The 72089-nt window shown below is 23.6% G+C and overlaps 3 protein-coding genes and 1 long non-coding RNA gene across 8 annotated transcripts; 2 read left to right on the forward strand and 2 right to left on the reverse strand.

Moving 5' to 3' along the window:
- Positions 1 to 252: 252 nt before the first annotated feature.
- On the reverse strand, positions 253 to 8306 carry LOC129613720 (43 kDa receptor-associated protein of the synapse homolog). Of its 3 annotated transcripts, XM_055527907.1 has the most exons (9): positions 8226 to 8306; positions 6109 to 6409; positions 5924 to 6006; positions 4805 to 4971; positions 4061 to 4723; positions 3353 to 3451; positions 2861 to 3052; positions 2539 to 2738; positions 255 to 1802 (listed from the first exon to the last, which is right to left on the reverse strand). In XM_055527907.1, exons 2-9 carry the CDS (start codon positions 6144 to 6146, stop codon positions 1385 to 1387), a joined length of 1860 nt encoding a protein of 619 aa, XP_055383882.1. In that variant the 5' UTR covers positions 6147 to 6409; positions 8226 to 8306; the 3' UTR covers positions 255 to 1384. The 3 variants fall into 3 exon arrangements, with proteins under 3 accessions (XP_055383879.1, XP_055383881.1, XP_055383882.1); XM_055527904.1 differs by having other exon boundaries at positions 253 to 1802; positions 2861 to 3451; XM_055527906.1 differs by lacking the exon at positions 8226 to 8306 and adding an exon at positions 7703 to 8115 and having other exon boundaries at positions 253 to 1802; positions 2861 to 3451.
- A 3104-nt stretch (positions 8307 to 11410) lies between these two features.
- LOC129613741 (putative uncharacterized protein DDB_G0282499) lies at positions 11411 to 17550 on the reverse strand. Its single transcript, XM_055527936.1, has 3 exons — positions 17257 to 17550; positions 15969 to 17147; positions 11411 to 15327 (listed from the first exon to the last, which is right to left on the reverse strand). Exons 2-3 carry the CDS (start codon positions 16978 to 16980, stop codon positions 14441 to 14443), a joined length of 1899 nt encoding a protein of 632 aa, XP_055383911.1. The 5' UTR covers positions 16981 to 17147; positions 17257 to 17550; the 3' UTR covers positions 11411 to 14440.
- Positions 17551 to 19109: 1559 nt separating this feature from the next.
- Positions 19110 to 24653, forward strand: LOC129613789 (uncharacterized). Of its 3 annotated transcripts, none has more exons than XR_008697337.1 (3): positions 19110 to 19424; positions 22140 to 22311; positions 24399 to 24653. It is a non-coding gene; the product is annotated as an uncharacterized LOC129613789 (long non-coding RNA). The 3 variants fall into 3 exon arrangements; XR_008697338.1 differs by having other exon boundaries at positions 24430 to 24651; XR_008697339.1 differs by lacking the exon at positions 24399 to 24653 and adding an exon at positions 24241 to 24380.
- Positions 24654 to 24673: 20 nt separating this feature from the next.
- LOC129613788 (protein PF3D7_1417600-like) lies at positions 24674 to 41205 on the forward strand (the record flags this gene model as incomplete). The annotated part of the gene is made up of 6 exons (XM_055528024.1): positions 24674 to 24839; positions 27850 to 34728; positions 35770 to 36782; positions 36835 to 37678; positions 37791 to 38966; positions 40934 to 41205. Coding segments are annotated over 6 exons (10341 nt in total), but the record flags the coding sequence as incomplete, so codon positions are not given.
- Between the last annotated feature and the right edge of the window lie 30884 nt (positions 41206 to 72089).

Consider the following 72089-nt stretch of genomic DNA (forward strand, 5'->3'; position numbering starts at 1 on the left):
AAATATTTTTAATAATTTGATTAAATTTTAATTTTTAAATTTTTTAAAAAAATTTTTGTGTTTTTGTTTTTGTTTTTTTTTAATTTATCTTAAATTTTTAACTATTTTGTTTTATAAACAATTTTTTTTTTCTTGTTTTTTGCTATAACAAATAACAGTTTAGTTTTTTTTTTTCTTTTGATTTTAAATTTAAATATAAAAAATTAATTTTTTATTTTTATTAGAATATAAAGGAACAAAATGGTAATTTACATTAAATATTCATTAAAATTACAATTAAAAATTAATAAAATGTTTAAGAAAAAAATAATTCTATATATGAAAAATTTAAGTTAGAGGTTATTATAAGCTGGGTTCAACATTTCGTGGTCTTTAATTTTAACTATATATTATTTTGAGTTGAACTTAAAATTGAATAACAGTAATAATATAGCAATTTCGATGTTTTTTTATAATTTCTAGGCTTTATAATAAATAATTACATAATAAAGAATTTAAGTTCACTAACAGAATTGAAAATTCGAAAAAAAAATATATGTATTAAGAGAGTCTTCCTTTTATAAGAGAACCCTCGTTATGGGCGACTGTATAAGCCTTTATTGTTTTTTAGTCATACTCGTAATTCTAAAACTACAATTAGTGAATTTATTAAAAATTAGAAAAAAAAAATAAAAACTGAATTAAAATAATATATTTTTTTGTTTCTTTGTAATTTTTAGTTTTTAAAATTGTAAATGTTACAAATTATTTTTCTTTTATTCGAAAGTTATCGAAATTTTTTTTTAATACATAAGTATAGAATGAAAAAAAAATTAATTTAATTTGAAAAAATTGCTTATATTTTAAATTTTTTTTTTTTATCATTTTTAACTATTTTCATTTTTCATAGTGATGAATAATATATAATTAATTCATCATATTATAATAAATTTTATCAGATCGCGGACATACAAAATAAATTTTTTTTATTTTAATGATTGATAATTGATTTAAAATTTAAAAAACAAAAACCTTAATAGCAGACTCGAGTTTAGTTTGTCTTAATATGTATTTACATAAGCTCCCCTAAAATTACAATAATATTGTATTTCTTACATAATTCATCAATTACAGCACATGAACTTAACTATGTATTTAATGCAATATTACTGTAATAAATTAAGTCTCAGGTGTCTGCATTTTTAAGGTTGCAACATTTGCTTTTTTTGTTTATTTTCAATTTTATATGCTAATGTATTTTCACAGCAAAAAGATTTTGTGAGTTTTTTTTTTTTCAAAATTTTGCTGATAAATTTTTTGTTATGTGCCGTCGATTACGATAATTAGTATTGTTATTATTATTAATATAATTTGTAATATCATTTAAATTTAAATTCCTTAAATTTCAAACAGATGATGTTGCATGACATTCTGAATCAATAGTTAAACTTGATGCACGTAAACTAAGTGATGCCAATGATAAATTACTACGATAAAGTGGTCTTGGTGATGAATTTAATAAAAGTGCAGCACTATCTATTGTTGGTATTGTTGTTGAAATTCCATTTAATTCATTTAAATGTTGAATTGAACCATTATTAACATTGTTATTTATAATTGAACTATTACCAGCTATATTACTATTACCATTAATAATACCATTATAGCTGATATCGTTATTTAAATAATTGCTAACATTTGTACCTCCTCCAGCTGATGTTGTATCACCACATAAATGTAAACGGGAACTTAATACCTTATTACATGCTGGACATGCACGTGATGCTGTTTTATCACGTCTTCTTAATATTTCATGAGCACATCTATATATATATATATGTATATATATATATATATATTTATTATATATTATTATTTTTTTTTATGTATTTTATTATATATATTATTTTTTATACATATTCATTGTATATATAAAATAATATTAATAAATCATAAGTAAATACGTAATTAAAATCATTATACGAGTATAATATAGATAGATAGTTAAAAACCATTAAATTTATATAAAAATAGCAATTAATAAATCTTTTTTTTTCTTTTTGAGTGTATAAATTTGATTTTATTATTGATTTATATTTTTATTTTTATAAATTTAATTTAATTATTGTTATGTGTAATAAATTTTTGATTTTTTCTGTATTTGTAAGAGACGAGATAATTTTTTCTGTATTTACGTTTTCTGTAAGTTCAAAACCAATAGAAATGAAAATAGAGAAGAGAAACAGAAAGATAGAAGGAGCTTCAATAGCAAAAAAAATAATAGGATCACTTAAAAAAAAAATACAAATTCGCAGAGAAAAATAAGATGCATACATTTGGATTAGTATTTTCAATATGATCCAATATATTATTATATTTATTATAGTATTCAATCTGTGTGTATATACAAAAAAATTCGGTCATATATACATAAATACATTTACCTACCTACATATATCTATCTATCTACCAAATCCGTTTTTCTTTTTTATTAATTTATACATATTAGTTATTATAAACATTTGTATATGTATATATTTTTTGTTTATGATCACATACCTAGAATGTAAAATATGTGCACATGGTAATGCTTCTAATGAATCTGGCTCATTACCAAAAACTTCACCGCAAGCACCACAATTTAAACCAAGCGCTGCTTCTGTTTGTGTTGCCAATCTTGAATGAGTTTTATATTGTTCTTCATCTCCAAGTGCACGATATATTAATGATAAACGGCTACGTATTTTACGTACTAAAAGCTACAAATAATTTTAAAGAGAAAAAATAATATTAAATAGTCACGAAATTTCTTTATTTAAACAAAAAAAAAAATTTAAAATTAATAATTAAAAAAAAAAAAATCTTTTAACACTTAACAAACCTTTGCACCAATTGAACTAGCAACTTCAAGTAATCTAGTATTAAATTCTAATGGGCGACAATTACATATTTTTTGTTGTAATCTTAATGATTCCAAACAGCGTGCAGCACCATCCATTGCCTCCATTTGTGCCATACGATCACCTAATGCAGCAGCTGTACCCATTGCTTGTTCATATTGACGAAATGCACGCTGGAAATATAGAAAAATCTTCGATGAAGATTTTGTATTCCTTATAGTATTACTGTGCGGTGTTGTTATATTATTAGTATTATTTCTAATATTATTATTATTATTATTATTGTTATTGTTGTTATTATTATTATTATTATTGTTATTACTATAATTTGTAATGTCATTATCATTATCATTTTTAATAATATTATTTATATTTTTATCATTGTTATTATTATTATTTATTTGTTGATTTTTTTGATCAATTAATTTTTGAGTAGAAGTATTAGTTAAATTAAGTGTATTATTTAAGCTCACATCAATGTCCATTTTTTTCCTATAAATGTCACCCATAATACGTATACTTCTTGTATATGTTGCTTGATCGCCGGATATTAATGATAAACGTGTAGCTTCCTATATTGTATATATACATATATTTATATATTTATATATACATATAAAAATATTTTACATACATATATTTATATATATGTATGTTAATATATATATATATATTTAAATAGTTAAAACAATATTAATTAATATTTTCCAAATAATTATAATTAAGAAAAAAATTAAGAACATTTAAAAACAAAAAAAAATTTTTGGTTATAACAATAACTTTGAACTGATCAATTTAACTAAATTTAATTCATGCCGATTTTATTTAAAAATAATAATAATTTAAGTTGCGTTTATTTGTTAAAATTTTTTTAAATTTTTTTCAACTATTTTTGGTTAGTTTCTGAACGAAAGGACGGACTCGACATTGAACAAGAATGTGTATCTTTCAACTTTACAAACTGAATTGTAAATTAATGGTATTCTACGAAAATATTTTCGTGCCGGTATAACTATTATCGATCGCTTTGACTAAAATTACAGTAAAACTGTATTGTTAGACAATTCAGAAACCCAGTTATCTTCTGAATTGTACTGTGATTTCTGATTATTAACCAAAAAATTAAACGATTAAAAAAGAAACAAAAAAAAAATAAAAAACAAAATGAATCCTTAACATACCATACAATAATCGTGTGCATCACCAAGTTCTCCTTGTTTTCTTAATGCAGCTGCCATTCTTAGTAATGCAGCACGATGATGTGATGAATTTAAATCACCTAACTGTAATGATCTTGATAAATCATATGCTTTTGATGCATAACGTGCCGCTTTGTCATTATCTTGTAAACGACCAAACAATTCCGATAATGCAACATATACTTGTAATTCTAACGATGGATCACCAATTGATGTTGCAATTTTATGTGCACCCTGTAATCCTTCTAATGCACGTGAAAAACCACCCATTTCTAAATAAACTCTAGCAACAGTTAAATGTACTAAACCACCCGTACGACATTGAGTACCACATTCATTATATAATGAATGTCTTGCATATGATAGTGCTCGTTCTAATCCACCTAATTTTTCATGTGCTCTTGCTAAATTTAAATATGCTTCAGCACGCATTGTTGGTGAATCTAATTCTTCTGATATACCTAATTGCCTGTGACCAAATTCAATTGCTTCACGATATTTACCCCAATCCATATGAGCTTGATATAAATAACCCAATAATGTGAAACGATCTTCACGTTTGTTTGTTGCTTTTAAAGCGCTACGCCATGTTCTAACTGCTGCATTTTGATTATGTTGTTCATATAAACGCAAACCTCGTTCAATCTTTGAATATATTTGGATTATTTAAAAAAAGAATAATGCAATAAAATTATGTATATATTTTTTTTATATTATTATTATTACTTTTCTTCTTGCTAAGTATTGCTTAAAACTTCTTTGACATGCTAAAAAACAATCAAGTATTGAATTACGTGATCTAGAAAAACCATGACGTGTCCATAATGAAGTTCCATCGGGACTTGACCCGTATCCAGCCAATCTTGAAAAACTGTCATCCAATTGGCAAATGTCTAATTTTTTTTTTTGTGAAATTATTTAGAGAGATATAAAACACTATATAAAACAGCTATTTTTAAATTATTATAAAATAAATTAACATCTATACACTTACATATCAATAACTTGACTCGACTCAGTAAGGATACATACGGTACGTATGTATCCTTACATACCTTGACTTTTAAAATACAGTAAATTATGTAACTACAACTCACATGCTCAAGTATGTATAAATATCGCAAAACTACAATTTTAAAGTCAACATTACTCTTCTAAATAGACAAAAATAAAATATTGGCCAAAAAGTAAAAGTTAAAAACTTTAAAAAAATATACATATGTGTCCAATGTAACGTACTTAGCCTAAGAATAAAAATTTATAAGTGCATTCACTTCCATTGTTTAAATTCCGTTTGCACTCACGATATGCTAAGCATTAATTATTGTAGAAATATACATATAATATAAGAAAATAATAGGTTTTGTATTGGAAATGTTATAAAGAATGGATTTTGTATGACAGACAGATTTAGTTTGGTGTATGAAGGTTTGATTCGCCGATCTTAATGGTTAGTGGTTAATGATTTATTCGAAATAGGTATATCTTTTACATGAATTTGTGAAATTTTAAGACTATAACTGACTATACGAAAATTATGACATATTTCGGTATATATACACATTTATGTATAGTTATGTAGATTTGAAAGAAAATAGTTTGAAATCGAGGATAATAATATGTTGCGCATTTGCAAAGAATATTTAATTTTGTTACCTATAGTGTTGCACTTTCTTTTTAATTTTTTATGCTAAATCTACATTACTTGTGTCCTCACTCCCACATAATAATTTAAGAGAATACTAAGTTTTAAGCTTTCATTACGTCAAAAATGATATAATATATATGCATATAATAGTTGTCAAATCTTTTTTTATAAGAATAATTTCATTAATACACATATACCTGTAGCATTGTCCAAAGGATGTCTTGACCCATCAGGTGAAGCTAAAAGGTGTGTTGCTGATAAGTTATGGCTATGCGGTATGCTTTTTATTTTTTATTATTTTTTAATTTTAACATAAAGACAATAAATAACAATATTATTTAATTGTATTTCATTTTTTCAATAAAAATAATAAAAAATTTACCTAAGAAGATCCCTTGAAGCGATACTCTCCCATGACATGACTCCTTGAAAAATAATTTTAAAAAACTTTTTTATTTTTTTTTATTTTTTAAGAATATTGTAATGGCCTTTGGATTGCTTTGAATTTCCGTTTTCCTTTTGATATTTTTAACTTCGATATTTCAATTGTTTTTAATCATTTATTTTTGTTTTTTTTTTCTCTCCTTATTTTAAATTGAATCCTTATTTTCAAAAATTGAAGGTTCTCTTATTGTAAATATTTATTATTTAAATTTTAAAATAATATTTGATAGCTAAAAATTCTAGCGGAAAATAATAATTTTAAATAGGTATGATTATACAATATATTTGACTTCAAAATTATTAAAGTAATACATGTATAGTATCAACTAATTTAAGGCCACTCTGTATCAAAACTTTAATAAAATTAACTTTGACTATGTTACGTTTTATACAATTATAAAAAATTTGAAAAATTATATAAAATTACTTGCTTATTTCTATAATATTTTCGACAATATGGCTCTTATATAGGGCCTTTAATGAGTTAACACTGGTTTACAAATATGATTTATAAGAATTATATTTGATTTACTGAGAATATGTCATTTGTAAAATTTATATTATTTAATTACTTTAAATATAATTTTTTCATATATGTACATACAAACTAAACAATATTCATTGTGTCTGAGTTAATAAACAAATAAATAAATAAATAAAACTCAAAATTATTACTGCAAAAAATTCAAGATTGACTGCACATAATACAAGTAACATAAGTCCATTATAAATCTCATCATTTCTAAAATGGTTATTATTAAAAACACAAAACTAACCCAATTAGTTTAAAATATATTTCAATAAATATATTGCAAAAAATTATGTAGAAAAAAACAAAACTTTTTTTTTTTGTAATTATGTATTTTACATGTATTTATTTATTTAGTAAATATCTAGATAAGAGCCCCAACGCTTTAAACATTTACATGAGTGCCACTTGTATTGTTGTGCACAGTCAATATACATAAGTCAATATTTATTTAATAAATATTCTTCTTATCTTATAAAAAACATAATAATTAAATAATTTGCATCACTTCTTGATAATATATTTTGGTAAAGCTATTGAATGGAATTTATGGAATGTAAAAGAAATGTAATATATGTACTTATATGTATGTACATAAATAATAACAAATAATTCTCTGCATGATTTTAAGTATTTTTTGATGATTTTTTGCATTTATTCTGCAAGTAAATGCAATGGAAATTTTATATTGAACACTCTTCTATAATAATTTCTGATATTAAAAATTAATTATTTTGCATTCGAAATTAAGAAATTTTTAAAAAAATAATATTAATAATGTTAGCAAATTATTTCGTATTTTAATAATTTATAATTATATTTTTATAATTTTGCGTAATACATTTAGGCTGTATTTATTTTCTAAACTATTTTTCAACACAAAATATCATATTTTAATAAAAAAAAACAATTTTCCCAATACATTCTATTAAATAATAGAATGTATTTGAAATAGAATATTTTACTACACCATTCAATTCTTTATATACATATGAAGACACACATAATATGTAAATATCATGTTCATTTTTCAAGGATAATAATTTTTTCTGTTCTTTTTTTTTTTTTGTTTTTGCATATTTTCTCTGATATCACTATGGTGGTTATTATTTTTCTTTTTAAGTTTTCTTTCCTTCTTTTCTGCATCATTTATTTTCATTGAAATGCATGAAACTAAATAGTTTTATTTATTTTGAAAAAGGGATGATGATGATGATGTTTTTTAAATTGATTGCTAGCGGGAGGGAAGTAGGGAAGATAGGCAGGACAAAATATTAGACAAATGAACAATAACAGTAAGGAGCTAAAGATTCAAGGAGTATAAGAGATGAGAATATGAGATGAATTTTTTTTTATTCATAATATACAATGTATACATATGTGTTATGTCCTTATTGAAAAAAAAAAAAATGTAAATGAGAATAAAAATTGAAATTCTGAAATTTCGAAAAAAAAAAAACAAATATTAACATGAGAAATTAACATGAAAATGAAACGGTAAATTATTTATGTTAAAAATCACACACATTTTAATATAGTTTTCTCCAACTTATATAATTTAAAAAAAAAAATCCAATATTTTTACATATACACACATTACATTTACACACATACATCTTGCATTTTGTAATTTAAATATTTTCTAATTTTTTTTTTAATTTAATTTTTTTAATTGCATTTATAAATTTTAATATTTTATATTTAATTTTTAAATTAGCTATTTTTTTTATCTTCTATATTTTTAAAATTTTGTAACAAAAATAATAAATTTTTTCTTGTTTTGTTTTTGGTTTCTGAGTTTTTGGACTTGGATTCTTAAAATTATTGTATGTATGGGAACATAATATTTTAATTTTTATTTTTTCTGCTTTTTTTTTCTTTCTCTCCTCTTATTTATTAGTTTTCTGATGATAGATTTTACTTCAACATTATCGTTTCCTTTTGGATTCTCATTTCAAAGATTCTCTCTTTTTTTTTGATTTTTTTTTTATTATCTTTCTATCATCAAATATCTTTGTATCCTTTTCTATCATCGTAGCATAAATACATAAGTTAAGTACTTTTTAATTTTTATTATAATATAGTAAAACTCCATTTGTTCGACCTTTTTTGTTTTGGTAGACATAGCTTAAAAATTAAAATATATTAGTTCTCTCTCTTCTTAACTTCTCCGCAATTCTCTATGCAATCTTTCTTATAGGCCAATTTCTTTAGATGATATATAAACTCAGGCAAACAATATATTACGCGTGTTATTAATTTGATAGTATTGTAACCAAAATGTGTAACTTTCAAGAAAATTCGAGCTTTCAAGCTCACATAGTAAAAACGCTGCTTGATTTTCAAGATGATTTCTTTAAATTTAAATATCAAGTAACCAAAATTTCAACCATTTGATTTTAACTTTAATTTTATATTCCATAAGTTGGTGTTGTCAAAGTTTTACTGTAGGTACAAAATAAGTATAAAGAATTGAATGGTAATGATTTATTTATAAGTATAGAAATATACGTGGAAGTGTTAGTGCAAGTGTGTATTTATATGCAGAAAAAAATTTATCTTTTAATTATTAAAAATTTTAGTAATGAGAGAAAAACTTCAAAACCAAAGAGAAGATAGAGAAAAAATTTTTAGAAAAAAAAAAATAGGAATATATAAGGGTAACCTTTAATATCTGCCATTTCAATTTGACATGTCACCGCGCGTGTTATTTAAATGTTAATATTGAATATCATTCCAAATGATTTCAATAACTGGACGTGACTACCTAAAAGTATGTGAAAAACTAGTTTGCGATTCTCATTTGAATCATACGATTAAGAACCCCTACCATTATGCCCTATAGCAGCTGTCGGCAAAGTGCGGTTCACTCAACTTCAAAATTTCAAGGGAAAAATATATTTTTTGATTGCGACTATTAAAATTTTTCAAAAAAATTTTGACATAGATAATAGATATAGGAACATAAAATTCTATACAAATTTATTATTTGTCAAAAAAAACCATCAATAAAGTCAGTTAAAAATGTATAAATCTGTTGTAAATGTAAGTCTTGTATGTAGGTAAAGTAAGAAACTCGAGTGGCCCATACTCATGCTCACATAGCACATATTTGTCCATGACTCACAAATAGATTTAATCTGAGGCTGATGAAAGTCGCTAAATCTGCTTGTGTAATTGTAATTGATATAAATTATACTGTACTCTCATCATGTTTTCTGTCAATTTTTTTCTAAATTAAAATAATTTTTCAAAAGGATTATTTTTTGAACAGTGATCGATTGACTTTTACTTTGATTTCAATATTTGTTATAAAATTATAAATTAAATTTTTATGTATCATCAGATAAATAGTCATCAGAATTTATCATAGAATCATTCTTAGATTTTGACGTGCTGTATATGTAAAACGTACCTTAAACTTAATATTATTTTGGTAAATTCACGATTTTGCGCATAAGGAAAAAAATTTTCAAAAAGCATCTCTTCTATACAGAGCCACTTCTTGTACATACATACATATGTACAAGTAGTAATTCATTGAAAGTGTAATTCATTGTTATGTGTAAATATATGGGTATGTTATGTACCTGTAATAACGAAAATGCAGTTATTCTGTATTACCACACAATTCAACAATTCAACAACTTATAAACTTAATTAAAAACATTGTAACAAAAATACTTTATATACAAAAGATTGAATTTAATAAAATTTGGCAGTTTTATTCTTGTTTTTTTTTATAGATCAGGACCTTAATATTTATTTTTTTTGAAAATAATATATTTAATTATTTCTAAAATTCGAATTGATCAAAAGTTTAAAAATCGCTGGAGCCTTGAAACCATTTTTCAAATTTTGTAACAGCAAAAAAAAAAAAAGGGCTGGCTTCCTTTATTGCGACATACCATTTCTGAACTCTAAAAAAACAAAATGGTCGTTAAAAGTTACCGTTATCTAAAACCCGTTTTTCCCAAATTTTTGATAGCCTTTTTCTTCTACACCGCACACTGCAGGAGTCTGAAATTTTAGTAGCCCTTAGATATTCATATATAGTTTTCCCAACTCCACCCCCTCTCAAATTACCAGCTTTCGAAATCTGTAAAATTTGAATATTTGGCATCCTTCAATTCCGAAACCATAAGCTTTTTCAAATTTGTATAAACGCTGAGAGCTAACGGTAATATCCATGCCATTAAAAAGCATAATTATTTTTCTTAACTCATACAATTAATCCATAAAATCGAGCATTATGTTAACTCTTCTTCAAATTTATTTTTGCTTTATTTCAAAGCTTGCATAAATCGTTCATCCTAAATATATGCAATCCTAGTAATAGTTTCGTCTATGAATGAAAATAATTTTAATAGGTATACATAGATTGTTTTTAAAAGCAGTATTTTTAATTGTTGAAGGGAAAAGTTTGACCCAACCTTATTTTAATATTAAAATTTACTATTTATAATATTTTTTTTTTTAAAAAACGAATATTTAATTTCTATATTTATTAAATATACAAATATTATAATTTTATGCAATTATGTGTATTGAGTTCTGCTATTCCTTTTAATATAATACTATACTTTATTTATATAATAATACGAGTACTAAGTTTAACTAAATGCAAAACTAACTAAAAATTTATTGAATAAATTAATTGCACGTTATATCCACATATAACTGAATTACGAGTATGTAGTGAATTCGAAGTTAGATTTATATTTAGGTAGACTTCCTAAATTTTTAAACGGTTTTTTATTTTTGTAATAAATTTTTGTTTTTTTCCTGGAAGTTTTTCAAAGAATCAATTTTCATGCTGGAAGTTGATGAAGAATCATCCCCGAAATTATTTGCCATCTTATGCGAAACACCCTGTATAATAAGACTTAGTTTGGTATATATTGATATTATAAATAATAATTTTGAATTAACGCAATATCAAATCAGGCTTTGATAAAAAAAGTTTTAAATTTTTATTAAAAACAAAATTTAAATTAATTATTGATAACAATTTAAAAAAAAAAATATATTGTATTTTTAATATCTTCAATATTACAGCATTCTATTATTATTGCAATTCTTATTTACATAGAAAACACGATTTTGTATCAATTAGATGCACCTGAATTCGAAAATAGAGTAACTATTCGAAATAGAGTTAAAAGCACGGCCGTTATCAACTTTCAAAATCTCAGCTAATCTATTATAGATCACTTTCTCCCTCTCTCCGAAAATACTTATCCCTCTCTCCCAAATTTCTTATCTAATCCATCATATTTAACCCTCAATTTTTTAAATCACATCCACAAACACTGGGCGTTACTTACATCCCGGTTGCCTCCCCCTTTGCCCGCCCCAAACCCGGATATAAAACGAGGAGAGGAAGGAGTTACACCTCGTTAAATAACCTTTGTCCTTCAGTTGGCTCAGTTGATAGTACCATGTAAGGGTTCCTGGATGGGTACACGTAAAAATTATGAAGATGACGGAACAAGAAATCAATGTTACTGGACAGGGAATCGGAACCCCACAACCGGTTTTCCATACTGCAATGGAAAACATGTTGCTAGTTATCGCGGATGTGAAATCACGAAATAATTTCAATAAAGAAGAAATAAATCCCTCAAATCGAAACAACAAGTAAAAAGACTATCAGTTACTCAAATAGGTAATGAAACTCTAGTCACTACTACAAATAGCTCACGTAAAACCACATACGTGTCAAGCGACGTTGTTTCACTTGAGCTATATAGCAAGCGGCAACCAAAAACGAACTAATATTACTATTACTAATAACGAAGTAATATTACTAAAACTTGATTAATGCAAGTTGGCAGAGAATAATATGCATGACGAAATAAATATGCTAGAAAATAGTATTAATTCAGTAAAAGCAAAGATAATACCAGAGTTAAGAATGTTGAATTGGAATGCAAATTGGATTCTGCAACCCAAAAATGAATTAGAGGTAGTATTATTAAACGAATATATTAATATTATTGTTTAATATCTGAATCACACTTAGTTACAAATTCATATATAAGTATAAACGGCTACATCTTTTATTATGCTTGCCATCCAAATGGTAAAGCTGAAGGAGGTTCTGCAATATTAATCAAGAGTCACATAAAACACAATGAAGAACAATATACAGCAAAAAACTATGCACTTCACAACAATTAAGATGCATTCACTTATAGTAAACAATTCAACATATCGGTATACTACAGCTCACCCAAACACAATCTTACAAAAGAAGACTATAATCATCTTATAAAAAACCTTTGTCGCTTTTCTATCCCAGGGGGAGATTTTAATGCAAAACACATAAACTGGGGGTCTAGATTGATCAAGAAAAGGCCACTTTAAATCAGTAAAAGATCATGACTGCAAATTTGTCTCAACAGGTAAACCAACATATTGGCCTACTGATAGTAACAGATTACCAGACTTGCTCGATTTCTTCATACTGGGAGGTTAAGATATAAATTAACGTTTATTGAGGAATGTGAGAATCTAAAGTCCGATCATACAGATATAGTTCTTACCGTTAGCATATCTATAATAGTCGGAGAAGGTCCCTTAGCTTTGACAAATCCTAGAACAAATTTGGGAAGAGTTTAGGGACTCTGGCATAAATAAAATTAGTAACTCATTAAAAAAAATCACTGCAAGATAATAAAAAAAAAACAATGCAACATTTCTGATTAGAAAAAGTGCTAAAGCATTAAGAAATTTCTTTACATAATAAACGCTCCCTTGATAAAAAATATATTCCAAGACAATGGAAAGTTGCTGAAGTTATTATGATTTTGAAACCAGGACAGACACCGAATATTAAAAGTTAATATAGACCAATATTATTGCTTCCATTAATGTTAAAAATATTTCATATATTTTCTTGCTAAGTTAACTCCGTTAATAAAAGAAAGGCATCTGATACCTCACCATCAATTTGGTTTAAGATTAGAACACTCGTATGTAGACCAAGTTTATCGAATCTCTAATATTATAGAAGACACCTTGAAAAATAAAAAAATTATTGCTACAGTATTCCTGGATGTCGCAAGAACTTTTCGCATCAAATACGATGAAGAATATTCCAATTTAAGATCTATTAAGGCTGGAGTTCCTCAGGTTGCTTGGACCTATTTTATATATCCTTTTCACAAGGAATATACAAAGAAACGATAGTTACATTATAGCTACTTATGCAGATGACACTGCGATCCTCTCGAGTAGTAAAAGTGTGGATGAAGCTACAAGGGAGTTTTAAGACACAGTCAACCAAATTAGTCAATGGAATAAGATAAGGAGAATAAAATTAAAAGAAAAGTCAGTTCATATTAATTTTACGTATTAAAATGTAGATCCAAAAAGAATATTTATAAACTCCAATCAAATCCCATACGCTAATACAGGAAAATACTTGGGTATGACGTAAGATATCAAACTAAAATGGAAAGAACATGTAAAAAAGAAAATAGATAATTGTGGAGTAGGCCAGTGGGTCATATTCTTAAAGGTAATAAAAATCCAATTCAGATAATAAAATTGGTAGATAGGTTATATTAACTTAGTTAAAAAAAATCATGAAAAAAAACATCACGGCTGCTATTAATTAAACAGTTAATATAGGTTATTTGTTTTTAATATGTACTTCCAGTTAAAAAAATTGTTTGGGATCTTTTGTTTTGTTAAAAACTTCCAAATTTTTTTCTTTTCCGATTATTCTTTTTTTTTACCAATTATTAAGAAATTCAAAACCTTTTCTTAAAATATCATTATCAAGTAATTGTGAATCTTCTTTTATTTCATTTCTATCCTCCTCATTTTCATCATCACATGACGATGATGATGGTGCTGCTGCTGTCGCTCCTATTGCTGATATTTGTTTTATATTTTCAATTGCTTTAATTGATGATGATAACTGTTCAATATTATTAAAATTACTCGTATTATTATAATCATTTAAATTAATAAAAATTTCACAATCATTTTTATAATTTGCAATAATTGGTGATGACGATGTTGTTGATGATGATGATGATGATGATGATGATGATGTTGGTTCAGTTGTCACTAACTTTGTTGTTCCAGTTCCAGTTGATATAATATTTGATTCTGTATTTATTGATATTTCTAATGGTAGCGTAACATCTTTACTTTTATTATTGAAATTATTATTATAATTACTATTATTACTACTTCTACTATTGTTTATATTGTTATTATTATTTCCTTTATTGCCACCAATAAATCTCCATAATATATTTGTTTTAGTATTACTATCTTTATTATCTGATAAACAATCAATATTATTTTTATCATTATTTTTTAATATACTATCGCTTTTACTATTATTGTTATAAAATCTTTCGTATTTTTTATTATTAATTGAAAATAAATTATTTGATTGTAAATTATTATCATTTAGTATATTTGCATTTTCTGCATTAATTTTGTTATTATTTGACAACTGTAATTGCTTCTGATGTTGCTGTTGTTGATCATTCATGATCTGAATATTTTCTTGATTTATTATACATTTTTTCTTAACACTTTCAGATAATTCCCTATTAACTTTTTGAAATTTTAATATTGTAAAAGCTGATGGCATTTCGTTGTCTGTAAAAAAAAGAGAACAAAAATATCATTTAAAATATAATTTCATCAGTTCAGTTTTCAATATAAAATAGAAATATTAAAAAAGAAAAAATGATATTCTCCTCGATTTCAAAATCATATTAATAATTTATTTAATTGCATAATTCACACCCAGTTAATTGTTATTCTGCGTTACAAAAGATTTCTCTTACAGTAAATATATAACTATAAGAATTTTAATAAATCTGTGAGTTGATAGATAATCGCTATTATGACAAAAATTTAAAACAGAAACAAAGTAATATTTTATCACATTATATGTTACGTTATATGACATATATGACATTAGGAAATTTGTTTTTATTATAGATTAGCTTATTTGTCATGATTTAATTGTATTTGTTTACTAATATTGGGATTATTTATTAACTTCTCCACTATTCCCTGTTGTAGATCATTATTTTTAGAGACTTCTTATTTTTTCTTTTGCTTAGTTCTTGAACACAACAAAAAGTTATCTGTATATAAAATAAGCATTTGATTGCGAAGAAAAAGAAAAATAATTAGAATAAGTATCTATCAACATGTAATAAAATTAATGAACAAATTTACAATTTTCAGCGTTTTCAAAACAATTTTAATTATAGCTAATTAAAAATTACCTTCATTATCATGATTATCATATTTATTTAAATTCGTTTTATCATCATCAAATAATGTTAAATTAATTTGGGATTTTGTTTTTACGCTAAATGGCATTGAATGTTCATCAGGAAATTGACCAAAAACATCATCATTAATTATTTTTAAAGCAGTTTTTTGTTTACAATATGTTGATAAATTTTTTCCATCAAATTCATATATATTTTTTGTAGGTAATTCTTTAAAAAAATTATATAAATTTGATGTTGTAATTGATTTCAGTGTTTGACTTTTTAATGTATAATTATTTAAATTTGGTATTAATGTTATTATATTACTATTATTACTTCCATTGCTAGCAATTGTTATCATTGTGGTTGATGCTGTTGTTGTTTTTGAATGCAATGAATTTACTGTGTTATTTTTACATAATATGGTAGTATTATTAATACCATTATTAGTACCGGATGTACTATTGTTATTATGATTTAATGCTGATGTTTTCTTAATATTATACTGAGGATTATTAATGTATTCATTTTCTTGAACTAATGACAATACTGAATTTGTTGTTGCTGATGTCGATGAAGATGATGATGATGATGACGAAGATGATGATATCGTTGATGATGTAGATAATGTAGATGATGTACAAGTTGATTTTTTTCCTGATAATAATTTATGTTTTTGTTTTTTATTTATCTTTTTTTCATATAATATAGTAATATCTGGTTTTATAAATATATCATTAATTATTTCAATTTGTTCATTATCATTTATTTGATTCCATATATGTTTATATGGTAATGTTCCATCTTTAATATCTAATGATATTTTAATAGCAATTGAGTTTAGATTTGAAAAATATTCATATTTATCAATTGTTGATGAAGATGATGAAATTAGTTTTTTGTTATTGTTGCTATTTAATTTTTTTGTAGTTGTATCAAACTGCTTCAAATAATTATTTATATCTTCATCGTCTCCTCCACCGTTTAATCCATTTAATAAAAACGAGGGTGTATTAAACATTTTTTTGTTTTTTTTTCTTTTAACTTTTCAATATAAAACATAGATATATAATGTTAATGAAGTATAAATATTTAAAATGTTTGATATTAATTTTTAATAAATTTTAAATTGAATGAAGTTTTTACTAAAAAAAATTAAATATTTTCTTAAACTGGTAAAGGTAACGGCTGAAAATGATAAAAAATATAACTAGTGAATATGTAAAATAAATATAAAATGTGTAATATTCAATATTACTCAATAGTTGATAATTTGATCAAATTTATAACATAATACCTGCCAATTATTTTTGTATAAAAACAATGTTTTGCTTCTTTTGTATCCACTCCATTATAACCTCCAAATAATATTAGGTTTTGGCAATATAAAGGGTTGTATTTTCAAAAATCACCTTACTAATTTGTTTACATAAGCTAAATATATAATTTAATCAATTTTTAGTTAATAAAACATTTTCAAAACGGATTAAATTCAGATTTGCAATTTGCTCAACAAAGCCGACAAAAATCCCTATATAAAAATCGAAAACGTCAATAATTGAATAAAAATGTCAATTAAAAAATGTTGGTATAAAGGACACACCCCCTATACAGAAAAATAATATTGTAAATTAAAAAGAAATAAAGTTCATTCAACCACTTAACTATGTATTTGATTGAGTAAACTGTTGTTCAGTCAAGAAAGTTTCTTGGAAAACAGTTATTTCTATCACTTTCGTAAATAGTCGTTTAATTTTTCATCAAAGCATTCATATACGTGTTACTAGGAATAAGGAGAATCTATATGGTCAACCGATTTCCTTGCGGTAATTCTCCAAGAAATCAGGTCAAATTCTAATTTATCGCGGAGTTCTTTTTTGAAATGTCAATCCAATTTGATACCATTTTCATCAAAAATACTGCAATAAAAAATATCCGTTCACCTTAAAAGAGAAAAGCCAATGAACCACTGCGATCAATAGAAGAATTAGTTCAATTTGAAATAGCACATTTTTAAAGTAACGATATCAAAGTGCTTCTCTAATACACATTTTATACCTGCTAATCAAATCAATTAGGTAAAATCAAATGTTCAATCAGAATTTGAATGGAATGTTGAACGAAATTATAAGTTGACATTTCATATCTTGTAACAGTAATGTTAGAGCCATTTAGAACATTATGTTTTTATTGACTTTAGAGTTGCCGTTGATGTCAATAAAATTTTACAGTAAAATTTGATTGAATATGTTTTTATGTAATTTATTCTTTCAAAGCTTATCACGTTTCAAAAGTTTGTACTTTTTCGTAATGGTATTTAAATTTTTTATTTGTTTTCAGAAGGTATATATTAATAGTTATTTATTTCTTCAAAAACCATGCATTCGAATATGTGCCTATAGAATAAAGTCCAGTATACAAATATTATAATATGTGTATACAAAAATAATGTAATCAAATACAATTTCATGTCACGGCTGTGCCTCGCAGGATATAATTTGTTAACCCGACGAAAAAAATAACCCAAACTGGGGAAAAATAGAAAAATTTTTCAAGATTTAATATTTATCTACAAAATTTCAATATTTTAATATTTTCTTATAATAGAAAAGAATTAATTTTTACTTTTTTTCCATACTTTTCCAAAATATTTCAGTTTATCCAACAATAGTTTACAGTTAAAATTGTATTAATATATGAATATGACCATAGTATGATTAAGTGACATGTAAAATATTAGACAATTTAAGTAAAACAATTAATTATCAGAAATATTTAATTACAAAATAAAAACTTTTTCCGAAAAAATTTTGAAAAACGAGAAAAAATTAAAGGGAGTCTTTAATATAGTAAAATGGTTGCATTTTGAAAATTAAAAAAAAAACATCTTTTGTTAATTAAGAATTTGTTATAAAGAATAGATCAGCTTGGTAAAAAATATCAATTCCTTCCAGGCAACATTTTCCATAAAAAAATACAACAAATTTGTAAGAAATATCTCAAAACGGCAACACTATTTCGTGTATAATATTATCTATTTTAATTAAAAAAAAAACATGTTGACATTTTTAACTTGAAAACTAGAACAATGAACTGTCAAATTTTGACAATTTAACACTTTTTTTTTCTTTTTTTTTTGAGTATGTCAGTATGTGTGTTAATTGAAATGCGGGTAATACATTAAATAAAAAAAATGAAATACATTAATAAAAAAAATGTATAATATAAAAAAAATAATAAAAAATACAAAATTGTAAACTTCAAAAAGAATATTTATAAGAACAAGAAAAGTCGGGAAAACAAAAAAAAAAGCAAAAAAAAAATACAATATAACATGGCTGAAAAGTTGCTATTCAAAGAAATGTGAGAAACCCATCAAAAAATTTCTCTGAATGGAAAAAAGATTGAATTTTGAATTAAAAAAGAAAAGAAATTGAATTTTTTTATATTGAAGTTGTTAAAAAAGTGAGTGGAATTTAAAAAAAAAAAAAATATTTAAGGTTTTCAAATTTTTAATTTTTTTTTGTGTTTAACAAAAAATTTTATAAAAAAAAATTATTTTTGTGTTTTCTTTCTTCCAAAAATTTTTCCTGCAGCTGCTGCTCTAAAAACATAAAAAAATGCAAATCTTTTAACAAAAAAAAAATTTATTAAAAAGTGAAAAATTATTTTTTTTTTTGTAACTGTGTATACTTACAATATATGTGTATATATACTGTGTGCAATTCGATATACATATATTGTATGTGTACGTATAGAAGTGTGTATATATGAGTATACATACTTATGAAAAAATATTGAAAAGGTTTTTTACAATTTTGTAATTTTGCTTTAATAAAAACCTTAATTTTCATACATATATGTAAGTATTACAGTTACAGTACAAGAAATTAAAAAAAAAAAAGTGTGGTTAAATTATTTTTAAATTTATGGTACTTAAATTAAGCGCCTACATTAAGGCTCGAAAAATTTATAATTTTTCCAAATTTTTCTTTTTTTTTTTTTGTTTTACATACATATGGTATGCCATTCAGTCCGACGTCTCTGGTTAAAAATTTTTGAAGTTTATTTTGAAAAAAAAAAAAATTTAGAAAGAAACAACAAAAGAAATTGCATTGGAAGCTACAAATTTTTTTGATTTTCAAAAAATTAACAAAGAAAAAATTAAAATTAAAAAATATTGAAAACAAAAAATATAAACATAAAAAAAAAGTAGTGCTTTGGTATAATTAAATTTATGCTAAAACAATTTTTAATAAGTTTTTCAAGTCAAAAATAAGACAATGTTTAATTATTTTTTAATAGGTAAATAAGAAATTTAAAAAAATTCTTATTACTCAGCAGAAGCCAAAAGGGAAAACGAGGAAAAACAACCAATATAATTTATTATTTTTTTTTTTTATAAAATTATTGTTTTTATTGGTGGTGGTTTTTTCATTTTTTTCACAACTCCCTGTGTGTCAATCTACCCATATTTTTTTTTTTTATACATAACGTATGTACAAATATATATTTATATAGATTTTTTTATTTATACATACGGGGTAGGTACCAACCTAATTGTTGCCTAAAAACCTGCTTATATCAATTTCATTTTTTATCAGATTAGGTACACTCATTTCAAAAATTTTATAGGTAAATCTAATATTTTATGATTTAGATAAAGCCGTATATAGATTTTAACGGGTATTCGATGTTTTTAATAAAACTAATGAAATCCCTAAATTAAGAATTTTGGAAAAGATGCTTAGTATATGCTTAGTATATATAAGTGAAAATAAAAAACGTAAAAGATGTTTAGGTAGTTGGTTATGTAGGTATGTAGGTACCCTAACCATACTTTCCTAATATTTAATCAATTTTTTTTTTTAACATTTACGGTACAAGCTAATCAGATTATGTTTATATGTATTTATTTGTTTTTTTTTTTTTCATCAAAAAAGAAAAAAGGAGAAATCAAAATTGAAATAAAAAACAAAATTAAATTATAATAGGTACCGAAGTAGGCAAGTACATACATGGTAGGTACCAACATACAACTAAACTTTAAAAATTAAAGATTCTTACTGTTCCAACACAGTTCTTCTTGCTCTTCTCACTTTTCTTTACCATTTTTGTCTAGTTTTCACTTTTCTTTTTTTTATTCCCGACTAATTCCAATCTAGGAGCCTATTTTATATAAGTATATATACACACATATATTGATATTCATATATAAAGCATATATGAAGGCTTCTCAAAGGTAATAAAATAATTCTTTATTTTAATTTTTCTTTTAAAATAAAAACATTAATTGGAATATTTTTAAAAAAACAAATTATTTTTAAGGTAGGTATCCTACCTTTGTACCTACACTATCCAAGGACAAAAAATTGGTTTGAATTTTAAGTTCCTGTCCTAGTATATAAATAGTTATAATAATATGTGTGTAAGAAAAAAAAGTATCCGTGAGAAGGAGAATAGGGGACTTTTAGTACAAAAAAGAATTTTTTTATTTTGGTAGATACGTTGGTGGGTACCTACTTTTTTATTTTTTCTCTATTCCTTTTTTTTCTTTTGTTTTGTAATATTTTTTTTTTTGCTTTTTGGGTCACTTACACTACTTCAACCCAGAAAACTTTTTCTTTTAAATTCAAATAACAATTATATTGGGAAAATATTGTGATTAAAGCGATATTTTCTTTATAAATAACATTAAGTGGCAGTATTTTTTCTTAATTATCCTAGAAAAGTTCCTCTTTTTTTCTTTTGAAAATGAAATGATTTCTTTTTATTAATTTTAAGTTCCCCCTACTAATTTTTCCGGGGCTATTTTCTTCAGCAACTGGACAAAAAAAAAAATAAAATATTTATACGCAGCTAGGTATGTGAGGTTAAAATTAGCGAAAATTAGCGAAAATCCGAAACTGAGGTACGGGTTGATTTGAAAGGCCTTAATTCAACAGCTTTAACATTTTTAATTATAAATTTTAATTATAAATTATTTATAAATAAAATATATTACATTCCCGACCAACGTTTATAAAAAATTTACAAATTGCTTTTGCAACTCTTGTAATGTTCTACAATATTGGAAATGTATCAATGACACTTAATTCATTAATTAATTAGTAATTTAAGTAACAAAATATAAATTTTAATTTCTTATTTTTTTCTCTTCTTTTTTTTCCCCATTTTTAGGTATTTTATATATTGACAATTTATTGAAGACATAGTTGGGGGTTGTGTGTGTATTGCAAAATTGGCGGAAATTGAATTGCCAAGAAAATATTTTTTTTGTTTTCCTTTTTTTTTAAAAAAAAAAAAAAAAGAAAGATGTACTAATGCAAAATACTTTTACACATTAAATAATGTAAGTTTAACTTTTTTGTCTTATATATTTTTTTACATACATTTATCAATAGCTTTTGACATCACAAATTAAATTTGGTTCATTAAACCTTCGTTGTAATCAATGAATCAGTCAAACAATTTTATATGTTACATTTAATTACACTCATTGTCTATTATTGAATACAAAACCATGCCAATCGTGAAATTTTTACATTTTTTATTTAAAATATAATTTCAATAAATATAAAAACTGTAATTATATTAACTCAATAGAAGTTTCTTCATGCAACTGCAGAACAAATGGATGACGTAATCAAAGAAACAAGTTGAAGGCAGAAAAAAAATCTCCCCGAAAAATTAAAAAAAACATCTCTCCGAACTGGACTCGAACCGGTGATCTAGCGCTTTCAATAATGTTACTAGTGTAATAGACATATGAAATATAATGCATAACCTACAGTGTTTCAAATAGCCGATTGAATGTGGCATCTCAATGTGAAGAACAATTCGTCGGCTATTTCTTCATACCTCTGTAGAGCGTCCGCCTAGAAAACGGTAGGTCACTGGTTCGAGTCCAATTCGGGGGGAAGATTTTTAATTTTTCGGTCTTTAATCCGTTTCTTTGATTACGTTATCCATCTGTTTTGCAGTTGTATGAAGAAATTTCCATTGCGTTAATATTATTAGTGTAATAGGCGCAAGGCTTATTAATTAAACAACTGCACGTTGTATTAGTAATTCAGTATTGTAATGATCCTTGGCAAATATGAATTGCAATAATATTGTATTCCTATACACAATTCAGCCTGTTTTGAACCCTAAAACCCTACAAAGCTCTAAATTCCTGAATTATATAGTAATACCCGTATGTTTCTATTACCCTTAAATGCCTGTGTAATTATGTTGCTTTTGTTTATATCACAACAAATAATACACTCTACCCTTCCACTTTTATTCTTCTATTTTACCACAATTAAAAATTCCCCACCAGAAAAATCCGCAATTTCTGTCGCCTGGTTCTCCAACTCATTAAGAGAAATCACTAGTATAGTGCCTGATTTCAGAAATGCAGTAATAAGGTTTTAATATCCCAATTCAGCAATTAAAATTCATAAGCAGAATTGTGTTTTATTACAATATTATTGCAATTTTGAAATAAGTAATTTTTCTAAGGCAAGATGTAGGAAGTTCTAATATTTAATTTTGGAATTTAACTTCGGTTTTTTTTTTTTTTGAAGTTTTAATTTATATATTTGGTTTATTACGTATACATGTAGGAAATTTGATCATAAAAAAATTATTTGAAATTTGAAAAAAAGCAATATGTGTATAAAAAATAAATCACTGTTAAATATGTGTATAAAAAATAAATCACTGTTTAGAGAGCTAATGTGATAAGGGTTACCGTGACTTCACAATATTGCAGTATAATATTGGTATTGATACACAATTCATAATATGAATTGTAATTGCTGAATTCTGTATCAATACTAGTATAACAGAAGTTTTGAAATAATTGCTATCAATAAATTTATTATTATAATTAATTTTAAAATTTTAAAAACATTATATCACTCATATCAAAATAACAAAGATTAATTGAAAGCAAATTAATAATAAATTATGCATTTATAGCGTAGTTATTCTGACGTTTTTTGATAAATTCTTATTAAATTGACATATTTACGTGCATAATGGTAATTTTATGCTATAAAATATAAGTTTGCTCAACAATAAAGCTTTTTCTTTTTGTTTTTTTTTTCCGCAGACAGAATTGTATAATTTCACTTTTCACTGAAATATATTTTATTGCAATTTTTTTGTTGGGGTACCGCTGCTGCATGTATACGTAGTATTAAATTATTTTAACCCATTTGTACCCATGTGCTATAAGTTTCAATTTTTATAAAATAAATAATGATTTATATTTTCTTAATTTGAAATATAGATTAAAATATACAAAAAATTGGAAAAAAGAGTGGTACTTAAATGGGTACAATATGGGAATTACAAAAATTCACCAATCACACATTCAATTATATTTTTAGTGCGTACTAATTTGATTAATAAATTTTTCAATGTTTTTATTTTTTACTAAATCAAAAGAATTTAAAAACAAAAAAATTTTGATTTTTAGAAATCAATTTACAAAAATATTTGTTAAAATTATAAAGTCAAATAATTAAAATTAAAAAAAAATAAAAACATGCAAAACTTTCTAAAACAAACAAACATAATTTTTAAAATAATTTGTATATAAAATATTATAATTTATACCATATATATATATATATATATATCAAAATCATTTCTAATGGTAATCTTTACTAACTGAAATGAGTCATAGTGCTAATAATAAAAAGAATTATAATTATAATAGTAAAGAATACAAAAAACAAATTTTAAATGATCAAAAAGAACATAATAATACGAGTATAACTATAAGTAAATATAATAGTTGTTCACAAAAAAAAACACGAAATTTTGATAATACTATAAAGGATAATACTAGTTTAAGTAGCAATCATAGCTGTAATTGTGTTAACGGTAAGTTTTTAATTGTAAATCTTAAAACTTGACACATATAAAAATAATATGTACATATGTATATATATATTATATATATTATATATATATATATATAAAAGAGAAAACATTTTTATAAGATATTTTCATAAACACAATATAATATGTAAAACATTATTTATTAAAAATTTCATCTCGGGTGAGTAAAGAAAGTGAGTGAAATATGTCCGTCACATTTTATTGCAAATAAAACATAAAATGAGCAGTGTTACATGATCCAAGTTGCAAACCAAAATTATTGACATTTGAACTTTTATTAGACGTGACTTGCTGTTTGTTGATTATATTTGCAAAGCAGCAGCAAGACTGTTTTTCATAACATTGCTTGTGAATGCTTTTTTATGGATGTCACGGTGTATTTTTAATAGACTTTTCAAAAATTTTATTACATCTCTTGTAGTTTAGCCATAAAATACATTTTAGTTGCGAAAAATTTATCTTGAAAATTTCTTTTCGAACAAAAGTTTGCCCTATCTCGTGCTTTTCGCCAAATTTTATGTACCCATTCAATTTTTTAAAATTTTAATTTTTTGACAGCTTACTTTGCCGGTTGAAATCAGTAAAAAATAGTTTTTTTTTTTTTTTTTTAAATTGATGGCATTGTTGTGTTTATGAAAACATAATTTTCTTTTCAAATGTAAAGGATTATTTATTTATTTATTTATTTATTTTTACATAAATATCATAAATCGAGTTTTTTTATCACTAAATTTAGCATTATTTTTATGAAAACCCATATGATTTTTTAAGCATAACTTTTTTAGTTTCCATTTACTTTGCTAGCTACTTTAGACAGATTTAGATTTGAAATAATTTTATAATTAAATACATTTTATTATTATTAAAAATTCAATTTATATTTCATAAATAATAAAATCTTTCAATTATATAAAATTCTTTTCGTTTGTCTTTTTTTTTAAATTTTATTAAATGTGACATGAAGGTGACATATAGGTTAATTATTATATTTTACAAGAAGCAGCCTTTTTCCAAATATATACCGATATTCGTACAGATTTCGAAATTTCAATTCAAAAAGCAAGTTGAAAAAAACATTTATAATATCTTTTCTTTTAAAAACTATATAATTTCAATTGGGTGGAATTTCACACCACTCAATTACTAATTCAAGAAATAATTACATTTAATTATTGTGAACTTTCAATAAAATCAATACAACGTTTTTTGAATAATATGTTTTTGCTTTCTCTTTCGATGTGCAGAGGGAAACATTTTTGCCAAAATTTTGCGAACTCTTTGTTTATAAAAGAATTCATTTTTCCAGCTTTTCTCAATCTATCAAGACGAACTCGAACATGAGCTTTCCGTAAATTATATGATTGAACTTCGCTTGTAAATCGTAATCTCTTTTGCAAATATTCAGATGCAATCCTATTTTTTATATTAAAGATTAATTTCAGCACATTAAGTTCTCATTTTTGCTGAACACTTAACTTGTAACTTGAATGTTACAAACATTACATAACATTCAAGTATACCTGCTTACTTGTAGTACAACTCTCTTTCCTTTGTTTTGAGGCTTCTGTAACTTGTAAATATTTGTACTGAGATGTAATATTGTCGAACAGTATTCAAAGTGTAGTATTATCATAGTGTTGTACACGTTGATAGCACTCCGAAAACTTAATCTGCAAATGATATTCTTAGCACTTTTCCAAAAAAAAATTGAAAAAAAGTGCTTATTAGTCTCTTTCTGTCCATCCGCCCGTGGACATGTTTACAAAACTTCTACACCTTTGAAGATAGATAGCTGAAATTAAAAATGAACATATTTCTTTACCAGAAACTTATTTCCATAGAAGAAAATTTTTACATATCTCTCCCCCTCTAAAGGCTATACCCTCCTAAAACCCTAAAAATGCCATTTTTCAACTATTTATTGCTGTGAAACCATAAGCATTTTTCAAATTTTGCAATCGCAGATATATCCCGGAAAGTTTTCTCTGTCGCGGCATGCCATATAAAACAAAATGGCTGCCAAAATTCATCGTTATCTAAAATCCATTTTTTTCCAAATTTTTGGTGTCGCTTTTCTTTGAAGAAAAGCACTTGCTATATATATGAAAATAAACTCTGCTTATATATATAACGTAGGTATGCTGGGACAAAATGGGTTATACTTAATACAAAAGGCCAAAATTAAAAAAAAAATTTAAAAGCTTTATATCTAGGCAAAATAGGGAAAGGGACAATTTAATGAAAAGTTTCAAATTTTAAGAGTTCAATTTTTGAAATCCTCCTCCTTCCTATAGAAAACTGACAGATACAAACGCCTTTATACGAGTATATTTCATGTATATTTATAATAATGCATGCTTGTTTTCTTATATTATTATTTAAAAATAAAATTTGCACTTTTGAACGCATATAATATTTATTATAAATTTTAAATTCCGACGACGTTTATGGCGTGTGCAGTCCTTAACCGCTTGAAATTAATTGCTTGCCGAACGCCGAATTCTTAAACTGAATAAAATCACCTTTTATTATTTTTTTTGTTATAATCTTTGTTATTTTTGTAATGTATTTTTTGTATTGCAGTTTTGTTTATTCTACATAAATTATTAATCTCTTATCACATTAGCGCAAAATTATTAATTAGGGTATGCCTAAAACTGTGTTTTATATATGTGTGTATACTTATATATTTAGCTCCTATATATATTTGTGTGCATCATTCCTAAACACAAGTATGTAATTATGTATATTTAATTAATGATACTAGGAATTTTTTTTTGTCCAATTTTTGTTTAATTCAATAAAAATCACGTGTTTTCATATTAAGTATTAAAAACGTAAACAAAAAAAATTTAAGTGAATTTATTTGAAATTTAAATTTTTGTTTCTATTTTAAGTATTTTAGTTCTTTTTCTTTTTTAATTGAAAAAAAAGAAACACAGTTCATATCATGCCAAAAAAAAAAAACTTTTTATTTAATTTATTTTTACAGAAGAATTTAAATCTACTAAAAAATCGATAAATAAGTCACCATCGTCGTCTACATCACCATCACTATTTAATTTGTCTGAACCATCTGAACCGTGCCGATTTTCACCACCTTCGATAAATCAAAATGTTAAATTAAATTGTACTGAAACAATTTGTATCGATTGTAGTAGTAGTAAATGTCATGTTATTGAATTAAATGGTGATATTTTATTTAAAAACTTTGAAAAATCAACTAAAGATATCAATTTACCAACACACGATGATGAATTATTTAAAACAAGCACAAAAAATAGTGATCAATTAGTATCTTATGATAATTTACAAGTAAATCAACCAGAATTAAAAGTAGAACATCACAAATATCATCATCAGAAACAATCGAATATAAAACAAGAAATACAAGATAAATTAGATGAAGAAAAAAATGAAGATGAAAAATTGATTTTTAATATAAATAAATCGAATTCATTTTTTATTATTGATGAATGTAGTAGTAGCAGTATTAATAATATTAACGATTATAAATTAAAAGAATCATTATTAACACAAACAACAACAGCAGAAGCGAAAACAGTAATAGCAAGAACAAATAATTCAGTAACAAAAACAACAGAAACAATTATAAAACCAATTATAAATAATAAAATAAAAACAATAAAAACGACGACAACGTATAAAGAAAAAGATACTTCATCAACATCAATAGCATCTTCTTCATCATCATCATCAATCAAAATAACATCACCATCAAAATTAACATCAACAACATCAAGTTCATCATCATCGTCATCATCATCATCAATATTTATTGATTCGGGTATTAATGATGATCAACAGCAAAATAATAAAACATGTAAACAATCATATAAAAATTTATTTAGTTTCAATATTTTAAGTGGTATATGTGGTAAACGTTCATCATTTGTTAGTTTACGTAAATATCATAGTGATTCATCGGCAACAGTTGTTACATCATCAACAACATCATTATTATATAATAATAATAATAATAATAATAATAACAATAACAACAGTAACAATAACAATAATAACAATAACTTTAATAATACTGATGTTAATTCAATAACAACATTATCAACAATTACAACAACAACAACAACAACATCAACAACATCATTAATAACATCAATATCATCAGAACCAGTAATTGTTAAATCAAGCATAACAAAGCCTTCACCAATAGCGGCTATTATAACAAATGATAAAACTGGTAATATTATAAATTTAACAAAATTTCAACAACAACATCAACGTAATTTAAAAAATAATTCAAACAATAATATTAATGATAATAATAAATCAATATATTTTGATTTATTTAATAATGATAAATTATCAACATCATCAATATTATCAGCAGCTGTGTCATTAACATCATTATCAACAACATCTGATGAAAATGTTATTGGAAAATCACTAACAGATTATAAAAATGTTAATATAAAACAACCAGTTTTCATTGAATCTGAATCATTATTATCATCTAATTCAAAAAAATATAATAATTGTATACCATCAACAAGAAATCAATCGTCATCATTAACATCATTTACAAAAAATAAATATAATAATATTATTATTAATGATAATTACAATGATAATGATATTTTAGAAATTGATGATAAGGAAATAAAAACTATTCTACCAATATCAATTGCACTAAATAATTATATAAAAGAGCAGAAAATAGAAGAAAGAAAATTAAAACAACAGGAACAGGATAAGGAACGGAAGCCGGAAAAGGAAAAAGAAAAGGAACAAAGAAAACAAAACGATGACAATAATTTCAACAGAAAAATTAATACAAATGGTAAAAATAAAGAAATTGATTTAATTGATTACTATTATTGTTCAAAACATCAAACAATATTAGGTACTAGTAATAGTGGTAGTTGTGATAGTAATAATACTTATATTAAAAGTGATAGATCTCATGATTCTAATAATATAATTAAATTAAACTATTGTAGTGAAGATACTTATAATACAAAAGAATTTATTAATAATATAAAAAAGAATGACAATATTCAAGATTTAATATTAGAAGATAAAAAAGAGGATGATAATTTAACTGATAATGAATTTAAAATTTGTTATTCTAAAACAAATCCCTCAAAAAATTTAGCAGTAGCAAACAATTATAATAATAATCAAAACAAAAATAATAATAATAATGACATTAATAATGAAAATCCAAAAAATATTCATGAAGCAAATATTATAAATAATAAACCACTATCAATTAAATCAGAAATATCTTTAATAGATAATACCAATGCAGATGATGATATTAAAGAATTAAAAATTATACCAAATTTATTTAATAGTAATAATAAAATATCAAAAACAACAACAAATAAAATTAAAATTGATGATAACAATGATTTTCAACAAAAGTTAAAAAATACAAAAACAAAATTACGTAAAACTCAATCAAATCGCGAAAAATCATTTTCAAACTATTTATCAAAATTACAAACACGTTCAACATTATCATTATCATCAATTTCTTGTAATGAATTAAATCAAGAAAATTTGATATTTAATAATTTACAAACATCATTGAATTTCTTATCATCAACATCATTAAATCAATTAAGAGACGATAATAATATAATATTAAACGATATTGATAAATTACGAAAAACCGCTGCGACAACATCAACAATAATAACAGGAACTACTGTATCATCAACAGGATTAATCGCAACAACAACAACATCAATTGCAAATTCAACAACTGTACAAAAAAAATATAATTTACTTCACTCTCATTCATCTACATCATCATCTTCAACATCATTACATCATCATCATCATCATCATCACCACCATCATCATCACCACTCTCATTCTCAACAACATCAACATCATCAACAATTACATAATCAACAATCATCAACAAATCATATTCATAATCAGCAACAACAATATTCACCAACGAAAAATAGAAAAATTTATTTAGATAATTATCCATTATCAAAAACAGATTGTGATTTTATTGATTGTAATAATTGTAATATTATTAATGAAAATATAAATGATAATGATTTTGATGATTATGATGATTATATATTAGATGATAATAATTATGACTCCGAAGATGACAAAGATTCTGAAGATTACGATGAATTATTAGGCGCTGTTGGTGGTACATCAATTAAAAAAATACAATCTCAATTATCATTAGATGATAGCAATATACAAAAATTTCAAAATCAACAACAAGAACAACAATATAATAATATTAAATCTAATAAATTATCCTTATCATCATCATTATTAACGAAAAATAATAAAATTAAAGATGAATTAAAAACTGAGATTGATCTTGATACATTTTTTAATTCAGCTATAACTGATTTTAATTCATTATCAAATTATAATAGTAATAGCAATTTAAATAGTAAAAATGATGATGACTTTATTGGCGATAATAATGATTTTGAAGCAATATTTTTGCCATCAATACAAATAATTGCTTTAAAAGCAAAACAACAGCAACAACAGAAACAACATAAAAAAAATAAAAATATTATATGTAATAGTTATAGTAAAAATGATAATAAAAAAAATATTGATTTATTAAAAATACGTTCAATATCAAGTCAATCATTGAATTTAAAAAATGATTTATATGTAAATTTAATTAAAACAAATTATAATAATGAAAATATTATTAAAAATAAAATTGAAAATTCAGATATAGATGGAAATGAATATAATAGTGAAATAAATGAATTAAATATTGATTGCAAAACGGGTAAAAAAATTGAACAAAAATTAAAAAATTCTAAATCACAACAACAACAAATATCACGCTCATTATCAGATAGAAGTATTGTATGTAAAAATAATTATGATAATAGTTTTGTTGATAATTCAATAATAATAAATTCAAATTTATGTAAACGTAGTAAAAATTTTCAAATAAATAAAGACAAAGACGAAGATAATAATATAATTAATTATAATAAGAAAATCTCCCCAATATTATCTACAGCAACAACATCATCATCAACAAAAACATTTGATATTTTATCGTTATCATCACCAACAGCAACTACAACAACCATTTCAAATTTTAATAAAAACGAACTGAATATTAATGATAAATCAATTAATAATCAATATTTATTATTTAATAATGATAGTGATAATAATGATATAAAATGTAATAAAAAATCTATACCAATTAAATTAAATTATAAATCAGATGTATTAAATAAATATTATGAAAATGATGATAATAATATTAAAAAAAAATTATCATCAACAGTAAAAAATAATATTAAATATACTCAACAGCAACAAGTAGATATTAATAAATTAAATAAAAAATTAAAATATAATAAGAATAATTCTAGAGAAGAATTATTAAATGAAATTTTATATGATAACAATCGTTTAATTAATTTAGCGTATAATAATAAAAAAAAATTATCTGAAACAAATTTATTATTATTATTAGATGATGATGATGACAATAATGATAAAATATTATATTCAAATAATTTTAATTCAATACCAATTACATCAACAACAATAACATCCATTGCTAAAACAACAACAACATCACCAACAATTATATCATCAGCACTTTCTACATCAAATATATTAATATCAAATAATGATAAATCATTAAACAAAACAAATTCATTATCATTAAATAATAAAAATGATATTAAGAAATTCAAAAATTTAAAAAGATTTTCGACAAGTGATTTATCTTTAGTTAATAATATATATAATGAAGATTATTATTATATTGAAAATAATAATAGTTCTATTAATAATACAAATAATATTTTCAATAATAAAACAGATAATACAACAATTTTACAACAAAAAAAATCAATTATTAATAGAGACAAAATTGATGATTATACAAAAACTACTACAACAACAACCACAACATCTAAAACAATATTTACAACATCATCTTCAGCAACAGCATCAACAACAACAACAAATATTGAAAAAGGAAAACAACCAATTACAGCAGATAAAATTATTGATAAATATAATAAACAAATTGATGTTCCATTATCATCACCACCATCAACATTGTTATCATCGTCTTTATCAGTATTATTGCGACCATCATCATCAAATTTAATATCTGCGACATCATTAAATGAAATATCAAATTTATCATCATCTACATCGTCAATTTCATCATCAATAAAAAATAATTCAATTAATGGTAATTACGTACCATTAACAAAAACTTTATTGTTTTCGTCAAATACTAAAATTGATAATAATGAAAATAATCAGCAACAACAGGAACAACAACATGTAAATTATCAACAAAAACAATTAATATATCAACAAAAACAAAACAATATATTATATAAAAATAATAAATTACCCATATGTAATATTAAATCATTTAGTTTAGATAATGATATTGAAAGAAAATGTAATAAATTATGTAATTATAATAATGAAATAATTGATGATAACGAAGATATTATTAAAAATTGGATTATAACAACAGAAACAACAACTGCAACAACAGCTGCAATAACAACAACTACTACTACATCAAATAATATATACTTACCATTATTAAAAAATAATAATAAAATATTATCAAATTATAATATAAGTAATAAGAAATTTAAATCATTAACTAAAACAAAATCGTTATCATATGATAAAGAAGAATATTGTAACTACAATAGCAATAAAAATGAATTAATTAAGAATGATATTAATATAGAATCAATTCGTAATAAAGATTCAATATATGATAATAAATTAAATAAAATTAATTATGATGGTGATAATTTAAAAAATTATATACCAAAATTATTATACAATAGCAATAATGAAATAAATATAGAAAAATTACAACAACAAGAAAATCAATTGAAAAATCAACAATTATACATGCAAGATCATCATAACCATCATCATCATTATAATAGTAATAAGGATCAACAACAACAACAAGATCAACAACAACAAAAAATAAATAGTAATAATAATAAATTAGAAGAAATTAATTATAATTTAAATATTTTACATAATAAGTATAATAATATAGATGCAAGTGATAAAAAATTGTTTAATTTAGATAATATTAATAATAAAACAATTAAAATAACTAATAATAGTAATAATAATAATAATATTAGCGGTAATAATAAAAATAATAAAAAAAATTCACAAGACATTGGTTGTACTGATACTAATAATAAAATATTAGAAACACAATTGACAACAGCAACAACAACAATTACAAATACTAATAATTGTAACACAGTTAATAATTCGAAGATTATTACTACTGCTACCACTGCTACATCATCTACAACATCTTTATTAATAAATCAACAACAACCACAACAAGAAAATCAAAAACAAATTAAACAACTGCCAAAAACTTTAGAATTAGATTATATAAAATTATTAAATAATTCATCAACATTATCAAATAAAAATATTAGTTATAATAATTTAAATAATTATCAATTAATCGAAAAAATGGTTGGTAGTACAACGACCACAAATCATAATTTAAATGATCATCAGCAACATCAGCAACGTCTCCAACAAAATTTACAACCACAACAACAACAATCACAGTCTCATCATCATCATTCCCATTCACATCATCATCATGACCATACAATGACTAATAATAGTAGTAGCAGTAATAGCAGTGGAGGTGGTAATTCTACAACAATTGGTGGTAGTGGTGGTGGTGGTGCTAGTATAGGAATTGGTAATACCAGTATTTGTTCTTCTTCTATTATTAATCAGCAACAACAACCACAATCACAACAGCAACAACATTATACTCAACATCAAACTAGTACTGGACAAAATTTTAATTCTTCACAATTAGGTACATATGTATATATATGTATATATATGTATAATTTATATAAGCTATATAATATCATATTTGCCATGTTGTAGATTATATAGTGCAGATTAAATGCTTTCTGCTTCTCAATTTTTAAAATTTCAATTAAAATTTCGTTGCGTCATATTAACAGACCTTTCTTTTTTGATGATGATTATATAGTAACTATCTTATGATTGACATAATACTAACTATTATGTCTCACAACTTTATTGAACCCAATTGCTGTAGGCTCTGAATTCAAATACAAAAATAATCAAAAATTTTACATATAAATTATTTACATATTAGTTAATTAATTTTTTGTTATGTAATCGAAGCGGATTCTAATTTTGTAGCTAAGTTAGCAAAATACCATTATTTTTTCAATGGAATCAAATGTATTGCATACTAAGGTAAAAAGTTAAAGAAAATTAAATGCTAAAACAGAACTTTGAACCCTAAACCCAATTCGATTTATTTATCAACCAAAATTTTATTATGAAGTAAATTAAATTGATGTTAAATCTGCATTTCTATATTATGCTAGAATTCTAAGCGTATGTCTATTCGCTTAGGATTCTAGCATAATATTTTTGTGTTCATTATTATTAGTTTAAAAATTAAGTCAAATCCGCCATAAATCAAAGATATGAAACGTTATGAACTTTAAGTAAGAAGAAAGTTACTCCTCCGTCCTCCCGCCACAGGGAAATGTTTTGAAAACTAACCACCAAAAAGCATTAACCGTTTATTTAAAATAAAAAACCATTCTTTAGAAAAATTAATCGGTAGGGTTTTTCAAACGTTAAGTCTTTTTTTTTGTGCGCGAAAGTTGTCCTAACAGTACCTTATGCCTCTAGTCTTGCCCCTTAATTGAAACCATTTTTATTTTCAAAAAACTTAAAAAACAAAATTACTTTGACAGTAATTTTATCAGCTTAAGTGTTATATGTATATTTAGTGTAATAAAAGTGAAATTAATTGTTTTGGCAAATTTTATTAAAAAAATTTTTTTTCTATTTTTTTTTGTGTTTATAGTTACAATGCCTGGAAATAGTAATGTATCAAATACAACAAATGGAACTTCAATGTCAGCAAATAATCAGCAATTACAGCAGCCTCAACAACAACAAAAACATTTATCAAATTCGATGATATTAACTAATACATCATCAACAAATTTAACAACATCTATAGTTAATTCGTCTTCTCTAGCTAATTCATCTAGTACATCGGCTGTTGTAACAACGTCATCTACATCATCTTTAAATGCTTGTGATACTTTACAACAACAACAGCAACAACAGCAATCAAAAAGTTTAGTACGTGTCGATAACACAAATTATTCCTTTCATGAACAAATTATAATGTCCGGTCAACAAAAAAGTGCATTACAAGAAAAACCAAAACCATTAGTTGTATCACCACAACAAGTGATGGTATTATATTTACATAAATTAACACCATATGAAAGAAATGAAATTTTAACGTATCCACGTATATATTTTATTGGTGCAAATGCTAAAAAACGTCCGGGTATATTTGGACCAAATAATTCGGATTATGATAATGAACAAGGTTCATATATACATATACCACATGATCATGTTGCTTACCGTTACGAAGTATTAAAAATAATTGGTAAAGGTAGTTTTGGTCAAGTTGTTAAAGCATATGATCATAAAACACATGAACATGTAGCATTAAAAATGGTTAGAAATGAAAAAAGATTTCATAGACAAGCACAAGAAGAAATTCGTATATTACATCATTTAAGAAAACAAGATAAATATAATACAATGAATATAATTCATATGTATGATTATTTTACATTTCGTAACCATATGTGTATAACATTTGAATTATTAAATATTAATTTATATGAATTAATAAAAAAAAATGGTTTTAATGGTTTTAGTTTACAATTGGTTAGAAAATTTGCTCATTCTTTATTACAATGTTTGGATGCGTTATATAAAAATAAAATAATTCATTGTGATATGAAACCTGAAAATGTTTTATTAAAACAACAAGGAAGATCTGGAATAAAAGTAAATATATTTTTTTATAATATTCAACAATTTTATTTTTAATTTGTTTTAGGTCATTGATTTTGGTTCATCTTGTTATGAGAATCAGCGTGTGTATACGTATATTCAGTCAAGATTTTATCGTGCACCTGAAGTTATACTTGGCGCAAAATATGGTATGCCAATAGATATGTGGTCATTAGGTTGCATATTAGCTGAATTATTATCTGGTCATGCATTATTCCCTGGTGAGGACGAAGCTGATCAGTTAGCATGTATTATAGAAGTATTAGGAATGCCACCAAAAAATTTATTATCCAACTCAAAGAGAGCAAAAAATTTCTTTAATGCAAAGGGTTATCCACGTTATTGTATAGCAACAACTTTAGATGACGGTAAAGTAATTTTAAGTGGTGGTCAATCAAGACGTGGTAAACCAAGGGGCCCTCCTGGTTCAAAAAACATTATAAAAGCATTAGACGGATGTAAAGATCCATTATTTTTAAATTTTATGATTAGCTGTTTAGAGTGGGATCCAGAAAAGCGAATGACACCGTGTGCTGCTTTAAAACATCCATGGTTAAGGAGAAGATTACCAAGGCCACCAAATGGAGAGCAGTCAACATCATCAACAACACCAGGCTCCGGGGGCGGCGGTGGTACAAACGGTGGTGATGGAAGTAGTGGTTGCGGTGGGGCTGGTGGCGGAGGTGGAAGTAATAGCGGTGGTTGTGATGTTAGTAATATTGGATGTGGTAGTAGTAGTGGAACAGCTGCAATTGGTGGTTCGACTAGTAATATAAAAAATAGTAATAGTAGTACAGCAGTTATAAAAAATAGTCATACCATATTAGAAAATAATGGTGCTACAGACGTGACAATAGTTGGCAGTATTTCCAATAATATATCAAATACTGGTAATAATAAAGATTCTCTATTTTTCTATTTGTTTTGCTAATCTTTTTATATTGCATATCAATTATAATGAAACAAAAAATTATTGTTTGCTTTTGTTTTGTGTAAAAATAGATACGTTTGATCGTTGGGCAACTGGAAAAACATCACGGTCATCAAGAAGTAGCTCATCAAAAACAAATTGTAATTCAGTGAACGCACAACAACAGCATATATTAGTAAATGGTGGAGGAAATAGTTATATTCAACAAACGGCTAGTGGGGCAAATTCAGATAGCACGTGTGGTAGTTCATTGTCTAGTAATTTAATTGGTAGCTTAAATCATCATCACCAAACTCCAACTTCAAATAATAAACACCCGCAAATTCATGTAGCTTCAATGTCAAATGGTGTACATTGTATTAGCAGTCAATCATCATCTGCTGGTTCAGCATCTCGTCATCATCATCATCATCATCATTTTCATCATCACCATCACCATCATCATTCAGCTACACAACAACAGCAACAACATCAGCAACAACAACAGCAACAACAACAACAGCAACAAACGGGTATAACTATTGCTTTACCATCTTCATTATCAGCTTCATCATCTCTATTATCATCACCATCATTATCATCTATTCCAAATGTTTCGACAATTATAACGACAACATCAACAACATCCGCACTATCATCGTCTATTGTGAATTCAACATCAACAATAATAAATAATTCAATTATAACAATACCATTACATTTAGCAAATTACAGTAATAATATTAGCAGTCATAATCACCATCATTGTGGTAGTATAACAGATTCACATTGCAATCAAATAATAACAGCTACATCAACATCGACCACAACATCATCAACAGTAGTAACAACAACAAATAATTGTAATTGTAGTAATAATTTACTATTACATCATAATAATACATTATCATCTACATCATTAAATACTGCACCAATAATAGCATTTAACTCAAATAATATTAATAATAGTAGTAATATTTCAAAATTGATTTCAACAACAATTGCATCAACTATAATAACACCATTAACAATGTCAACAATTACAACAGCAGTAGTAGCAGCACCAACAACATCATCAATAACATCTATAACAAAAAATTTACATAATAATCAAATTTCATCAATTAAAAACCAAACATTAGATTCAACATCATTACAAAGTTTTTTACATCATCATCATCAATTGTTGACGGATAATAATACATCATCATCATTAAATAAATATAGTAATCATCATCATCAACAACAATATAACAGTCATCAAGCAGGTAATTTACAATGTAACAATATCAAAAATTCTACTCTGGTACATTGTGAATAACTCCATAATAAAAAGTATAATAATATATAGAATATTATTATAATAAAGAGAAAAAAATAAAATTAAATTTAATATCCGCATAATAAAACTTTTAAATCAACAATTCAATATAAAGTTTAAGAAAAATCATTATATTTCAAGTTACTTGTTTATATCCTGAACCTTCGTGGGAAGTATAAAAAGTTTGGACATGTTCGTCTCTCCTGTCCGTCCGTCTGCCCACTCGTGCGTCCGTCCGTCTGTCCGCCCGTCCGTCCGATCGCATGATAACTCAAAAACGAATAATGCAATTGACACTTTATCAGACGTTATCAGACTTTAATTTTCATGCAAAATTGACTAAATTTTGCGTAGAGTAAATTAATTAATGTTTTTAAAATCATTTGACAACGAATATATATTTATAAATAAATAGTACTACTACACTTAATATTTATTCAAGCTTTTCTAAAATTATTTATGTATTTTTTATGCAATATTTTAAACTAAAATGTATATATTCACAATCCCTGACTTTAATATTTCAGTAATATTGTGCTAATACAGATACAATAATATTTTTTAAGTTGAATCGTTTATTTAAACAGTATTACAGTAACTTGAAAGTAAGAGATAGTAGACACAACAAATCACCATTTAATTATTATTTAGATTTACCACTTATCATTTTTTTTTATTTTTTTTTTTTCATATTCAAGCTCCAACATAGTTAATCAAAATTTAAAAAGTTGAAACTTTTTTTAATTAAAATATTAATAACTAAATTAACTCAACAACAATAAAACACGAACGGCAAATATAATAACAAGCTCCAAAAAAAAATCCATTACAGCTGAATAAAAATTACATCATTCACATCATCAGTAACTCAGTACATCATTAGGAAACTAAATTATACAATAACACAATTTTTTTTATTAAATATAAAAAATACAAATTATCTACACGTCAAATGCTTTAGCAAAGAGATATTTACATAGTCGATGTCTTTTAACTTTACAATAGCAATTAAAATAGCAATTAGTTAATACAATCCGTTTTATGTAAATGAAACTTATTATCAATATAAAATTTTTTTTTTTCATATTTTTGTAGAGTACATAAATACATACATTACATACATATTATATATACGTGTATATAAACATAGCCATCGGGAATAAAAAAAGTTCAATTATTTTAATTTATAATGCAATAATTATATAAAATTTATTAGTTATTATGTAAGAGTATTCCTTGACCTCAAAATTGCAGTGGTACTATATGTATTATTACACAATTCAGCAAATACAACGCATAACCTGAAATGTGTATTGATACTGTATATCTATAATATTGAAGTCATGGATTATAATAACTTATTTAGAAAAAACACAATAAAATTTTATTTGATGATATTTAGTAATTAACTAATATAATTAATTTCTAATTATTATTTATTTTAAAGTTTAATTATTGAATACTCAAAAAAACTAAAGAAATCAATTCACTATTATAGACTTCCATCCATACATGTGAATCAAAAATGTCATTTCATTATTTAATTATAATTATAAATGATCTCTCATAAACTTTTAATATTATTATATATTATAATTAAAATAATAATAATAAAAAAAATTATAATATATTATTTTCTTTCATTCTTATTCTTAATATTTCGTTTTTTTATGTTTTCTACCAAATTACATAAATCGTTTTAACAAAAAATACAATAAATATGAATCGAATAAAATATACGTAAATATGAACAATTGGGAATTAACATTTAATTTCATGAACAACCTAACAAATCAACGACCAAATTTTATGTTATTATTTTAACTAATAATTAAAAAAAATTAAACTTTAAACACAAATATAATAATTTTAATTAAATATAAAATTATTATATTTGTGTTTAAAATATGTTAGGTGGTAATTTAATAGATCCAACACATACAACACCAGCAACTATTCTTACCTTAGAAAACGGTATAGCAACTATAAATACAATAGGAACAAATTCTACAGCAGCAGTAGTAACATCAGGTGTAATATCAGATGATAGTACAGCAACATCAACTTTATCAAATGGATCAAAAAATATGGATAATTTAGTAATGTTGTCAAACAATGAAATGCACTTAATAAATCATGACGATAATTCAATATTATTAAAATCCAAACATACGTAGCTATATATACATATATATATATATATATATATATATATATAAATATATATATATAAATATATATATATAAATATATATATATATAAATATATATATATATATATATATATATATATATATATATATGAATATATTGAACTATATATATATATATATATATATATATATATATATATGAATATATTGATATATATGTGTTACACATTTTGTTTATCAATCACTTTTTTCAAAATTGCAGTAGTACAATATTAATACACGTTTCGGCTTGTGGGTTATAATAACTTAAAGGTGTATAAATAAATGCATTAATGCAAAATAAAATTGATATATATAATGTATATATATAATAAATATAATATATATATATATATATATATACATATATATATATATATATATATATATATGTATATTTGTATATAAATATACATAAACATAGCAATATAAACAAAAAAAAAAACAACTAAAATTTTTATTATTAGAAAAATTGAATAATGAAGTATTTGGTAAAAAAAAATATATAATAAAAATGCCAATTTGAAATAGTTATTGAAACGAAAATGCTCTAACCTAAAGTAAAACGATTCATAACACATACCTACATATATATATGTATGAATAATAAAAGTATGTGTCAACGTTATATATTAATATATAAAGAAATTGCATTATTTGCTTTTCAGTAACTGCCTACATTGTATAAATTACCTTAAATACGATTGCGTTTGTACAAATTAGTTACAGACATTGCAGTTGTCAAATCTTGCTGTTTAAAAACGATTTTAATGTCAAATTTAAATTCAAAATAAAATTTAATAATATTGTAGAAAGATTTTTTGAATTGTTTAACTTATTAAATATTACTAGTAAAATCGATAATCGATAAAGTTAATTATATTAAACTCTCTAAATTGTAGGCAGACTGTTTTATACATATATATAATTTAAGTTACTTATCTTATTTTTTGTGTTTATTTTTGAAAATGCATTTAAGATTAGTTAGTTTACGAAATATATTCTAAAAATTCCTAATGCATTAACCATTTTTTATGTTGAAATATTAGATTTAATTTCTTTTGTCTAAAGAAAACTAACTGAATTAATATTTTTATTTTTATTAAAAAAAACACATAATAAAAATTTATATAGTTATGTAAGTGATTTACGTAATAAAAAATAATATAATACAGTAAAAAGAAAACAAAAGCGAAAAACGATGAAACACCATTTAATTTTTTTGAAAATGCATTAAAAACGGTATTTACACTCAAACCTAGCATTTATTTTTTAACAAGGTGAATCAATTTCGAATTGAATTTTGTTTCGATGCATTTAGATTTTTTTTTCTTCTTTTTTTTTTTGAGAATACTAACGACGAACATTGAATAATTAATTCAACATTCAACATTGATTCACTTAAACGATCAAAATATATATATAAATTAATTGATTCTCTATTAATGCAAAAAATTTATTTCTTAGTTTTAAAAAAATTGTATGCATTATGCATTATAAAAGGCGTTAAGGAAGGTATTTAATAATAAAAATCTAAAATTCTGTAATAACATAGTAAAATGTCTTTTTATATAATAAAAAAATTAAAATTAAAGAAGGTGCTGCCCAAATTTCTCAAAAAAATTTAATTAAAACTAAAAAACCTTTTCTTAAGATTGCTTGAGAACCGGTCTCAGTCGGAAAAATAAGAAGTTTTTGTTTTATTACATTTTATTACATTTTTTATGAATTTTTTTAGCAATAATTAAAGCATCATAAAATAATTATTATGCAAAATCTCTTCCAACTTATAATATAATAATAGTTTTTAATATTGTAAAATAATTTAAATTTTGAAAAGAAAAAATACTGAATTATTATTGATTTAAATAAAATTTTATTTGCCAATGTTTTTATATAATTAGTAATATAAAAAATTATGATGGATCTCTTTTTAATTTAACCTAAACTTATTCAAAAAATATTTTTTTTTTGAAAACATACAGGTTTATGTTTTTTTTTGTATAACATATTAATAAATAAATATGAATTCAATAAATAATAACAATAATAAAGTAGCAAAAATCGTATAGGTTTGAATCTCAAAAATAATGTAACTAAAATAAAATTTTATTTTTTTTTATTTTTTATATAAATGTACGTTTAAATTAATGTTTGTATTGTAAAAAAAGGTACCGTGACATCAAAAATGTAGTAATGCTTTCCTGTTACATAATTTATAAGCTGAATTGTTTATTATTGCACAGTATTATTTCAATTTTGAAGTCAGACAAATTAAGGACAAAAACATACCTTTTATATATACATAATCAATTAAAAACAAAATTCTTATGAATGTTTAATATATATATGTGTATATATATATGTATGTATGTATATATGTATATGTATATATATATATATAAATGTGTATGACTATAGCGTAACATTGCATTACAATTATTTCTTAATTAACTATAATTCAAATTTTTTAATTTAAACCTTTAAATATCCAATAAAATTTTATGTCCTATATTATTTTATGAATAAGTTTGTTTTATGTTGTAAATATATATATATATATATATATATATATATATATATATACATATATATTTTATATTATATATAATATTTTTATATTTATGGAATAAATTTTTATGTGTATTAGAAATCAGTCTATGTTTATATATTATATAACATACAATATTTTTGTTTTAAAAATTTATTAATTTCCGAAAATAAAAATAAAATATATGTAAAATCAAAAAAAACATGCAAAATACAAAAAAAAAACAAAATTTAATAAATTTTAAATAATAAGAAACAAAAAAATCAATACTTAAATTTGTAATGCAGTAAAACATCTTTTTGTAATAAAATTTTGAATAACAAAATTAACTTTATTATAGTGATTACATAATAAAATAGAGTTGAAATAAAATGTCAAGCATAATTTTCTTAGACAAATATATAATATGTATGTACATGTAATATAAAATAGTTTCTTTTAATAATTTATTTATTTTTTTTATCTAAATTAGAACCTGTTTTTCTCTCGTTTTTAACACTGCTTGGTGAAAAAAAAAAATTGTTAAAAATTCAAAAATAAATAATAAAAAGATCGAGTTTTAAGTTTAAGACTATCTCCGAAATCAAAAAGAATTACATATTTCGTGTTAAAAACTCGAGGCAAAAATTCTTATATCAAATATCAATTAAACTATATATATAAAAAAAACTATGTTATTACATTAGATGTAATACTATTATATGTGTAACAAAAAAAAAATTAATGAAATTTGGTTAAATAACATAAATAATTAAATTAATAGTTGGCAATTAAATTAAGAAAAATAAAAACAAAAATAAATTTTTACAAAAAAGAAAAAATATTCAGAATTTAATAATTAAAAATGAAAAAAAACATGTTATATAATTAATGCATATGTATGTAATCATCACCGTAATCAACGAATAACAAAAAAAAAAGACAAATTTATACCATTTCGAAGTTTTGAGATAAAAAACAATTTTTATAAATGAAATTTAATATTTTTTTGTTTTTAATTTAAATTCAATATTTTTTACAATTAAATGAATCGAAAACCAGCTAAAACCAAAATAAGTACCTAATTAAAAAAATGTTAAAAGAAAAATTCAAGAAAATAAATTAAAAAATATATTATTAAAGAAAAAGAATTAACATTAAAAAACTTCACTTACGAATATCAATTAAAAAAAATGAAAATTGACATTCGGGTAGTAAATTTATTGTCAGAATTCACTAAATTCACAGTAGCTGTAATACCGATACTAATATACAATTCAGTTTATAATTTACAATTATTGAATTAAGTAACAATACCGCGTATTCACCACAATTTTGAAATCAGGCATTGTAATTAAATCAAATAATTGTGATATCCGTAATTTCAATTTTTTTCTTTTCTTAATTTAATTTTTAAATTTTAAACACATTGCAAATTTTATGAATTAGCGTTATTGGATATTATCCTTGTGATTTTACTTTCCTGACTATTATTTACTTTCCAGAAAATTTTTATAGCTTAATAATCAAAAATAATAATTTTGCTATTGTTTGCTAATAGTTTTACTATGCGTAAGTTCAATGAATATTAAAAAAAATTCTAAGCGTAACACTGCATTTTTGATTTCATTAAATAAATTTTAATTCTACTAGTTACACAACTTTATTAATTCAATATCAAGCATAAAGGAAGCAAAATAAGTTTTGAACGGAATAACCTGACTTCAAAATTGCAATAATTATATGGTATTAAAACACACATTTCAATTTTATTATTTTCAATAGCTGAATTCATGTAATATATATAGAATATTATTACAATTTTGAAGTTACACATAATATTTGTTACAATTTGAAGTCGCGTAAAAGCAAACAATATAATTTATCCTATGTATATAACAAAAATTGATAAATTTTATATATGAATGCATAAAAAAAAATTTTATTACGAAAAATTTAATTAAATATATAAAATATAATACAAAAAAAAAAAAAATCAAACAGAGAAAAAAAAACTCAACGGCATATTTTTTAACTAAAATGTTGGGTTTTTTTTAAAAAGTAATAATTTTTATATACATATGCATGTGTTTTTGTATTGCGTAAATCGCGGTGTATTTTATTGGAATATGCAACTACAATAATTACTAAAATAAACATTCAGTAATTTTGATATCCGTTTCCTTGACTTCCAAAATGCTGCAATACGCTATTAATACACAATTAAACTTATAACTGTGAATTGCTGTTGTATGTTGGAAGTCGAGGTTTATCGTGAAACATTAGATTATCTATATATTGTAATTGGAAATTTCGAAACAGTAACAACAAAATACGAAAAATAAAAGTATAAAGAATTATTGAGAAATAGAAAAATTATTTAATTAATTTTTGGTTGTATTTGAAATACAATTAAAAAACATACTATAGTAATAAATAAAATCATATAAAAAATATTGTAACATTATAAATGAACACTAAAGAAATGTAATGAAAAAAGAAAAACACTTAAACAAAATATTCTGAATAATGAAAATGAGTAAAAAAATTTGAAAAAATATATCTGAGATTAAAAGATTGTTGTTGACAAAATAAAAAAATCAAAAGATTAGATAATTTAAAACAATTAATGAAATAATACATATTATTCCGAAATTGTAACAATACAGTATTGATATACAATTCGGCAATTTGAACTCTCAATCGTAAGCTCTCAAACTTGTTTTAATGCCGTATCATTGTATTTTTGAAATTGTGAAGAATATGTTCTAGTAAAGAATACGGGCGAGGGTTTTTTTTTTGCAATAATAGGGTAATTTTCTCGTTTCCGTTGACTTTATACAATTTTGTTGTTTTGGTTTTGTTTATGAATCTCAAGTTTAAACTTTCGAAAAGTAATTCGTTTGGCTTCTCTTTTTATTTTATTTTTTTACATTAATACACAATTTAAATTTTCATTTGTTATAATTGAATTGTTTGAAATTTTGAAATATTACTACAAAATTAAATGTTTTTATTCAACTTTTTATTTTTCATATTAATGTGAGTTTAATTGTATATTTCCGTTTTTGATAATTCAGTTCTAACTTAGTACTAATTGTCTCGTATGTTTTATAACTACAACTGCATGTTAAGATTTTTGAGATATATGCGCAACAACTTAGTTTTAGTTTTATTGCTGCGAAAACTACTTTGTACTAAAAAAAAAATAGAATATTAGAAGAGGTTTCTTTAAAATTTAGTTTTTACTATATTTCAGTGAATTGGAAATAATAAATTATTTAATTTTGTGATTCCATTTTTAAAACTTTATAAAACATATGACAATTTTAGACTTTCATAGCTGAAAAAACTCTTTTTTTTTTTTTTTATCTTAATATCAAATTTATAGTTCTGGCAGCTGAGTCTTTTTGTTGTCTAAGTTAGAAATGCGAAAGCATGTTGCATTATTGAAACCACCCATACCTGAGGCTGGCTGTAACAGCCCTAACTTGTCTCAGGATTTTATTTTGAAAGAATAAGATGGCGTTTTCTTTTTTCTTATATCGCCATTTTTTGCCCGACTGGTTGGGTGAACTTCTCTCTCCAGTCAATTCCTTTCTTTGACTCATGCATAACCTAGACTAACTGAAGCAAAATTAGATATTATGTATTTGATTTTTTTCATAAGGTAACAAAAAAACGTTCAGTTCTTTGTCTTTGAATTTGTGTGATTTGTAACAGAATTATTTCATTGTGCTTTTTCAATTTTAAATTTTTTTTTTTCAATTTTTAAAGAAAATGTGATTGATTTTATATTTTTTTCTAGATTTTTTTTATGCAGATATAATAGAAAAATGCCTGTTTATATGTGAATTTATATATAATTACACAATTGCAATATTAGGCTGGTTGCAATATTAGGCAAATTACAAATGTATACTATTTGTAAACTTGTAAGCTTATAATTGAGTATTAATACCATATTGCGTCAATTTTGAAGTCATGTTGTGTATTATTGCAATTTGGATGTTAAGAAATATGTAATATATGTATGTATGTATGCGGGACTTCAAAATTGCAGCAATACGGTATAAATATATAATTCAGCAATTAGAACTCATAAACTGAATTTTGTATGAATACCCTGAGATTCGAACTGTAATAATATTGTATTAATGCAGAATTAAGCTCATAAATGTTAATTGTGCATTTATAAGGTATTATTACAATTCCAATGTCAGGAATAATGTTGTTACAACAATTTTGAAGTCAGGTTATATTACATTTCTGAACTATTGTATGCGAAAAAATAAAATATACATAAAAATGTTAAATATAAAAATAATTCAAAATCAGTAACAAAATTTTCAAAAGATAGAAAATCAATAAAAATTAAAATTTAAAAAAAAATTAATAAATTATTAAAAAGGAAAAAGCAAAAATAGTAGTTACAGAAAAAGTATAAATGTGTACATATAAATATATAAAAATACATATTAAATTCAGAAAATGACACACAAATCATTATATAACAAAACCTATTTCATTACTAAATTTTATTTTTTTTTTGACATTCTTTTTTGTTTTAATACTTTCATTTTGTTTAGATTAATTTTTAATTATAGAAGAAACAAAAAAAAAACGCAAAAGATTGAAATTAATTTAGAAAAAAAAAAAAATAGGAAAACATGAAATAAAGTTCACTTTCTTTGAAACAAAATATATATATAAAATAATACAAAAAGAAACATATGTAAAATATATAATTTAAGTTTTGACAATGAAAGAAAAAATAAAAAAAAATCAAATAAAAATAAAGAAAATAAGTTTTGATTTTTATTACCTTTCTCTCTTTAAAACTATTGCATTGGGGTTTTTATGTGTATAAACTAGAGTTATAAGTGTCTCGATGAATTTGGTGAACTTCTCAATGCTGAAAAGTGAAATTATAAAGTATTTGAGTCATAAAATGTCAACTAGACTAAAAAACAATTATGTTTTAAGCACTGAAATTTGCTGCGAAGTTGTGAAAGAATGAATTTTTATTATTGTAACTTTAAACAGAAGTACGTATAAGTATCTAAGGAGAAATTCGACTCTCCTTTTACATCCCACTAATGCAATCACACCAACTTTTGTATACGAAAAATTCCCTTATTTAAAACAGTTAAGTAGTATACCGCCTTATTATCATTTTTATACACATATTAATTTTTGGGAGAGGAAAAGAGTATGCAATAGATGTCTACCTGTTTTCTTATAACGTAATTTTTAAAGCGGGGGTTTCTTATTTTTTTGTACATAAAGTATAGGAAAAAAATATTTGATTTTGACTATTTTTAAGAATTTTTATTTTACTGAAAGTAACAGGCCAACATGAACGATACAAAATAAATTCCCGAAAATTAAAAATAATAAATTTGCTTCCTATTATTTCTTCTGGCCTGGTATTTTTTTTGCAAAATATTTGATTTCCATTATTTTTAAGAATTTTAATTTCAATGAAAGTAACAGGCGAACATGAACGATACAAAATAAATTCCCGAAAATTAAAAATAATAAATTTGCTTCCTATTATTTCTTCTGGCCTGGTATTTTATTTAAAAATTTTTGATTTCGACTATCTTTAAGAACCTTAATTTTACTGAAAGTAACAGGCGAACATGAACGATATAAAATAAATTTCCGAAAATTAAAAATAATAAATTTGCTTCCTATTATTTCTTCTGGCCTGGTATTTTATTTGCAAAATATTTGATTTCCATTATTTTTAAAAATTTTAATTTCAATGAAAGTAACAGGCGAACATGAACGATCAAAAATAAATTCCCGAAAATTAAAAATAATAAATTTGCTTGCTATTATTTTTTCTGGCCTGGTATTTTATTTGCAAAATATTTGATTTCCATTATTTTTAAGAATTTTAATTTCAATGAAAGTAACAGGCGAACATGAACGATCAAAAATAAATTCCCGAAAATTAATAATAATAAATTTGCTTCCTATTATTTCTTCTGGCCTGGTATTTTATTTTAAAAATATTTGATTTTGACTATTTTTAAGAATTTTAATTTTACTGAAAGTAACAGGCGAACATGAACGATACAAAATAAATTCCCGAAAATTAAAAATAATAAATTTGCTTCCTATTATTTCTTCTGGCCTGGTATTTTATTTTAAAAATATTTGATTTTGACTATTTTTAAGAATTTTAATTTTACTGAAAGTAACAGGCGAACATGAACAACTCAAAATTAAAAATAATAAATTTGCTTCCTATTATTTCTTCTGGCCTGGTATTTTATTTTAAAAATATTTGATTTTGACTATTTTTAAGAATTTTAATTTCAATGAAAGTAACAGGCGAACATGAACGATCAAAAATAAATTCCCGAAAATTAATAATAATAAATTTGCTTCCTATTATTTCTTCTGGCCTGGTATTTTATTTGCAAAATATTTGATTTCCATTATTTTTAAAAATTTTAATTTCAATGAAAGTAACAGGCGAACATGAACGATCAAAAATAAATTCCCGAAAATTAAAAATAATAAATTTGCTTGCTATTATTTTTTCTGGCCTGGTATTTTATTTGCAAAATATTTGATTTCCATTATTTTTAAGAATTTTAATTTCAATGAAAGTAACAGGCGAACATGAACGATCAAAAATAAATTCCCGAAAATTAAAAAGAATAAATTTGCTTCCTATTATTTCTTCTGGCCTGGTATTTTATTTGAAAAATATTTGTTTTCGACTATTTTTAAGAACTTTAAATTTACTGAAAGTAACAGGCGAACCTGAACGATACAAAATAAATTCCCGAAAATTAAAAATAATAAATTTGCTTCCTATTATTTCTTCTGGCCTGGTATTTTAATTGAAAAATATTTGATTTCGATTATTTTTAAGAATTTTAATTTTGCTGAAAGTAACAGGCGAACATGAACAACTCAAAATTAATTTCCGAAAATTAAAAATAATAAATTTGCTTCCTATTATTTCTTCTGGCCTGGTATTTTATTTAAAAATTTTTGATTTCGACTATTTTTAAGAACTTTAATTTTACTGAAAGTAACAGGCGAACATGAACGATCAAAAATAAATTCCCGAAAATTAAAAATAATAAATTTGCTTCCTATTATTTCTTCTGGCCTGGTATTTTATTTAAAAATATTTGATTTTGACTATTTTTAAGAATTTTAATTTTACTGAAAGTAACAGGCGAACATGAACAACTCAAAATTAAAAATAATAAATTTGCTTCCTATTATTTCTTCTGGCCTGGTATTTTATTTTAAAAATATTTGATTTTGACTATTTTTAAGAATTTTAATTTCAATGAAAGTAACAGGCGAACATGAACGATCAAAAATAAATTCCCGAAAATTAATAATAATAAATTTGCTTCCTATTATTTCTTCTGGCCTGGTATTTTATTTGCAAAATATTTGATTTCCATTATTTTTAAAAATTTTAATTTCAATGAAAGTAACAGGCGAACATGAACGATCAAAAATAAATTCCCGAAAATTAAAAATAATAAATTTGCTTGCTATTATTTTTTCTGGCCTGGTATTTTATTTGCAAAATATTTGATTTCCATTATTTTTAAGAATTTTAATTTCAATGAAAGTAACAGGCGAACATGAACGATCAAAAATAAATTCCCGAAAATTAAAAAGAATAAATTTGCTTCCTATTATTTCTTCTGGCCTGGTATTTTATTTGAAAAATATTTGTTTTCGACTATTTTTAAGAACTTTAAATTTACTGAAAGTAACAGGCGAACCTGAACGATACAAAATAAATTCCCGAAAATTAAAAATAATAAATTTGCTTCCTATTATTTCTTCTGGCCTGGTATTTTATTTGAAAAATATTTGATTTCGATTATTTTTAAGAATTTTAATTTTGCTGAAAGTAACAGGCGAACATGAACAACTCAAAATTAATTTCCGAAAATTAAAAATAATAAATTTGCTTCCTATTATTTCTTCTGGCCTGGTATTTTATTTAAAAATTTTTGATTTCGACTATTTTTAAGAACTTTAATTTTACTGAAAGTAACAGGCGAACATGAACGATCAAAAATAAATTCCCGAAAATTAAAAATAATAAATTTGCTTCCTATTATTTCTTCTGGCCTGGTATTTTATTTAAAAATTTTTGATTTCGACTATTTTTAAGAATTTTACTTTTAATGAAAGTAACAGGCGAACATGAACAATAAGAAGTAAATTCCCGAAAATTAAAAATAATAAATTTGCTTCCTATTATTTCTTCTGGCCTGGTATTTTTTTTGCAAAATATTTGATTTCGATTACTTTTAAGAATTTTAGTTTTAATGAAAGTAACAGGCGAACTTGAACAATAAGAAGAACTTGAACAATAAGAAGTAAATTCCCGAAAATTAAAAATAATAAATTTGCTTCCTATTATTTCTTCTGGCCTGGTATTTTATTTGAAAAATATTTGATTTCGATTATTTTTAAGAATTTTACTTTTAATAAAAGTAACAGGCGAACATGAACAATAAGAAGTAAATTCCCAAAAATTAAAAATAATAAATTTGCTTCCTATTATTTCTTCTGGCCTGGTATTTTATTTGAAAAATATTTGATTTCGATTATTTTTAAGAATTTTAGTTTTAATGAAAGTAACAGGCGAACATGAACAATAAGAAGTAAATTCCCGAAAATTAAAAATAATAAATTTGCTTCCTATTATTTCTTCTGGCCTGGTATTTTATTTGAAAAATATTTGATTTCGATTATTTTTAAGAATTTTACTTTTAATAAAAGTAACAGGCGAACATGAACAATAAGAAGTAAATTCCCAAAAATTAAAAATAATAAATTTGCTTCCTATTATTTCTTCTGGCCTGGTATTTTATTTGGAAAATATTTGATTTCAATTATTTTTAAGAATTTTAATTTCAATGAAAGTAAAAGGCGAACATGAACGATCAAAAATAAATTCCGAAAATTAAAAATAATAAATTTGCTTCCTATTATTTCTTCTGGCCTGGTATTTTATTTAAAAATTTTTGATTTCGACTATTTTTAAGAACTTTAATTTTACTGAAAGTAACAGGCGAACATGAACAACTCAAAATTAATTTCCGAAAATTAAAAATAATAAATTTGCTTCCTATTATTTCTTCTGGCCTGGTATTTTATTTGAAAAATATTTGATTTCGATTACTTTTAAGAATTTTAGTTTTAATGAAAGTAACAGGCGAACTTGAACAATAAGAAGAACTTGAACAATAAGAAGTAAATTCCCGAAAATTAAAAATAATAAATTTGCTTCCTATTATTTCTTCTGGCCTGGTATTTTATTTGAAAAATATTTGATTTCGATTATTTTTAAGAATTTTACTTTTAATAAAAGTAACAGGCGAACATGAACAATAAGAAGTAAATTCCCAAAAATTAAAAATAATAAATTTGCTTCCTATTATTTCTTCTGGCCTGGTATTTTATTTGAAAAATATTTGATTTCGATTATTTTTAAGAATTTTAGTTTTAATGAAAGTAACAGGCGAACATGAACAATAAGAAGTAAATTCCCGAAAATTAAAAATAATAAATTTGCTTCCTATTATTTCTTCTGGCCTGGTATTTTATTTGAAAACAATTTGATTTCGATTATTTTTAAGAATTTTACTTTTAATGAAAGTAACAGGCGAACATGAACAATAAGAAGTAAATTCCCGAAAATTAAAAATAATAAATTTGCTTCCTATTATTTCTTCTGGCCTGGTATTTTTTTTGCAAAATATTTGATTTCCATTATTTTTAAAAATTTTAATTTCAATAAAAGTAACAGGCGAACATGAACGATCAAAAATAAATTCCCGAAAATTAAAAATAATAAATTTGCTTCCTATTATTTCTTCTGGCCTGGTATTTTATTTCAAAAATATTTGATTTCCATTATTTTTAAGAATTTTAATTTCAATGAAAGTAACAGGCGAACATGAACGATACAAAATAAATTCCCGAAAATTAAAAATAATAAATTTGCTTCCTATTATTTCTTCTGGCCTGGTATTTTATTTGCAAAATATTTGATTTCCATTATTTTTAAGAATTTTAATTTCAATGAAAGTAACAGGCGAACATGAACGATCAAAAATAAATTCCCGAAAATTAATAATAATAAATTTGCTTCCTATTATTTCTTCTGGCCTGGTATTTTATTTTAAAAATATTTGATTTTGACTATTTTTAAGAATTTTAATTTTACTGAAAGTAACAGGCCAACATGAACGATACAAAATAAATTCCCGAAAATTAAAAATAATAAATTTGCTTCCTATTATTTCTTCTGGCCTGGTATTTTATTTGCAAAATATTTGATTTCCATTATTTTTAAAAATTTTAATTTCAATGAAAGTAACAGGCGAACATGAACGATCAAAAATAAATTCCCGAAAATTAAAAATAATAAATTTGCTTGCTATTATTTTTTCTGGCCTGGTATTTTATTTGCAAAATATTTGATTTCCATTATTTTTAAGAATTTTAATTTCAATGAAAGTAACAGGCGAACATGAACGATCAAAAATAAATTCCCGAAAATTAATAATAATAAATTTGCTTCCTATTATTTCTTCTGGCCTGGTATTTTATTTTAAAAATATTTGATTTTGGCTATTTTTAAGAATTTTAATTTTACTGAAAGTAACAGGCGAACATGAACGATACAAAATAAATTCCCGAAAATTAAAAATAATAAATTTGCTTCCTATTATTTCTTCTGGCCTGGTATTTTATTTGAAAAATATTTGATTTCGATTATTTTTAAGAATTTTAGTTTTAATGAAAGTAACAGGCGAACATGAACAATAAGAAGTAAATTCCCGAAAATTAAAAATAATAAATTTGCTTCCTATTATTTCTTCTGGCCTGGTATTTTATTTGCAAAATATTTGATATCCATTATTTTTAAGAATTTTAATTTCAATGAAAGTAACAGGCGAACATGAACGATCAAAAATAAATTCCCGAAAATTAAAAAGAATAAATTTGCTTGGTATTATTTCTTCTGGCCTGGTATTTTATTTGAAAAATATTTGTTTTCGACTATTTTTAAGAACTTTAAATTTACTGAAAGTAACAGGCGAACCTGAACGATACAAAATAAATTCCCGAAAATTAAAAATAATAAATTTGCTTCCTATTATTTCTTCTGGCCTGGTATTTTATTTTAAAAATATTTGATTTTGACTATTTTTAAGAATTTTAATTTTGCTGAAAGTAACAGGCGAACATGAACAACTCAAAATTAATTTCCGAAAATTAAAAATAATAAATTTGCTTCCTATTATTTCTTCTGGCCTGGTATTTTATTTAAAAATTTTTGATTTCGACTATTTTTAAGAACTTTAATTTTACTGAAAGTAACAGGCGAACATGAACGATCAAAAATAAATTCCCGAAAATTAAAAATAATAAATTTGCTTCCTATTATTTCTTCTGGCCTGGTATTTTATTTGGAAAATATTTGACTTCAATTATTTTTAAGAATTTTAATTTCAATGAAAGTAACAGGCGAACATGAACAATAAGAAGTAAATTCCGAAAATTAACAATAATAAATTTGCTTCCTATTATTTCTTCTGGCCTGGTATTTTATTTAAAAATTTTTGATTTCGACTATTTTTAAGAACTTTAAATTTACTGAAAGTAACAGGCGAACCTGAACGATACAAAATAAATTCCCGAAAATTAAAAATAATAAATTTGCTTCCTATTATTTCTTCTGGCCTGGTATTTTATTTGAAAAATATTTGATTTCGATTATTTTTAAGAATTTTAATTTTGCTGAAAGTAACAGGCGAACATGAACAACTCAAAATTAATTTCCGAAAATTAAAAATAATAAATTTGCTTCCTATTATTTCTTCTGGCCTGGTATTTTATTTAAAAATTTTTGATTTCGACTATTTTTAAGAACTTTAATTTTACTGAAAGTAACAGGCGAACATGAACAACTCAAAATTACTTTCCGAAAATTAAAAATAATAAATTTGCTTCCTATTATTTCTTCTGGCCTGGTATTTTATTTGAAAAATATTTGATTTCGATTATTTTTAAGAATTTTAGTTTTAATGAAAGTAACAGGCGAACATGAACAATAAGAAGTAAATTCCCGAAAATTAAAAATAATAAATTTGCTTCCTATTATTTCTTCTGACCTGGTATTTTATTTGAAAAATATTTGATTTCGATTATTTTTAAGAATTTTAGTTTTAATGAAAGTAACAGGCGAACATGAACAATAAGAAGTAAATTCCCGAAAATTAAAAATAATAAATTTGCTTCCTATTATTTCTTCTGGCCTGGTATTTTATTTGAAAAATATTTGATTTCGATTATTTTTAAGAATTTTACTTTTAATAAAAGTAACAGGCGAACATGAACAATAAGAAGTAAATTCCCAAAAATTAAAAATAATAAATTTGCTTCCTATTATTTCTTCTGGCCTGGTATTTTATTTGAAAAATATTTGATTTCGATTATTTTTAAGAATTTTACTTTTAATGAAAGTAACAGGCGAACATGAACAATAAGAAGTAAATTCCCGAAAATTAAAAATAATAAATTTGCTTCCTATTATTTCTTCTGGCCTGGTATTTTATTTGAAAAATATTTGATTTCGATTATTTTTAAGAATTTTAGTTTTAATGAAAGTAACAGGCGAACATGAACAATAAGAAGTAAATTCCCGAAAATTAAAAATAATAAATTTGCTTCCTATTATTTCTTCTGGCCTGGTATTTTATTTGAAAAATATTTGATTTCGATTATTTTTAAGAATTTAACTTTTAATAAAAGTAACAGGCGAACATGAACAATAAAAAGTAAATTCCCGAAAATTAAAAATAATAAATTTGCTTCCTATTATTTCTTCTGGCCTGGTATTTTATTTGAAAAATATTTGATTTCGATTATTTTTAAGAATTTTACTTTTAATAAAAGTAACAGGCGAACATGAACAATAAAAAGTAAATTCCCGAAAATTAAAAATAATAAATTTGCTTCCTATTATTTCTTCTGGCCTGGTATTTTATTTGAAAAATATTTGATTTCGATTATTTTTAAGAATTTTACTTTTAATAAAAGTAACAGGCGAACATGAACAATAAGAAGTAAATTCCCGAAAATTAAAAATAATAAATTTGCTTCCTATTATTTCTTCTGGCCTGGTATTTTATTTGAAAAATATTTGATTTCGATTATTTTTAAGAATTTTACTTTTAATAAAAGTAACAGGCGAACATGAACAATAAAAAGTAAATTCCCGAAAATTAAAAATAATAAATTTGCTTCCTATTATTTCTTCTGGCCTGGTATTTTATTTGAAAAATATTTGATTTCGATTATTTTTAAGAATTTTAGTTTTAATGAAAGTAACAGGCGAACATGAACAATAAGAAGTAAATTCCCGAAAATTAAAAATAATAAATTTGCTTCCTATTATTTCTTCTGGCCTGGTATTTTATTTGAAAAATATTTGATTTCGATTATTTTTAAGAATTTTACTTTTAATAAAAGTAACAGGCGAACATGAACAATAAGAAGTAAATTCCCGAAAATTAAAAATAATAAATTTGCTTCCTATTATTTCTTCTGGCCTGGTATTTTATTTGAAAAATATTTGATTTCGATTATTTTTAAGAATTTTACTTTTAATAAAAGTAACAGGCGAACATGAACAATAAGAAGTAAATTCCCGAAAATTAAAAATAATAAATTTGCTTCCTATTATTTCTTCTGGCCTGGTATTTTATTTGAAAAATATTTGATTTCGATTATTTTTAAGAATTTTAGTTTTAATGAAAGTAACAGGCGAACATGAACAATAAGAAGTAAATTCCCGAAAATTAAAAATAATAAATTTGCTTCCTATTATTTCTTCTGGCCTGGTATTTTATTTGAAAAATATTTGATTTCGATTATTTTTAAGAATTTTACTTTTAATAAAAGTAACAGGCGAACATGAACAATAAGAAGTAAATTCCCGAAAATTAAAAATAATAAATTTGCTTCCTATTATTTCTTCTGGCCTGGTATTTTATTTGAAAAATATTTGATTTCGATTATTTTTAAGAATTTTAGTTTTAATGAAAGTAACAGGCGAACATGAACAATAAGAAGTAAATTCCCGAAAATTAAAAATAATAAATTTGCTTCCTATTATTTCTTCTGGCCTGGTATTTTATTTGAAAAATATTTGATTTCGATTATTTTTAAGAATTTTAGTTTTAATGAAAGTAACAGGCGAACATGAACAATAAGAAGAACTTGAACAATAAGAAGTAAATTCCCGAAAATTAAAAATAATAAATTTGCTTCCTATTATTTCTTCTGACCTGGTATTTTATTTGAAAAATATTTGATTTCGATTATTTTTAAGAATTTTAGTTTTAATGAAAGTAACAGGCGAACATGAACAATAAGAAGTAAATTCCCGAAAATTAAAAATAATAAATTTGCTTCCTATTATTTCTTCTGGCCTGGTATTTTATTTGAAAAATATTTGATTTCGATTATTTTTAAGAATTTTAGTTTTAATGAAAGTAACAGGCGAACATGAACAATAAGAAGTAAATTCCCGAAAATTAAAAATAATAAATTTGCTTCCTATTATTTCTTCTGGCCTGGTATTTTATTTGAAAAATATTTGATTTCGATTATTTTTAAGAATTTTAGTTTTAATGAAAGTAACAGGCGAACATGAACAATAAGAAGTAAATTCCCGAAAATTAAAAATAATAAATTTGCTTCCTATTATTTCTTCTGGCCTGGTATTTTATTTGAAAAATATTTGATTTCGATTATTTTTAAGAATTTTAGTTTTAATGAAAGTAACAGGCGAACATGAACAATAAGAAGAACTTGAACAATAAGAAGTAAATTCCCGAAAATTAAAAATAATAAATTTGCTTCCTATTATTTCTTCTGACCTGGTATTTTATTTGAAAAATATTTGATTTCGATTATTTTTAAGAATTTTAGTTTTAATGAAAGTAACAGGCGAACATGAACAATAAGAAGTAAATTCCCGAAAATTAAAAATAATAAATTTGCTTCCTATTATTTCTTCTGGCCTGGTATTTTATTTGAAAAATATTTGATTTCGATTATTTTTAAGAATTTTAGTTTTAATGAAAGTAACAGGCGAACATGAACAATAAGAAGTAAATTCCCGAAAATTAAAAATAATAAATTTGCTTCCTATTATTTCTTCTGGCCTGGTATTTTATTTGAAAAATATTTGATTTCGATTATTTTTAAGAATTTTAGTTTTAATGAAAGTAACAGGCGAACATGAACAATAAGAAGTAAATTCCCGAAAATTAAAAATAATAAATTTGCTTCCTATTATTTCTTCTGGCCTGGTATTTTATTTGAAAAATATTTGATTTCGATTATTTTTAAGAATTTTAGTTTTAATGAAAGTAACAGGCGAACATGAACAATAAGAAGTAAATTCCCGAAAATTAAAAATAATAAATTTGCTTCCTATTATTTCTTCTGGCCTGGTATTTTATTTGAAAAATATTTGATTTCGATTATTTTTAAGAATTTTAGTTTTAATGAAAGTAACAGGCGAACATGAACAATAAGAAGTAAATTCCCGAAAATTAAAAATAATAAATTTGCTTCATATTATTTCTTCTGGCCTGGTATTTTATTTGAAAAATATTTGATTTCGATTATTTTTAAGAATTTTAGTTTTAATGAAAGTAACAGGCGAACATGAACAATAAGAAGTAAATTCCCGAAAATTAAAAATAATAAATTTGCTTCCTATTATTTCTTCTGGCCTGGTATTTTATTTGAAAAATATTTGATTTCGATTATTTTTAAGAATTTTAGTTTTAATGAAAGTAACAGGCGAACATGAACAATAAGAAGTAAATTCCCGAAAATTAAAAATAATAAATTTGCTTCCTATTATTTCTTCTGGCCTGGTATTTTATTTGAAAAATATTTGATTTCGATTATTTTTAAGAATTTTAGTTTTAATGAAAGTAACAGGCGAACATGAACAATAAGAAGTAAATTCCCGAAAATTAAAAATAATAAATTTGCTTCCTATTATTTCTTCTGGCCTGGTATTTTATTTGAAAAATATTTGATTTCGATTATTTTTAAGAATTTTACTTTTAATAAAAGTAACAGGCGAACATGAACAATAAGAAGTAAATTCCCGAAAATTAAAAATAATAAATTTGCTTCCTATTATTTCTTCTGGCCTGGTATTTTATTTGAAAAATATTTGATTTCGATTATTTTTAAGAATTTTAGTTTTAATGAAAGTAACAGGCGAAAATGAACAATAAGAAGTAAATTCCCGAAAATTAAAAATAATAAATTTGCTTCATATTATTTCTTCTGGCCTGGTATTTTATTTGAAAAATATTTGATTTCGATTATTTTTAAGAATTTTAGTTTTAATGAAAGTAACAGGCGAACATGAACAATAAGAAGTAAATTCCCGAAAATTAAAAATAATAAATTTGCTTCCTATTATTTCTTCTGGCCTGGTATTTTATTTGAAAAATATTTGATTTCGATTATTTTTAAGAATTTTACTTTTAATAAAAGTAACAGGCGAACATGAACAATAAGAAGTAAATTCCCGAAAATTAAAAATAATAAATTTGCTTCCTATTATTTCTTCTGGCCTGGTATTTTATTTGAAAAATATTTGATTTCGATTATTTTTAAGAATTTTAGTTTTAATGAAAGTAACAGTCGAACATGAACAATAAGAAGTAAATTCCCGAAAATTAAAAATAATAAATTTGCTTCCTATTATTTCTTCTGGCCTGGTATTTTATTTGAAAAATATTTGATTTCGATTATTTTTAAGAATTTTAGTTTTAATGAAAGTAACAGGCGAAAATGAACAATAAGAAGTAAATTCCCGAAAATTAAAAATAATAAATTTGCTTCATATTATTTCTTCTGGCCTGGTATTTTATTTGAAAAATATTTGATTTCGATTATTTTTAAGAATTTTAGTTTTAATGAAAGTAACAGGCGAACATGAACAATAAGAAGTAAATTCCCGAAAATTAAAAATAATAAATTTGCTTCCTATTATTTCTTCTGGCCTGGTATTTTATTTGAAAAATATTTGATTTCGATTATTTTTAAGAATTTTAGTTTTAATGAAAGTAACAGGCGAACATGAACAATAAGAAGTAAATTCCCGAAAATTAAAAATAATAAATTTGCTTCCTATTATTTCTTCTGGCCTGGTATTTTATTTGAAAAATATTTGATTTCGATTATTTTTAAGAATTTTACTTTTAATAAAAGTAACAGGCGAACATGAACAATAAGAAGTAAATTCCCGAAAATTAAAAATAATAAATTTGCTTCCTATTATTTCTTCTGGCCTGGTATTTTATTTGAAAAATATTTGATTTCGATTATTTTTAAGAATTTTAGTTTTAATGAAAGTAACAGGCGAAAATGAACAATAAGAAGTAAATTCCCGAAAATTAAAAATAATAAATTTGCTTCATATTATTTCTTCTGGCCTGGTATTTTATTTGAAAAATATTTGATTTCGATTATTTTTAAGAATTTTAGTTTTAATGAAAGTAACAGGCGAACATGAACAATAAGAAGTAAATTCCCGAAAATTAAAAATAATAAATTTGCTTCCTATTATTTCTTCTGGCCTGGTATTTTATTTGAAAAATATTTGATTTCGATTATTTTTAAGAATTTTACTTTTAATAAAAGTAACAGGCGAACATGAACAATAAGAAGTAAATTCCCGAAAATTAAAAATAATAAATTTGCTTCCTATTATTTCTTCTGGCCTGGTATTTTATTTGAAAAATATTTGATTTCGATTATTTTTAAGAATTTTAGTTTTAATGAAAGTAACAGTCGAACATGAACAATAAGAAGTAAATTCCCGAAAATTAAAAATAATAAATTTGCTTCCTATTATTTCTTCTGGCCTGGTATTTTATTTGAAAAATATTTGATTTCGATTATTTTTAAGAATTTTAGTTTTAATGAAAGTAACAGGCGAACATGAACAATAAGAAGTAAATTCCCGAAAATTAAAAATAATAAATTTGCTTCCTATTATTTCTTCTGGCCTGGTATTTTATTTGAAAAATATTTGATTTCGATTATTTTTAAGAATTTTACTTTTAATAAAAGTAACAGGCGAACATGAACAATAAGAAGTAAATTCCCGAAAATTAAAAATAATAAATTTGCTTCCTATTATTTCTTCTGGCCTGGTATTTTATTTGAAAAATATTTGATTTCGATTATTTTTAAGAATTTTAGTTTTAATGAAAGTAACAGGCGAAAATGAACAATAAGAAGTAAATTCCCGAAAATTAAAAATAATAAATTTGCTTCATATTATTTCTTCTGGCCTGGTATTTTATTTGAAAAATATTTGATTTCGATTATTTTTAAGAATTTTAGTTTTAATGAAAGTAACAGGCGAACATGAACAATAAGAAGTAAATTCCCGAAAATTAAAAATAATAAATTTGCTTCCTATTATTTCTTCTGGCCTGGTATTTTATTTGAAAAATATTTGATTTCGATTATTTTTAAGAATTTTACTTTTAATAAAAGTAACAGGCGAACATGAACAATAAGAAGTAAATTCCCGAAAATTAAAAATAATAAATTTGCTTCCTATTATTTCTTCTGGCCTGGTATTTTATTTGAAAAATATTTGATTTCGATTATTTTTAAGAATTTTAGTTTTAATGAAAGTAACAGTCGAACATGAACAATAAGAAGTAAATTCCCGAAAATTAAAAATAATAAATTTGCTTCCTATTATTTCTTCTGGCCTGGTATTTTATTTGAAAAATATTTGATTTCGATTATTTTTAAGAATTTTAGTTTTAATGAAAGTAACAGGCGAACATGAACAATAAGAAGTAAATTCCCGAAAATTAAAAATAATAAATTTGCTTCCTATTATTTCTTCTGGCCTGGTATTTTATTTGAAAAATATTTGATTTCGATTATTTTTAAGAATTTTAGTTTTAATGAAAGTAACAGTCGAACATGAACAATAAGAAGTAAATTCCCGAAAATTAAAAATAATAAATTTGCTTCCTATTATTTCTTCTGGCCTGGTATTTTATTTAAAAATTTTTGATTTCGACTATTTTTAAGATCTTTAATTTTACTGAAAGTAACAGGCGAACATGAACAACTCAAAATTAATTTCCGAAAATTAAAAATAATAAATTTGCTTCCTATTATTTCTTCTGGCCTGGTATTTTATTTGAAAAATATTTGATTTCGATTATTTTTAAGAATTTTAGTTTTAATGAAAGTAACAAGCGAACTTGAACAATAAGAAGAACTTGAACAATAAGAAGAAAATTCCCGAAAATTAAAAATAATAAATTTGCTTCCTATTATTTCTTCTGGCCTGGTATTTTATTTGAAAAATATTTGATTTCGATTATTTTTAAGAATTTTAGTTTTAATGAAAGTAACAGGCGAACATGAACAATAAGAAGAACTTGAACAATAAGAAGTAAATTCCCGAAAATTAAAAATAATAAATTTGCTTCCTATTATTTCTTCTGACCTGGTATTTTATTTGAAAAATATTTGATTTCGATTATTTTTAAGAATTTTAGTTTTAATGAAAGTAACAGGCGAACATGAACAATAAGAAGTAAATTCCCGAAAATTAAAAATAATAAATTTGCTTCCTATTATTTCTTCTGGCCTGGTATTTTATTTGAAAAATATTTGATTTCGATTATTTTTAAGAATTTTAGTTTTAATGAAAGTAACAGGCGAACTTGAACAATAAGAAGAACTTGAACAATAAGAAGTAAATTCCCGAAAATTAAAAATAATAAATTTGCTTCCTATTATTTCTTCTGGCCTGGTATTTTATTTGAAAAATATTTGATTTCGATTATTTTTAAGAATTTTAGTTTTAATGAAAGTAACAGGCGAACACGAACAATAAGAAGAACTTGAACAATAAGAAGTAAATTCCCGAAAATTAAAAATAATAAATTTGCTTCCTATTATTTCTTCTGACCTGGTATTTTATTTGAAAAATATTTGATTTCGATTATTTTTAAGAATTTTAGTTTTAATGAAAGTAACAGGCGAACATGAACAATAAGAAGTAAATTCCCGAAAATTAAAAATAATAAATTTGCTTCCTATTATTTCTTCTGGCCTGGTATTTTATTTGAAAAATATTTGATTTCGATTATTTTTAAGAATTTTAGTTTTAATGAAAGTAACAGGCGAACATGAACAATAAGAAGTAAATTCCCGAAAATTAAAAATAATAAATTTGCTTCCTATTATTTCTTCTGGCCTGGTATTTTATTTGAAAAATATTTGATTTCGATTATTTTTAAGAATTTTAGTTTTAATGAAAGTAACAGGCGAACATGAACAATAAGAAGTAAATTCCCGAAAATTAAAAATAATAAATTTGCTTCCTATTATTTCTTCTGGCCTGGTATTTTATTTGAAAAATATTTGATTTCGATTATTTTTAAGAATTTTAGTTTTAATGAAAGTAACAGGCGAACATGAACAATAAGAAGTAAATTCCCAAAAATTAAAAATAATAAATTTGCTTCCTATTATTTCTTCTGGCCTGGTATTTTATTTGAAAAATATTTGATTTCGATTATTTTTAAGAATTTTACTTTTAATGAAAGTAACAGGCGAACATGAACAATAAAAAGTAAATTCCCGAAAATTAAAAATAATAAATTTGCTTCCTATTATTTCTTCTGGCCTGGTATTTTATTTGAAAAATATTTGATTTCGATTATTTTTAAGAATTTTACTTTTAATAAAAGTAACAGGCGAACATGAACAATAAGAAGTAAATTCCCAAAAATTAAAAATAATAAATTTGCTTCCTATTATTTCTTCTGGCCTGGTATTTTATTTGAAAAATATTTGATTTCGATTATTTTTAAGAATTTTACTTTTAATGAAAGTAACAGGCGAACATGAACAATAAAAAGTAAATTCCCGAAAATTAAAAATAATAAATTTGCTTCCTATTATTTCTTCTGGCCTGGTATTTTATTTGAAAAATATTTGATTTCGATTATTTTTAAGAATTTTACTTTTAATAAAAGTAACAGGCGAACATGAACAATAAGAAGTAAATTCCCGAAAATTAAAAATAATAAATTTGCTTCCTATTATTTCTTCTGGCCTGGTATTTTATTTGAAAAATATTTGATTTCGATTATTTTTAAGAATTTTAGTTTTAATGAAAGTAACAGGCGAACATGAACAATAAGAAGTAAATTCCCGAAAATTAAAAATAATAAATTTGCTTCCTATTATTTCTTCTGGCCTGGTATTTTATTTGAAAAATATTTGATTTCGATTATTTTTAAGAATTTTACTTTTAATAAAAGTAACAGGCGAACATGAACAATAAGAAGTAAATTCCCGAAAATTAAAAATAATAAATTTGCTTCCTATTATTTCTTCTGGCCTGGTATTTTATTTGAAAAATATTCGATTTCGATTATTTTTAAGAATTTTACTTTTAATAAAAGTAACAGGCGAACATGAATAATAAGAAGTAAATTCCCGAAAATTAAAAATAATAAATTTGCTTCCTATTATTTCTTCTGGCCTGGTATTTTATTTGAAAAATATTTGATTTCGATTATTTTTAAGAATTTTAGTTTTAATGAAAGTAACAGGCGAACATGAACAATAAGAAGTAAATTCCCGAAAATTAAAAATAATAAATTTGCTTCCTATTATTTCTTCTGGCCTGGTATTTTATTTGAAAAATAATTGATTTCGATTATTTTTAAGAATTTTACTTTTAATAAAAGTAACAGGCGAACATGAACAATAAGAAGTAAATTCCCGAAAATTAAAAATAATAAATTTGCTTCCTATTATTTCTTCTGGCCTGGTATTTTATTTGAAAAATATTTGATTTCGATTATTTTTAAGAATTTTACTTTTAATAAAAGTAACAGGCGAACATGAACAATAAAAAGTAAATTCCCGAAAATGAAAAATAATAAATTTGCTTCCTATTATTTCTTCTGGCCTGGTATTTTATTTGAAAAATATTTGATTTCGATTATTTTTAAGAATTTTAGTTTTAATGAAAGTAACAGGCGAACATGAACAATAAGAAGTAAATTCCCGAAAATTAAAAATAATAAATTTGCTTCCTATTATTTCTTCTGGCCTGGTATTTTATTTGAAAAATATTTGATTTCGATTATTTTTAAGAATTTTACTTTTAATAAAAGTAACAGGCGAACATGAACAATAAGAAGTAAATTCCCGAAAATTAAAAATAATAAATTTGCTTCCTATTATTTCTTCTGGCCTGGTATTTTATTTGAAAAATATTCGATTTCGATTATTTTTAAGAATTTTACTTTTAATGAAAGTAACAGGCGAACATGAACAACAAGAAGTAAATTCCCGAAAATTAAAAATAATAAATTTGCTTCCTATTATTTCTTCTGGCCTGGTATTTTATTTGAAAAATATTCGATTTCGATTATTTTTAAGAATTTTACTTTTAATAAAAGTAACAGGCGAACATGAACAATAAAAAGTAAATTCCCGAAAATGAAAAATAATAAATTTGCTTCCTATTATTTCTTCTGGCCTGGTATTTTATTTGAAAAATATTCGATTTCGATTATTTTTAAGAATTTTACTTTTAATAAAAGTAACAGGCGAACATGAATAATAAGAAGTAAATTCCCGAAAATTAAAAATAATAAATTTGCTTCCTATTATTTCTTCTGGCCTGGTATTTTATTTGAAAAATAATTGATTTCGATTATTTTTAAGAATTTTAGTTTTAATGAAAGTAACAGGCGAACATGAACAATAAGAAGTAAATTCCCGAAAATTAAAAATAATAAATTTGCTTCCTATTATTTCTTCTGGCCTGGTATTTTATTTGAAAAATATTTGATTTCGATTATTTTTAAGAATTTTACTTTTAATAAAAGTAACAGGCGAACATGAACAATAAGAAGTAAATTCCCGAAAATTAAAAATAATAAATTTGCTTCCTATTATTTCTTCTGGCCTGGTATTTTATTTGAAAAATATTTGATTTCGATTATTTTTAAGAATTTTACTTTTAATAAAAGTAACAGGCGAACATGAACAATAAAAAGTAAATTCCCGAAAATGAAAAATAATAAATTTGCTTCCTATTATTTCTTCTGGCCTGGTATTTTATTTGAAAAATAATTGATTTCGATTATTTTTAAGAATTTTAGTTTTAATGAAAGTAACAGGCGAACATGAACAATAAGAAGTAAATTCCCGAAAATTAAAAATAATAAATTTGCTTCCTATTATTTCTTCTGGCCTGGTATTTTATTTGAAAAATATTTGATTTCGATTATTTTTAAGAATTTTACTTTTAATAAAAGTAACAGGCGAATATGAACAATAAGAAGTAAATTCCCGAAAATTAAAAATAATAAATTTGCTTCCTATTATTTCTTCTGGCCTGGTATTTTATTTGAAAAATATTTGATTTCGATTATTTTTAAGAATTTTACTTTTAATAAAAGTAACAGGCGAACATGAACAATAAAAAGTAAATTCCCGAAAATGAAAAATAATAAATTTGCTTCCTATTATTTCTTCTGGCCTGGTATTTTATTTGAAAAATATTTGATTTCGATTATTTTTAAGAATTTTAGTTTTAATGAAAGTAACAGGCGAACATGAACAATAAGAAGTAAATTCCCGAAAATTAAAAATAATAAATTTGCTTCCTATTATTTCTTCTGGCCTGGTATTTTATTTGAAAAATATTTGATTTCGATTATTTTTAAGAATTTTAGTTTTAATGAAAGTAACAGGCGAACATGAACAATAAGAAGTAAATTCCCGAAAATTAAAAATAATAAATTTGCTTCCTATTATTTCTTCTGGCCTGGTATTTTATTTGAAAAATATTTGATTTCGATTATTTTTAAGAATTTTAGTTTTAATGAAAGTAACAGGCGAACATGAACAATAAGAAGTAAATTCCCGAAAATTAAAAATAATAAATTTGCTTCCTATTATTTCTTCTGGCCTGGTATTTTATCTGAAAAATATTTGATTTCGATTATTTTTAAGAATTTTAGTTTTAATAAAAGTAACAGGCGAATATGAACAATAAGAAGTAAATTCCCGAAAATTAAAAATAATAAATTTGCTTCCTATTATTTCTTCTGGCCTGGTATTTTATTTGAAAAATATTTGATTTCGATTATTTTTAAGAATTTTAGTTTTAATGAAAGTAACAGGCGAACATGAACAATAAGAAGTAAATTCCCGAAAATTAAAAATAATAAATTTGCTTCCTATTATTTCTTCTGACCTGGTATTTTATTTGAAAAATATTTGATTTCGATTATTTTTAAGAATTTTAGTTTTAATGAAAGTAACAGGCGAACATGAACAATAAGAAGTAAATTCCCGAAAATTAAAAATAATAAATTTGCTTCCTATTATTTCTTCTGGCCTGGTATTTTATTTGAAAAATATTTGATTTCGATTATTTTTAAGAATTTTAGTTTTAATGAAAGTAACAGGCGAACATGAACAATAAGAAGTAAATTCCCGAAAATTAAAAATAATAAATTTGCTTCCTATTATTTCTTCTGGCCTGGTATTTTATTTGAAAAATATTTGATTTCGATTATTTTTAAGAATTTTAGTTTTAATGAAAGTAGCAGGCGAACATGAACAATAAGAAGTAAATTCCTGAAAATTAAAAATAATAAATTTGCTTCCTATTATTTCTTCTGGCCTGGTATTTTATTTGAAAAATATTTGATTTCGATTATTTTTAAGAATTTTAGTTTTAATGAAAGTAGCAGGCGAACATGAACAATAAGAAGTAAATTTCCGAAAATTAAAAATAATAAATTTGCTTCCTATTATTTCTTCTGACCTGGTATTTTATTTGAAAAATATTTGATTTCGATTATTTTTAAGAATTTTAGTTTTAATGAAAGTAACAGGCGAACATGAACAATAAGAAGTAAATTCCCGAAAATTAAAAATAATAAATTTGCTTCCTATTATTTCTTCTGGCCTGGTATTTTATTTGAAAAATATTTGATTTCGATTATTTTTAAGAATTTTAGTTTTAATGAAAGTAACAGGCGAACATGAACAATAAGAAGTAAATTCCCGAAAATTAAAAATAATAAATTTGCTTCCTATTATTTCTTCTGGCCTGGTATTTTATTTGAAAAATATTTGATTTCGATTATTTTTAAGAATTTTAGTTTTAATGAAAGTAACAGGCGAACATGAACAATAAGAAGTAAATTCCCGAAAATTAAAAATAATAAATTTGCTTCCTATTATTTCTTCTGGCCTGGTATTTTATTTGAAAAATATTTGATTTCGATTATTTTTAAGAATTTTAGTTTTAATGAAAGTAACAGGCGAACATGAACAATAAGAAGTAAATTCCCGAAAATTAAAAATAATAAATTTGCTTCCTATTATTTCTTCTGGCCTGGTATTTTATTTGAAAAATATTTGATTTCGATTATTTTTAAGAATTTTAGTTTTAATGAAAGTAACAGGCGAACATGAACAATAAGAAGTAAATTCCCGAAAATTAAAAATAATAAATTTGCTTCCTATTATTTCTTCTGGCCTGGTATTTTATTTGAAAAATATTTGATTTCGATTATTTTTAAGAATTTTAGTTTTAATGAAAGTAACAGGCGAACATGAACAATAAGAAGTAAATTCCCGAAAATTAAAAATAATAAATTTGCTTCCTATTATTTCTTCTGGCCTGGTATTTTATTTGAAAAATATTTGATTTCGATTATTTTTAAGAATTTTAGTTTTAATGAAAGTAACAGGCGAACATGAACAATAAGAAGTAAATTCCCGAAAATTAAAAATAATAAATTTGCTTCCTATTATTTCTTCTGGCCTGGTATTTTATTTGAAAAATATTTGATTTCGATTATTTTTAAGAATTTTAGTTTTAATGAAAGTAACAGGCGAACATGAACAATAAGAAGTAAATTCCCGAAAATTAAAAATAATAAATTTGCTTCCTATTATTTCTTCTGGCCTGGTATTTTATTTGAAAAATATTTGATTTCGATTATTTTTAAGAATTTTAGTTTTAATGAAAGTAACAGGCGAACATGAACAATAAGAAGTAAATTCCCGAAAATTAAAAATAATAAATTTGCTTCCTATTATTTCTTCTGGCCTGGTATTTTATTTGAAAAATATTTGATTTCGATTATTTTTAAGAATTTTAGTTTTAATGAAAGTAACAGGCGAACATGAACAATAAGAAGTAAATTCCCGAAAATTAAAAATAATAAATTTGCTTCCTATTATTTCTTCTGGCCTGGTATTTTATCTGAAAAATATTTGATTTCGATTATTTTTAAGAATTTTAGTTTTAATAAAAGTAACAGGCGAATATGAACAATAAGAAGTAAATTCCCGAAAATTAAAAATAATAAATTTGCTTCCTATTATTTCTTCTGGCCTGGTATTTTATTTGAAAAATATTTGATTTCGATTATTTTTAAGAATTTTAGTTTTAATGAAAGTAGCAGGCGAACATGAACAATAAGAAGTAAATTCCTGAAAATTAAAAATAATAAATTTGCTTCCTATTATTTCTTCTGGCCTGGTATTTTATTTGAAAAATATTTGATTTCGATTATTTTTAAGAATTTTAGTTTTAATGAAAGTAGCAGGCGAACATGAACAATAAGAAGTAAATTTCCGAAAATTAAAAATAATAAATTTGCTTCCTATTATTTCTTCTGACCTGGTATTTTATTTGAAAAATATTTGATTTCGATTATTTTTAAGAATTTTAGTTTTAATGAAAGTAACAGGCGAACATGAACAATAAGAAGTAAATTCCCGAAAATTAAAAATAATAAATTTGCTTCCTATTATTTCTTCTGGCCTGGTATTTTATTTGAAAAATATTTGATTTCGATTATTTTTAAGAATTTTAGTTTTAATGAAAGTAACAGGCGAACATGAACAATAAGAAGTAAATTCCCGAAAATTAAAAATAATAAATTTGCTTCCTATTATTTCTTCTGGCCTGGTATTTTATTTGAAAAATATTTGATTTCGATTATTTTTAAGAATTTTAGTTTTAATGAAAGTAACAGGCGAACATGAACAATAAGAAGTAAATTCCCGAAAATTAAAAATAATAAATTTGCTTCCTATTATTTCTTCTGGCCTGGTATTTTATTTGAAAAATATTTGATTTCGATTATTTTTAAGAATTTTAGTTTTAATGAAAGTAACAGGCGAACATGAACAATAAGAAGTAAATTCCCGAAAATTAAAAATAATAAATTTGCTTCCTATTATTTCTTCTGGCCTGGTATTTTATTTGAAAAATATTTGATTTCGATTATTTTTAAGAATTTTAGTTTTAATGAAAGTAACAGGCGAACATGAACAATAAGAAGTAAATTCCCGAAAATTAAAAATAATAAATTTGCTTCCTATTATTTCTTCTGGCCTGGTATTTTATTTGAAAAATATTTGATTTCGATTATTTTTAAGAATTTTAGTTTTAATGAAAGTAACAGGCGAACATGAACAATAAGAAGTAAATTCCCGAAAATTAAAAATAATAAATTTGCTTCCTATTATTTCTTCTGGCCTGGTATTTTATTTGAAAAATATTTGATTTCGATTATTTTTAAGAATTTTAGTTTTAATGAAAGTAACAGGCGAACATGAACAATAAGAAGTAAATTCCCGAAAATTAAAAATAATAAATTTGCTTCCTATTATTTCTTCTGGCCTGGTATTTTATTTGAAAAATATTTGATTTCGATTATTTTTAAGAATTTTAGTTTTAATGAAAGTAACAGGCGAACATGAACAATAAGAAGTAAATTCCCGAAAATTAAAAATAATAAATTTGCTTCCTATTATTTCTTCTGGCCTGGTATTTTATTTGAAAAATATTTGATTTCGATTATTTTTAAGAATTTTAGTTTTAATGAAAGTAACAGGCGAACATGAACAATAAGAAGTAAATTCCCGAAAATTAAAAATAATAAATTTGCTTCCTATTATTTCTTCTGGCCTGGTATTTTATTTGAAAAATATTTGATTTCGATTATTTTTAAGAATTTTAGTTTTAATGAAAGTAACAGGCGAACATGAACAATAAGAAGTAAATTCCCGAAAATTAAAAATAATAAATTTGCTTCCTATTATTTCTTCTGGCCTGGTATTTTATTTGAAAAATATTTGATTTCGATTATTTTTAAGAATTTTAGTTTTAATGAAAGTA

This window comes from Condylostylus longicornis, unplaced genomic scaffold (assembly GCF_029603195.1).
Source record: "Condylostylus longicornis isolate FDR11 unplaced genomic scaffold, ASM2960319v2 ptg000091l, whole genome shotgun sequence".
Taxonomy (NCBI): domain Eukaryota; kingdom Metazoa; phylum Arthropoda; class Insecta; order Diptera; family Dolichopodidae; genus Condylostylus; species Condylostylus longicornis.

Bases quoted from the DNA above. Each gene is read 5' to 3' on its own strand.
- LOC129613720 (XM_055527904.1), bottom strand. From the start codon at position 6,146: ATGTCATGGGAGAGTATCGCTTCAAGGGATCTTCTTAG. The intron at 3,452-4,060 runs GTATGTTAAGGA...TATACAATATAG, and splicing joins ATGCACACGATTATTGTATG to GAAGCTACACGTTTATCATT. The intron at 1,803-2,538 runs GTATGTGATCAT...ATATATATATAG, and splicing joins GCACATATTTTACATTCTAG to ATGTGCTCATGAAATATTAA.
- LOC129613741 (XM_055527936.1), bottom strand. From the start codon at position 16,980: ATGTTTAATACACCCTCGTTTTTATTAAATGGATTAAACGGTGGAGGA. The intron at 15,328-15,968 runs GTAATTTTTAAT...TTTTTTTTACAG, and splicing joins TGATAATCATGATAATGAAG to ACAACGAAATGCCATCAGCT.